Source organism: Coffea eugenioides, chromosome 5 (assembly GCF_003713205.1).
Source record: "Coffea eugenioides isolate CCC68of chromosome 5, Ceug_1.0, whole genome shotgun sequence".
In the NCBI taxonomy this organism is placed as follows: domain Eukaryota; kingdom Viridiplantae; phylum Streptophyta; class Magnoliopsida; order Gentianales; family Rubiaceae; genus Coffea; species Coffea eugenioides.
Window position 1 is genome coordinate 46,376,128 of NC_040039.1, and position 70,227 is coordinate 46,446,354.

Sequence of the window (70,227 nt, forward strand, 5' to 3'; positions counted from 1 at the left end):
GCTGGCGTGACCTTTTAACGGTTTGTTTTTCTCTTTTGAGAAAATATATACTTCTAAAACCTCTTGCATTATGATTCAGAAACTAATGATTTCAATCTCCCTATGTAACTGAAATACATTCCTCTGCGTGCAATTGCTGGCATGGAAGCTAGAGCAGTTTCCGACCAAAGAAGATACTATCTGACAGGCTTTAGTGGACTAGAAGACCTTTTCAGAGTTAAATCTATAAGTTTTCAAGGATCCAAGATGATTACATAACTATGTGCTTGTATATGCCTTTCTGTGACGCAAATGTTAAAAACTGAATTGCAAATCCCAATTTCAGCATTTTAATGATAATAATAATTGACTCAAGTCCAACGCTGAATTCACCAATATTGCATTTTTCCAAGAAGGATGCCTAATAAATTTAAGGGACCCAAGAAAACTCACCGGAGTCAAGGTTGGCAATGATGGTGTCTTCACCAAATCTGGCTTTAGTCCATGATGACCCGACTTGGCCATCATGTTCAAGTCCAAGAAAGTCCCATGACCTGGTTGTGTGTAACTTTCTTGGTTTGTTAAGAACACTGATAAAACATCCGGATGTTCTGAATTGGAATGAAAATATTAAATCCAGAGTTGCGCACATTATTGAATTTAAAAAGCAGCCCACACAGAAGACAAGATGCAGCACTGCAAACTGCTCACTAGATATCTGGTCAACTTCTGCCTCATCAAGCCATCAATATGTCTTGTTAATTGCTTCTTTAAGAACATGGACTTAAGAAACGTACCTTCCCAAGAATGATCCAAGAAGCACGTAATGGGAATCTCTTGCTTTCTCATAGTATTCAATAGCTGAGACTTCTAATGGTGAATCACGGGCATCAGATCCTAAGTACACCACATAAGACTAGTACACATAAACAGCCACATCATTTAACTTAGCAAATCATCTTTGATCAATTTGCTAAAGCAGTTGTTGAAGGCAGACAAAGTAACAAGAATACAAAAGTATCTATGATCACCTGCTTCTTAGCATAAGTGGGACTAAGTAATAATGATGCTAGAAGGAAGACGAAGCAAATGACTGAAGCACTAGTTTTCATGGTATCTCCTTTTGGTATTTGCTCCTTTTCTTGGAAAAAGGAACTCCTTGCTTCCCTCCCCTTCTTCCGAGTTCTCTCACACCCAAAAAAAAAAATAATAGAATGATTTTTAGAAAAATATAGGATTCTCCCATGCAGACTTAACATTTTAATTAATGGTAACTTTGTTTCGAAAGAATATGAAGGGGGAACGATCACTTATAACTGTCCACAGCAGTATCTATCTTTATCTTTCAAAGTTAAAATGAAGGAGTTGAGCAATGGTATTCGTCCTCCTGATTGAACTTTTAGGACTTTACATATGTGTAGAAGTAGAACACGCCCTTTAATTATGTCGCAATTTTGTCCTAGAGGACTCCCCAGTCCAAGATGTAACCAGGATTTCCTTACAGGCGAACAAACTAATGAATATGGACAGGAACATATTGTTAATGTCGGTTTGAAGTGGTCTAGATTTTCCTTGAAAAAGGAACCTGATTACTCTAAAGAATCTTGCTGGAAATGGCCGAACTAGAATCTTTTTGAACATATTGTCTAAACATTCAGGTCTTAGTATCTGTTACATGTCTAAGAGGAATATGATCTAACTAGTGCTAATTGGTATTAGAATGTAGTAATTAAAGAAAATGTAAATTATCTTTTAGCTCAATCATGCTTTAGCATTTTTTTCACTCAATTCTCTTGTACATTCAATAAAAACGGCACTAAAAAAATTAAAAATAGCGCCCCCTTCTTTGGACTAAAGTTGCACTGTTATTTTTCTGATAAAATTAACAATAAAAGGTAGATGTGGTATTTGATTTTTTCCCCTTTTTTAAAATTTGTTTTGTACATGTTTTCTCAAGTCAAATTGCTAGATTTTTCAAAAAAAAAAAAAAAAAAATGAATGGGTCGGTTAGATTCTTCAAAAGTTACCGTGGTCAAGGTGATACCTTTCAACAACTTCCGTCTCACCCAAGCTCCCCTCGTTCTCTCTCTTCACCTTCCTCATCTATTTTTCTCTGAATTCTTCACTTGCTTTTCACCCTCTCTCCTACCTTATCAAGAATAATTGATGGTCAGATACCAATACTGGTAAGGATGGACTGAAATTACTCTGAAAAGAATATAATGTGTGGGATTGAGGGAAAGGATGGAAAACAAAGGATTTGATGAGGAGAAAGAGTTCATAGATATATCAATTGTCTGGGAATTTTTCAAGGAAAGAAAGGAAGGCAAATGGGAAAATCTTAAATACAACATTTGTCCCTTAAACATATTTCGAAAAGATTAAAAAAAAAAAAAAAGGAAAGGACACATAAAGTCCAACATCAATGACATTTTCTATCCGCAAAACACTTGAGAAAACTTGGAGAGAAACCCTCCTCTTCCCTCCTATCCTTATCATTTACAAAGGAATGTATAGTAACGATGATATTCCATAATCTAGGCATCATTACCTCATTCCTGTAAAATAATGATTTCTGATAGTCTCAACTCTTAATCATTGCTCTTGTAGGGTCCGTTTGTTTCGGGTGAAAATGTTTTCTAGGAAAATATTTTCCTAATTTCCCGTGTTTGGTTGCACAAAAATTACTGAAAACATTTTCCTATGTAAAATATTTTCACTCATCTTATGGAAAACAACTTCCCTTCCAAACTTACTGAAGTTGTTTTCCGAAATTCATGCATTCCGCCTGTAGTATGTTCCAAACTTACTGAAAACATCTTGTAGTATATTCTTTTTTTTTTTTAAGTGTAAACAGGAGGACTCGAACCCAAAACCTCTTCCTTACACTCCCTCCCCCGTACCACCCAACCCTCCCCCTAGTATATTCAAAATAAAAAAAAACCTCGTCATACTCATCCTATGCTAGTAATTAATTATATATAATAGAGACATTCTTTTCTAGAGAAACTTTCAGCAGTGAGAGTGCAAGATATATGTCACAATAAGCATTGCATGTGATTGATATTTGACACTAAATGGCCAACAATTTGTTTATTGCTTAAGGAGATATTTTTTATTCATATATACATTTCTCCAAGATTTTTTAAAGTTAAACAATGAGATAAATTTTCTAATTTTGCATGGGAAGAAGTATGTAGTTATAATGTGTAGAAAGTAAAGATAGAGATAAAAGTAAAAATATTTCAAAAGTTAAACAAACACCAGAAAAATGAAGTAAGAAAATATTTTCAATAAACTAACCAAACACCTGAAAATGATGAAAGGGAAATGATTTTCATGGAAAATTACTTCCACGGAAAATATTTTCCCAAGGAAAACATTTTACTTCCAACCAAACAGACCCGTAATGGGATTCTTTTTCCTTACTGGACTTGTGATGAATCTGCAAAAGTTTTTGTTGAATTCAACAGCATAGAAGCTTAATTAGGGTACACGTTGGAGGTCTTTCCTCATCCTGGATATTTGCCCAAATTCATATCACAAGCGGGATCATAGATTATCTTGTGTTCGGTTGTCCATGTTTTGAACTTCTAAACGTTGAAGTAGATTTACAAGTCTCTTTGTAAAAGAGCCCCGCCTATTCGTGTTACGACCTCCAAAACGGTTCATGGTTTTACGTAAGAAAAAGACTTGCTCAGGGTCGATGCATGAAACACCTTAACTTACTAGCTAGCACCTTAACAGCAGAGCCCAGCGAACATTAAGATGGCAACAGTACTGGAAGACATCTCTAAATTACAGAGGTTGTTTTGCATGTGCTCTTTTGACTTGTGTAGACAAGAACATATGTTAGTTAGCAAAAAACTAAGTGATGATGCTTTAGGCGTTATTGTTGATGAGGAAAGACTGTTTCCTCAGTGTTCTTAGAACACTTTCTTGTATAGCTTCTCTCGAGCCGTTGCTCGTATATGTACTCTTTCTCATTAAAGCAATGAAAATATCCTATCGTTTCGGAAAAAAAAAAAAAAATACTAGCTAGCACCTCCCAATTCCCAAAAGGCCCAACTTTCATATCAAAATTAAACAAGCTCATCGTTAACGATGGAGATCGGTCACCTTAAGCGAGACCTCCTAAAACACCAAAAGTAATGCTACAGAACAAACTCTTTTTTTTTTTTTTTTTGTTCACACAGAAAAGAATATTTGAGCAATGAAGAGCGAATATAGACAGAATTTTCCCATTAAAGACTGAGCTTTCACTGAGGACTATGCTCCGAATTTAATGTTGCTGTTTAATTTCGAAGCTTGACAAATTTACGCTTCTTTTATTGGTGGCCTTAGAGACTGCTATTGTCCACCAGTTTTACTATCATTGGTTCTTCCTTCTGATCAAACCTTGTCATAAAATATCTCAAGTATCTATTGCTGAGTTACGCTATATGTGCCACTAGTGCCAGGATATGACAATAACCCCTGAAGACTAAGAAGTAGTTTAAGATTTGTGGAGTAGATATTGTTGCAATGAAAGAAGATGCAATTTCTTAGAAAATGTAGCTGCCCTTTTCAGAAGAATATTCAAACCGGCCAAGAGAAGCAACTGTGTAGTTTATCCATTCTTACAATATCATAAACCAAAAGATTACGTCCATGCTTACAATATCATAAACCAAAAGATTACGTTTCTTACAAGTAAAGTTGACTCTTCATAACTGACAGTGAAAACAAAGGCTCACTTTGACATAGTATATAAGGATGCATATTTTAGTTGTTTCACGGGATAAACAAAGAAACATAGAAAGATTCAAAATGGCTAGACACTTGTTTATGACTAGTATTGGCAGTGCAGCTAGTCAAGTTGCTCTGATGCAGCATGAGGGTTCAGGGCTCATGGTCATGCTCGGCATGATTGTTATGTCTGTTTCAATTATGTCTTTGATCATCTTTGGTTGTGGAGATTGCGCAGACGGTAAGCCAAGACGACATTATGGTGGCTCTGGAGGTGGTTCTGCTTGTGGTGGAGGTGGCGGTTGTGGTGGCGGGGGAGGAGGCGGCGGTTGTGGTGGCGGAGGAGGAAGCGGCGGTTGTTAAATGATCATTTACTAACTTGGATTCGGAGTACTTCTTTGGAGTGTGAAGGCGTATTTTGCTTCATTAATCAGTAAGAGTTGTAAAACCATCTATGTTGTTTATTAATCTTAGTTTATTGTCTAGTAATAAAGGCATTACGTAATACTAATATATAGTGTAATTCCTGTGTACAAACTGCTTGTTCTATATTCCCAGAAACACGCATCTACATGGTTTCATCATTTTGTGTCTTACTTTCAAGAACATCCAACTATCTAAACGTGCAATCAAGCACATCAACAAAACTCACACGAAACCCTGTTTTGTTGTGATTTATATGAAGCAGTGATGCGATAAAGATAGTCTAAATAAGGAGTCAACTTTTTGCATGAGCTCATAAGTAACTTAAATGAAGAGTTTGACAATTTATACACCAGCTGCAGTGTCCTTTCAAAATGAAAAAAATAGTCTGGTATATACTAGTTTAAAATTTGTCACCCTTTGAAGTTTGAACCCAAAAGAAAAAGAATAAAAAAAATAATAATGTGCTGCACAAAGACAGTTGCTGTTCCGGATATGAACACGATAATTTTCCTATAAGTCCTTGCCTACACTATTTAATTGTCCTTTTGCAACAACTACAAGGAAAAGTTAGGTACAGGATGGGCCTCAAGACTCAGGGCCAAGGAGATAATATAGAAAGAATGTCAGATGAGTTGAACTGTAGGGATGTTCAATTGCGGGCTTGACAGTATTACACGTCTAATTCTGGCCTTAGACATTACTGGTCCACCAGTTTAGCCAGTTCTTTTTCTTTTTTTTTTTTGTTTACACAGGGGTGTCCGGACCAATCTTTACGGGACCCGACTAATTCCCTGCGGCCCGGCCAGGCGCTCGAGCCCAGCCCAAGCACGATATGTGCGCGGAGGAATCCAGTAGAGCAGAGACTCGAACTTGGGACCTCTTGGTCACCGGTGGAAGGTGCTACTTGGTCTACCTCCCGCTAGACCATTCACGCGGGCTTAGCCAGTTCTTGATTATTGATTATTCCTTCCAATGGAACCTTATCTCCAAACCCCGGAAAAATTCATTGCTTAGATACAGAGTGTCATACTACTAGACAAAAATGACAACCTCCAGCTAAGTCTAAAATTTGAACTAGTAGAAATAGTAAAACAAACAATGCATTTCCTTGCTACTTGTCAAAAGGTGTGCCTTCGAAGAATTGACCATGAAGAGCAACTACATTCTATCATCACAAACTAAAGTGGTAATAGTTCTTTACAAGCAATGGTTAGCCATCTTAGCCGAGTCCGATACGACTCGATCGAATCATAATTGAAATGAAAGATACTGATCTCTGAATCATGAATAATTTTATATTCACGGTAACTTATTCTAACTCAGTCAATATTGACTTATTTGAATCCGTGACACATGGAATCTGTCAAAATATCTGAGTTAATTCGGAGTCGACTCGAATTTTTTTTTCTATTTTTAGTAATTTTTTAAAATTTTTTGAAAATTTTTATGTGCAATATGCATATCACTCGATATCTAACCGATATGCTGATGGCAAATAAGACTGTCATAACTGAGATACATGAACCGAGGTTTTTACAAATTAATTATATAAGGATACATTTGCACCGGCAAACTAGTGAAACAGAGAGATTGCAAAATGGGTATTTACCCATTTTATGAAAGGTCACCATCCCACATCGGTAGATTGTGGGGTATTTACCCTGAGCTTAAGTTCCATGGGTGCACCGTCCTGCACCGTCCTGTCACCAATTGGCTGGACGTGTGTGCTACGTGGGTCCCGCTTAGGTTGCCTTTGGGTCGGTTTGCTGATGCCTGCTGCGTGTCTGATATTATTTGGGTGTGTGCGTTTCATTCCGATTCCGGAAAAAAAACTACTCACCATGGGTGGTGCATGTTGCGCGGGAGGGGGTTGGGTCACCATCCCACATCGGTAGATTGTGGGGTATTTACCCTGAGCTTAAGTTCCATGGGTGTACCGTCCTGTCACCAATTGGCTGGACGTGTGTGCTACGTGGGTCCCGCTTAGGTTGCCTTTGGGTCAGTTTGCCGATGCCTGCTGCGTGTCTGATATTATTTGGGTGTGTGCATTTCATTCCGATTCCGGAAAAAAAACTACTCACCATGGGTGGTGCATGTTGCGCGGGAGGGGGTTGGGTCACCATCCCACATCGGTAGATTGTGGGGTATTTACCCTGAGCTTAAGTTCCATGGGTGCACCGTCCTGTCACCAATTGGCTGGACGTGTGTGCTACGTGGGTCCCGCTTAGGTTGCCTTTGGGTCGGTTTGCTGATGCCTGCTACGTGTCTGATATTATTTGGGTGTGTGTGTTTCATTCCGATTCCGGAAAAAATCTAGTTATGAAAGGTGTTGGCAGTGCAATAAGTGAAGCAGATATTATGCAGCAGCATAAATGTTCAGGGCCAATTTTCATGCTTGGCATGATCGTTATATCTGTCTCAATCATTTCTCTGATCATGTTTGGCTGTGCAGACGCGGCTGGTAAGCCTTGCAAGGTTGACAAGCCGCAAAAGATCAAGGAAAAGTGCCGAAAGAGCAGCAACCGTGGTGGAGTATATGATGGTGGGAATGTGGGATGCCAGCTGCGGGCGTTTATGCTTCTGCTTGTGGTGGTAGCAGCACTGCTGGTGGTGGTGGCTGTGCATGTGGCGGCGGAGGCGGAGGCGGTTGTGGTGGTGGAGGCGGAGGCGGAGGTGGTTGCTAAATCAGTTGATTACTTGGAGTTGGGAAGAGATCACTTCACTAGAAAACCATCATAATATCTGCTTGTTTATATAGTTGGAAGTTATTATCAGCTTTCAATATCAAGAAAAATCCTAGTACTAGCCTCAGTAAATACTAGGCTATTAGCTCCATATGTGATGATCCATGTGTGGATGGGGTTCCACAAGTTCCCTGTAGATATATGATCCGAGTGTATACAACTATACATGATCAACTACATAACATAGCTCTATCTTTACTAGTACAATTGAGTCTATTCAGCAATCGGCCGTGATCCTTAGCATGCAAGCATTACTTGTGCACTTGAGTTGTCAAAGAATCTTGGAAGGGACGCCTTTTCTTTTTGGTTGTTGGGGGGGGGTGCATATTGGCTTCAGTTGCTGGAGTTTAGTAATATTCTTCCTTATACAGTACTATTTGTCTTGGCAATTTAGACCTGCTTCGTTTTTGTTTTTAGATGTAGAAAAAAGTCCCCAAACATTAATAATTGTGGATAAATAAAAGATCTAGCAAAATTTTCTGAATCTAATTAACTCTTGTAAATTTAAAATTTTGATTGACTTTGGTTCTCCAATCTGATACCTTAAGGGTAAAGGGTAATTTAACCTACTACTAATTACTAATCTAACTATCTCGAATATGAACAAGATATTTTTCTTGGCATGCTAGGAAAAGTAAGTCGACGGATCTGGGGCTGGACTTGGGATAGAACCTACATAGAATGTTCCCAGCAATTACTCATGAGGTTGACCATTTTAAACCGACGAGTCTACGAAAATTCTTGAAGTTTGAACACGGTAGAGATGATAATCGGACAAATGCATTTTCCTAACATATACGACTGTTTCTCCAACGAAAATTCAAGTTGACCAAGATGTCGAATAATCGATCAACTACAATTATTCACACGGAAGCAGATTAGCAGAAACGTCCCTCGCAAGTAACGAAGTTGACCGTGACAACGATTGTTTCTAACATATATATAGTATATAAGGATGCATATGTTCATTCGCAGTGCAAACAATTGAGCAGCATACAGGAAATTTAAAATGGCTAGATTCTCATTAATGACCGCTGTTGGCAGTGCAGCAAGTGAAAAAGGTTTCATGCATGAAGGTTCTGGGGTGATGTTGATTCTGGGCATGATTGTTATGTCTGTCTCGATCATGTCCTTGATCATTTTTGGCTGTGCTGACAAGCCCCGAAAGAGTGGCGGCCGTGGCCGTGGCCACGGTAGATACAGTGGTGGGGTATTTTATGGCGGAGCAGCTGCTTACTCAAATGGTTCTGCTTTTGATGCCGGAGGTGGCGGTCATGGTGGTGGTCATGGTGGTCATGGTGGTGGTGGTCATCATGGTGGTGGTCATGGTGGTTGTGGTGGAGGTGGAGGTGGAGGTGGCTGTGGTGGGGTGGGTTGCTAAATGAGTTTACATAGGGAATATATATATATAAAGGGTAAATTATTTTAATCCCTGCTTTTGCATGACACCGTATTACCCTCTGAAGTTGCTTTCCCTGCATTTTTCCACTTTACATAAAATTAGAGGAGGAAGGTGATGTTCATATTATGCAAAAGCAATGGGGAACTATGAGTAATTTACCCTATGTAAAATATGCAGAATACAGCATATTACGCTTAAGTATTAGCTAGAATGCTTAAGCAATCAGCAGTTACCTATTTGATGATACATTTATATGTGGCAATCATGTAACACATAAATTGTTTGATTTTTAACCATTTGTACGCTTTAATCATGTTTTGCTTACAATAAAGAACCTTGGAGGGCAGCCTAGATTTTGGAGGCATGGCATCATTTTGTTGTACGTGCGATTTCTTATAATCTCATTGTATCAGTTCAAACTCTTTCTTGTTTTACATATTTATAATTTGTAGAATTACAAGTGTCTATGATCCCACGAGAGTACTGATGGTTCAGAATATTCGTTTAGCTTGTGATGGAAACGGCCTTGGTATGATTCATCTGTTACATTGTTCTTATCATATATACTACTACGTATTTTTCCGGACAGATAAGTACTTGCTGTGTTGGATTGAAGTGACCCCCAGTCGTCAAGATCAGATTAGTGATGAGTAACTTGAATTTGGATAGAAAGGGCCCTCAAAATTCAATTCTCCGGATGGGATGAGATAGCCAGGGGGCGGTTGATGATGTCCTGCTAGTCATATGTACTGATAATTTCTAGGAAGTTACATGACAATAGTGCCCAAGATGCGACACCGTCATACAATTAACAAATTAATCTACAAATGATGGAAATTACAATTATCATAATTCTATAACACTACGATCAAATCCAAAGTAGGAGAATAAACTCACTTGAATGCAGGACTAGGATCTCAACCTTAACCACTATTTTCTAAAAGAAAAACAAGGTTTATTCCTTTTTCATATCAAGAGGTGCTAAACCACTGGCATACAAGTTGAACACATTAAATTAAATGTGGTGTATATTTTGAAATTTGAACGCCTTCTTTCTTGTATGAATTTAATAACTGAAAAGACCGTATGTATTAAGAGGGGGGGGGGGGCAAAAATATCCACTCATTCGAAAACCTGTCATATCCGATCTGATCGGATTTGAAAATTAGAATATCTGATCCGTACAATTTGACCGGATCAAAAGAGGGCCAGCTACTCATTTAGATGCGAAACTGGTTAGGGTCACATAATTAAAAATTCATGGATATCCGACCCGCACCTGTATATATATATATATTATTTTTATACACATACTATAAAATAATATTTTAGATTTAAGTAACAAATTTCATTGAACAAATTGCATCACGAATATGGGAGACTATAGTTACAAGATTCATTTGTAGAAGTCATGATCTTATGTTTTTTAGAAAAGAGTTTAATTAAGGGAGAATATATATTTAAAAAAAGGTACTACTTATTTCAAAATTTCATTGATTTTGAATTCTTTTAATTTTTTTCCTTTTTCTTGATGTGAGATTTTTTTGAGAAAATTTTTTTATTAAATCTTAGATGAATATGTAATATACAAAATTAAATTAGTATAAATCTTTTTTAAAAAAAATCAAATGATAAGCGGGGCGGGGCTAGACGAGTACGTTGTTTATTCGACCCTATCTCAATAGATACTAGATTATCAAATACCTGCCGATATATGAGGCGAATAAAGGTCTAAAAATGGTTGAGTCAAATGGTGCATGAGGTGGGTATCCAATCCGTGCCCACCTCAAATGCGTATAGAAATTTATTGGAAAATCATCTTCTTGTTATGAATTACAATCAACAGATATGGGAATTCATTGTTTGCATCTCCAAACTAATGATTGGGCCCTGATAGTTTGGAGGGTAAATTACTTATAACCTCGCATGATTTTATACATCCTTGTTTGCATCTCCAAACTAATGATTGGCCCCGATAGTTTGGAGGGTAAATTACTTATAATCTCGTGTGATTTTATATAATGGTAGATGATCTTTCTAAAGTTTCAAAATAGCTACACAATTCTCAAAATAGTATTTAAGTAAGGATACTATTGATATTTCAATTAACAGCACGTAGACTATTTTTCATCAAATTTTCATTTTATATAAAACTATAAAAGATGAAGTGGATATTTTAAAACGTTAGCAATAGACGAAACGACAGGGGTTATATGTAATTTACCCTACTTTGGGATGACCTTTGCAAATAAATTGGTATTTGTACTTGATTTGAATCAGACAATAATGATGCTATAGCATCTTAATTTGATTAAGGAGATTGTTATTTTTCAAATTCATTTCACCTTGAAAAAATGAGACATAACTCTTTTTTTTTTTTCCCTTTTTGCTTTTCATAATTTATCGTTCAACCCATGATCCAACAGGCAAGGAAAAACAAAAAATCCCCTCCAACTTGGCTCGAATCCGTACATTCATTTCTTAATTCAAGCGCGCCCAGTCAGCACAAAAAACAAAATGGCTGTTTACAAAGTAGCTAGGTGGTTACGTCTACGGTGGAAAGTTCACTTTTCTGCCCATGGTAAGCAGAAGCAATGCAAGGAGCCACCGGGGTTCTATGGGGGAGCACAAGGACAAACAGCCAAAAAATGCACCGTGCACCGGAGAAAGCCGGTTTTGAGTGGATGAAATAATGTAATATATTTTAAAATTATAATAAAAATCCTCTTATTCATCATCTAATCTAATGCTCAATGCTTAGTAAATATTTTGTGAACACTCTAGCCGAAAATGCGGGTTCCAATGAAAGGAGAAGAACAAAAAAGTGAATGTCAAAGAAACATGGAACAAAAGACACGGAAATGTGGACAAGATTATTGTAATTGAAAATTGGTGAAATTTTTAACATTAGTTAATCAACCTATATAGTAAAAGCGCGAATGGGATTGTCGAGTGTGGTGGTTGTTCTGCTGACGTGGCTGACTTTTATTGGCTGAAATTTGGTCGTCAATCGCGTGGGACTTGTGTGCTCTTGCTGGGAAGTGTAATTCTTCTTCTCTTGCTTTTGTCCAAGAGAAGAAGAAGAAGGACCTTCGGTTTTTTGGCTGAGATTTGGCCGTCAATCGCGTGGGCCTCGTGTGCTCTTGCTGGGAAGTGTAATTCTTCTTGTCTTGCTGGTTGTGCTGATGTGGCTACATTTCATTCGCTGGGGGGTCGTCGTCCATCACGTGGGGCTCGCGTGCTTTCGCTGGGAGGAGAATTCAGATTCTTGCTTTTGTCCGCTGGGAGGAGAAGTGCAACTGTTTTTTGTCCGAAAGACGAAAATGAAGACCAGCTGACCTGCTGAGTTCAATGTGGCTCAATGTGCTGACTTGCTGAGACGAAAGTGATGGGCTCAATGTGGGTTTCCATGGTTTTACGATTTTGCCCTTCTTTTAAAAAACAGATGCACCGTTGTTTGTTGCTGAGCTCAACCTATTATCCACTGGATTCAATCTAAGACGTGCAGTAGCAGAGAAAATCACATCAATTGAAGGTTGGTTAGTGGCTCGAGGATTACTACCATCAAATTCTTATCTTCTTCCTCCTCTGATTTCTGTACGATTGCGAAGAGGTTGAAGTTTGCTCTCTTGGCTCGAAGAACGACTTGACCATGTTGGTTCCTATAGCAGAAGACAGCCGCATAAGCGAACAAGTCCTGAGGAAGAAGGTATTTTCCTGTCCAACTTCCATTTGCATAAACCAGTAGCATGACACATTCAGGGCCGCCCGGATCATCATCGCTGTTGAAAGCTGAGGCCTTTACTCTTATAGATCTGCCTGGTTCGATCCTAACAATTTTCCTGAACCTATCAGGCCTAGAGCCATCCACCCACATCTTGATTTCTATGTTGAACCAAGTCCTGTTTTCTAGGATGGTAACCTTATTTCCCATTTTCCGACGGAGAGGGGAAGTTCCAGGTGCTCGTGTGCAGGTGTAATAGGGAAGTAGAAACGGAGCAAAAGGTGAGAGAGAAGTCACCGGCGGACCAACAATTCTTCCATACCTCTCCGATTTTTTCTGTATTGTTTTCTCTAAAAATTAAGGTCAACAACAGCCACAGATGATCTTCAATTTTCTAGCTTTTGTTTCTGATCTTTTTAGATGAGATGAGGTACAAATAACTTGTAGAGTTACTCAACTTTTCTCTGTTCTTCCAATGGTCTTTATTTGCTTAAAAATTAATAAAGCTTGGTTTAATATCTCTGTTAGTCAATTATTTTCTTAGCGATAAGAACTTTGATCTTCTAATCTTTATATCTTAAGATTTTTTATTTTATTTTATGTCTCTTATGTTTTATTTATCCGATTTCCTAATTTTTATAGTATTATCTTTGCAGGAAAAAGATGAAAACTTTTATGGGATGCAAATGCAAGTACTTGTGGATATATTCCATCCTTTTCTGTCCTCCAAAGGTCTGTTCTGCTTTATTTATCTATTGATTTATTTGTTTATTTATTTTTTGCCGATAAAACCTTCGTCCTTTTAATTTCGGTCTCTACTCTCAAATCACTTGAAGTTTTTATTTTATATTTTATTTTATTGGATTATACTATTATTTTTATAGAAAGGAAGATGAATTTATTAGGTTTTAGCTAAAAAATAGGCATGAACATCAATGTTTTCCTCTATAAACATTTTTTCTGGTGCTGTTTGACAGAAAGTATCAGTTATAGTGGTTTCTTAAAGCATTCTAGAAGCATTTAATCCCTAAAACACCTATGCATTCTAGAGCCCCTGTTGTAGAAACACTGATTGCTTCTTTTCTTGGCGCACATTCATCTGTGATTTTTCCCGTCTTTTTACTTCGTTTATACTTTCATATTACAATTTGCATTTTTACAGAGTGAGGAAGAAAAGGAAGAACAACCTCTGTGGTAAGAAACTTTTTAGCCCACAAGTTTTTTGCTCTGGTTTGTTTCCCTTTTCAATTTGTGACCTTCCCTCTTTCCCTCTATGACAGAAATTTGTGGAGGATGGCAAAAAATTGTGGTAAAACTCCTGCTCCTATTTTTTTCACGGTACTTTGGGCCTTTTGTTTTTAGATTTTAATATTCTTCTCTTAAATACTAGCTTTGAGTGAATCCTTTTACCTGTCAAAATGAAATCTGCCAAAATTATATCAAGTGCATCTGTTAAATCAGAAGCTAAATGATAAATAACATTAACTAATATGGAACAAAAGGGTCGAGTTTAAGACTTTTCACTTTGACTTTTACAGAGAAGTTTAAAGATTTTCCGAAGAAACCTCTAAGCTGGTTCAGGAATCATTTTTTGCTCAGTTAAAAGTTGAATCCTTTTGTTCTTTGCTTGTTTTTTCACTGAATATGAGACCTGGTCTTCATGCAATTTCTGTCTCTGCATCTTTTAGGACAAGTCAATATTTCTAAAGTAGTATATGTTTGAGAGTAAGACTAGAGAGATGATTGTCTACACAACCGAAGGTACTTTGCCTTTGCAATTTCTCAGGGATAAATTTTTCCCCGTCAGATTTTTATCTCTGACCTTTTCTTTCTTCTTTCTTCTTTTTCTGGTATCCACTACAGGAAGAAGCAATCTTTATTTGTGGTCCAGGAATAAACAAATGGTGAAGATAGCCTTTAAGTAGGTGTTTGTTCACCTTTTATTGTTGTTTTTCCTTTTTTGGGTTTTAATGATAGTATAAGTTCTAATTAATTCAGGTTCTGTTTAATTGATATGTGAGAATACCTTAAACTAGGTGACTTGGTTGAGCAGATATTGTGCACATCCGTATTTGGAACTCCATAGCATGTCAGCTTCCTTATTTGGCTATCTAGATAGACTATTTTGTAGTGTGAAAATGTCATCTTCTTTTGATGGGCTTTTGAATAACGAATCATTAGTTTCTTTTCATTGATTAATTTTATAGATTGATTACACTTTTGTTGTTAGAGTAAGTTTTACTTGGTAATAAATTTGTATATTTCATCTTTAACCTTTTGGGTTCATTTCTTGAACTTCAATATTTATAGGTATAAACTTGTTGAAAAAAGGATGAGAGGCATTGGCAGTGTGAGGAGGGACGTAAAAGAAAAGAAGAAAGGTGTGCGAAAAAGTGCAAGTTGAAATACTGATACTGAAATGATTATGGTCATTACTGTAATGATTAAAATGTTAAGAAAAAGCTAGAGATTGAGTTTCAAGAAAAGACCCTTGGGTTACTTGGCGCTAACATAGGCATTGGTCATTTAAGTTTCCTATTCTTTGGGAAATTCACTATTATTTGACCATTTCAATATTCTTTTACCATACTAGAGCTACTGTGTTTGGTTGACTGTATCATTGATAGCTATTTAATGTAACTTGTCTTTACTCCTCGCAGCTAAAATGGATTGATGAGGCTGTTGTTTTTTTATTATTGCTGTATTTGTGGTGTCATTTAAGCTTAGGAACCAAGCCATAAATAAGTTATCTCATCTGTTGGCTTTGGCTTTTAGTGCAAAAGTTTCATGCTTTTCAGTTTATGCTGTACTATATTACTTGATCATTTGGAGTCTTGGAGCTCAAAATCAAGATTGCATTGGTTATCACTCGACATGTTATATGCTCAAATTTCCCAGCTCTTGTTTAGTTGTTGCTTGGGATTTTCAAAATAACTTAAATTGTTAATTTTCTTTGTTTCTTTTTCATGTCTCTGCCATTGTCAATTTCCAATGGAATTGAACTTATTTCATCTTTTGATGACTTTAGTTTGAAGTTTTTAATTATAGTTTTGAATAATTTTCAACTAATTGTGGGAAAGGAGGTTAAAGTGGCAAAATTTGTTAGATTGGTTGGTAGATAACACTCTGGCCACAAATGCTGTTACGAAAGGTGTATGTTTACCAAAAAACCTATTATTTAGAAGAAAAAATCCCTAGATCTCTTTTCCTTCTTTGACCATATAGTTTTGGATTCATGGGTTGTTTAAATTTTAGCACAATGTCTTTGGCTAAAAACTTGGTGATTATCTTTGTGTAACATTTTATAGCCTTCTTTTTTTCTACTTGTTTCCATTTTGCATATGAACAATTTATTTTTGCTCCTGTTTATTGTTGTTAACTTTTGGGTTGAATTTTATAGGGGTAATGCTTCGTTTAGTACCAGTCAGTCTAAGCCCAAGCTTTGGCCTTTTAGCATAATTCAGCTTTAGACAAGTAAGCTGTTTACACTTTATTTAAAAAAATATCTTAGTCAAATAGATGTGCTTGTATACTAATAATTAGTAGATGTCTCTGTTGATTATGTTTCTGTTAATTATGAGAAAATGATTAAGTTTCTGTTAATTATCTTTTCTACTATTTAACTTGCGAACCATTTCTTTGTGTCCTTATTTGGTGTTAAATTAGATGGATACCGGGCTCTTCATGATGGAATTAGGTATTAAAATTATCGGCATATAATAAAGCAAATAATGGCCTTCTACTACTTTTAAGATGCTGATTCTAACTTTTTTTCTTTCACCTTTCGGTTTAATATAACCATCTCTATGAATGGAATTTTTTTTTACAACAGTGTCTATATTGTGTATATAATAATGTAATGGAAAATTGTTCATTTGTAGTTATTGCATGTTTTATATTGTAATTGAAGATTGTTCGTTTATTCTTTGGCTACACTGGTGCAGTATGGCCCGACCTATGAATTGTACAAAATCCTTTGCCCCATACTTTTGCCTTCAGGGATAATTATATGGAAAAAACTTGTCTGCCATATAGGTAATTGCATAGATAGGCGCTAATGTTGATGTTCCTGTAAGTGAAAAAAGTTAGATTAAAATGGAAGTGACAATGATAAAAGAAAAAAATCTATGATATATTTTTGAAGAATGTGGTAATTGTTACTAATATTTAACTGTATGAAGTGGATTTTTGCAGTACCACTCAAGAATGCCTCTGCCATTTGATTAACAAAACTACGTGTTTATTTATGTGGGAAGCAGAATCGGCCACCCTTGAAACTTTATCAAGATCAAAGCCTTGAAGCGTATGACCCTGGATACTAGATTTTGCACTAACTGTAGCTATCTGATCTTTGCATTACATGCTGTATATGTATGTCAGCTCTTGATGCATTATATCTCACGTGGATGGTGTTATCATAATATTTTTATTTGGTTTAAAATCTTGTGTAACTGGATGAGTTATTTTGTGCCAAGAGTTTGACCATCCCTTTTGCTACTGATGTATTGAGAGGATAGAAGTATGGCCTATATTAATAATCCTCCTCCTTTTTTGATCAAATACAATTTATCCCACTAAGGTTGATATGTAAGCACAGTTTCTTTTCATTAGATTTCTTGAAGTTATATGCTAATGAAAACCTTTTTAGTTATTGTACTACAAAGTAATGCATTTTTCGGTCTTTCGGTTATTTTGAAGTGTATGATTCTAATAACAAGGAAAAGGCTTGATGCAATACTACACTGTGCATTTCTTTTTTCTTCTTTTTCTTATATTCCTTTTTGAGCTGGAACAGCTTTGATGTGTAATGAGAACCTCTGGAATGCAGTCTACTGGTCGTAAGTTTCATAAATGCAGGCTTTTACATTATCTCATGTGCTTGTCTTTCCTTTTACGGGATTCTGGCTGTTGACATGCATCAAATGATCAAGGGTAGAATTGCATCGAGGCCTGTGAAACTTCCTTTTTTTTTGTGTATTGAGTAGTTGACCATCCCCTATGCTATTGATGTATTGAGAAGATACACCTGCATTAGGTAATCCTCCTCCATTTTTGGTCAAATGCAGTTCATCTCACTACGGTTGATATGTGAGCACAATTCTTTTGCTTTCCATAGATTTCTGGAAGTTACAAGCTAATGAAGCCATTTTGGTTATTGTACTACAAAGTAATGGGTCTTTCTTTCAGTCTTTGGGTTAATTTGATGCAATTACGAAAATAGTGGATTGGTTGTATCAGAGTCTAAAAATAAGGCTAAGCCTTGCTGCAATACTACACTGCTCTCTTTTTTTTTTTTTTTTTTTGAGCTACAAAGTCACAGATTTTGGTGCACATAAAAAATATAAGGCAGCATTACACAGTGTTATATTATTTTCAAACTAATGACATTGCCATTGCTGTCCAAATCAGTCAGCATACCAAAAATGACTGTCATTTAGCAACCAGACTGAAATTGTGGCTCTCTTCATTGCTTAATAAAATTACAAAAAATAATTACAAACATTTGGATGCACCTTCACGTAACTTTTTATATTGAATATCTCAGTTTAAATAATTGAACATTTCTGGGCAAACTTGAAAATTACACCGCGCATCGCGCGGTGTTCCCCTCCTAGTGAGTTTTCTACATGTAAAAGCAAATGTTGTGGTAGTTTTTCTTTTTCAATTGAGTTTGATATTTGAAATAATTGAAGTGTAAATATAAAAGGAAGAGTTGGAAACTCAAACATGATTAAAATAAAGGGATATGTGTAATTTTGATCCCCTAATGTTTGGTCTATGAGTTAAATTAGTCCATGATATTTCGACTCAAATAAATATGGTCCCAAATTTTATTTTAGGTAAATTTAGGACAACTAATAGAAAACTACAATATCTAATAGTTAAAATCAAATTATAATTATATTTTTTGGTCCCTAATATTTGAAAATTTAATCAATATGGTCCCTTATATTTTAAATAATTATATTTCAAATGAAATAAAATGTGAATTAGATTAAATGCATTAAAAATGTGTTCTCAAATCTCATAAAAATCCTTAAAAGTACTCCACGTTATCAAAACACTATCATTTAGTCTCAAGAGCATCTCTTCGTTAAATTAATTACAAACAAATGACAACACTTGAATCATAAAAAAAATTAGTGGAAAAAAGAGCATTTTTATTTGAGTATATAGTAACTTTAATTCTAAACAGTATAACACAAACTGTTGTATGGTTAGGCATTATGATTACATTAACAAGTAAATGTGATTACCAATATGAAGGACTCATATGAATTTTTAAAACATTTATTGCTATTTCTTATTTTCTTTCCTTCATATTAAATCAAATATTTTAATAATACAATTTAATTTATTTATATTTACATTCATTTGAAATTGATAATTTTGTTGACAATTATAAAATCTTTCTTTCAATTGAAACTTAATTGACAACTAGTTGAAATGCCAAAAAAATTATTCAACCAATTCAATGACATATAGTTATCATATTATAATAGAATATTTAATTAACTATTTTAATTTATCAAATATAAATATTGGGCATTAGATGATGAACAAATTTTTAAGAGAGCTTTTATTGTGATTTCAAAATGTATCGCATCATTTCACCCCGTACAACTGGCCAGTGCCCGGTACATCCTTTTGCTGTTTGTCTCTGTGCGTCCCCACATAACACAGTTGGCCCTCCTTGCAGTGCTGCTGCCCACCGTGGGCAGAAAGGGACATTTCCACCGTAGACGTGGCCTCTGCATATTCTGATATAAATGATTTAATCTCATACTTTAAGGAGCTGACTATATATTTTGTATATCGTCAATGTAATTAAACTGATTTTATGATTAATTATCTCAATAGGATGGATAAAGTTATTTTTGAGTTAAATTTTTTCCCTGATTTTTTAGAATTGTAAAGACAGATAAGACGAAAAAGTTGACAATTAAAATGTAAATTTTTATTTTATTATATAAAGCTCGCCAATTCTTAAAAAAAAAAAGAGTTCCACGAAAAGGAATGAAGGTGACACTTAATATGGAAACCCATAGGAAACCCAATATTGGCAGTCAATTTTCATAAAAGAGTTTGTGTTTGTGAACACTTTCTAGTTTGACTATTTGTGTAAGAATCAAAGGCAAGCACGCACATTTGGAGTTGAACAGTGAAGAAGGACTTCAATTGGGGCACCAAGGAAGAAAGAAGCCATTAGCCATGGTTGAAGTTGAAGAAACTGAAGAACTAGCCTCTCCTTTGCTCGCAGATGTTCCATCATCATCATCTCGAAAATCCCATAGATCCTTTAAGAGAACTGGTTAGTTGAAGAGTCATTCACCTTTACTGAATTTTCCATACTATGCATATCAGTTTTTCTTGTCTTTTTTCCTGCTACTATGAAGTACCAGACTCGTCAAATTGATTTTGTTCTTTTCAATCAAGAAGGCCTTGGAATTAACAGACAGTTTCTATTTTAAGTTGAGTTTATGCTGCCTAATATGTGGTTGATGTTGCAGTACAGAACATTACTTGTACTTTGGAGCATTGTCCTTGTTTTAGTTTTCTTGCTTTTCCTTGTAACTCTAAAATTTTGGTGTCCTCTTTTTTTTTCCCCTCAAAGGGACTGTATGGACAGCAATAGCCCATATAATAACTGGAGTTATTGGGTCTGGAGTGCTGTCCCTGGCATGGAGTATGGCTCAGCTGGGATGGATTGCAGGTCCTCTAGGCATTCTGGTGTTTGGAGTCATCTCCATTATTTCTTCTTTGCTTCTCTGTGATTGCTACAGATATCCTAATCCTGAAGTTGGCCACATCAGAAATAGGTCATATTCTCAAGCTGTTAGGTCCTACCTAGGTGAGCAATGTGCCGTTTTATTGAGGGTTATTCAGAGTAGTATTGATATTTTTATTCTGAGGTTTTACAGGATATTGATAGTGTCATTTGGTTTCCACGAAAGTCTCGGGGATGGGATGATAATATTCCTATATCCGTCCGATCTGCTACAAGGATTCATCTAGTTTACAGTAATGAATTTCCAAATACTTATCTTTTAAAAATGTTTCTATTGGAATTTATTACGTTAAATGGTTATATAAGAAAGTTTAATACAGGTTAGAAAGGCATTCTTTTGGCTTCAATTTAGGTCTTCTAACTTCTAAGGCACAATACATGAATTGGACGACTTTGATCATAGCAAAGAGCATATCATATTTGAGCTTCAGTGCCAGTTTGTTAAATGAATGTTGCAGGAAAGAAGAGTATGTATGTGTGTGAAATTTTTGTTCAGGAAAGCTACTATGGATATGGGATTGCCTACACCATAACATCAGCAATCAGTATGAGGTACACTGTTTTAAATCCCTGTGCGCTTTTAGTACTGATAAAGTTTAATGCTCCAGTGCTTAAAGCACTTCTTTTGTGCACAATACCAAAATATCCATGATGATGGCTATCTCTAGCTCTTCTCATCTCAATCTTGACACTGTCTTGCTGCTCATCTGTTTCTGAAACTTGATATTACCCCTGCTCCATATGTTATAGAAATTCCTTCTTTGTCATATGCTAGAATCTTCTTCTTTTCTTTTCTGTTTTCCTTTTCTTTTTTCAGAAAGGAGATTTTAGGTTCAACTCATGTAAGTTTTGATCTTATAGGGCAATCCGGAGATCTAACTGTTTCCACAACAAAGGCCACGATGCTCCTTGTGAATTTGGAGATAACTTTTATATTCTGCTATTTGGAGTAATTCAGATTCCGTTCTCTCAAATACCCAACTTTCACGAGATGGAGTGGCTCTCAATATTTGCCGCAATAATGTCTTTTGCATACACCTTAATTGGGACAGCACTTGGTTTGGCAAAAGTAATAGGTATGTTCAAATTTTGCATGCATGTTTTGCTCAGGTCTCACGGAACAATTTGGAATTGTATTAGGAAGAGCACGACCTTCTGCATCTTTGTCTTCAAATAGTTTAAGAAGATTAATTAATGGAAGGAAACTAATCCCCTGTGTTAGCAAAACCACATAACAGCTCCTCTCTAACTTGAACGCCATTATCATCGCTCATCTGCCTCCACCCTGAACCCCTGAGATAATAGTGGTTATATTAATTGGAAGAGGGGCTACAGAAGAAATTGAGATAAAGTGGATTTTGTTAAGATTGAAAAGTAAAACTTTAACTCTTTAGAGTTGCCAATGAATTTTCCTACCTGAGTAAAGTATTTAGTTCAGGAAATCAAACAAGAGGTCCTGTATTGGGTTGTACTGGCAGCCAGTTTTCATCTAAGGTAAGAAGTGAATCTGTATGCTGCCCATTGGATAAAAAAGATTCTATAGGCGTGACCAAAGTAACATGTTGACTTGTAGGATTAACAGGAAAATTGTTTTGACCACCGCATCTTTGCAAAGAATATATGAGAAAAGTTTAAAAATGATGCTGTACAAATAATGTTGGATTACCTTTTATCATAGACAAAATTTGATCAGTTATGAGCATGTCTTGCTTTTACTTATTCCTATGAGTGTTCTGAAACTGAAATTGTAGGAGATGGAAGAATCAGAGGAGACATTACTGGTGTTTCTACAACCAATATAGCAGAAAAAGTGTGGTTGACCTCGCAAGCAGTTGGGGACATTGCTTTTGCTTACACATACAACATAATCCTAGTGGAAATAGAGGTGCAAGACTGATGCTTTATATCTAGATAACATGCTTCTGATGAATGCCCTGACAATTTCATGTTTAATACTTCAAAATTTTCTATCTAAATTTGCGAACATGAAATTTGTGCTTTAAGGATACTCTGAAGGATCCGCCACCACAAAACAGGACAATGAAGAAAGCATCAACGGCAGCCGTCCTTCTGATCACTTTCTTCTTTCTTTGCTGCGGATGTTTTGGATATGCTGCTTTTGGTAACCAGGCTCCTGGAAATATTCTCACTGGCTTTGGGTTTTATGAACCATACTGGCTTATTGACTTTGCTAATGTCTGCATAGTTCTCCATCTTGTTGGAGGATATCAGGTAGATGTATTCTCTCAATAAACTGGCTGAATATTCTGAAACTTTATTATAAGTTCGTAAACTTCTTCATGGTTGTCATGCTGTCCGCTAACACTGTATGCAACTATTTTGTAGGTTTACAGTCAGCCATTATTTGCTGCTGCTGAAAGGTGGATAGCTAAGAAACTCCCCAACAGTGAAGTGATCAACAAGAACTACACCTTGAAGCTCCCAGTGCTGCCAGAAGTACGGTTGAATGTCCTACGGCTGTGCTTTAGAACTGCTTATGTTGCATCTACAACAGCACTTGCCATGCTCTTTCCTTATTTCAATCAGGTTTTAGGTGTGCTTGGTGCTTTGAACTTTTGGCCTCTGGCAATATATTTTCCTGTGGAGATGTATCTGGTGCAGAATAATGTAAGAGCTTGGACAAGACTCTGGGTGGTTCTTCAGACTTTCAGAGTACTTTGCTTGGTTTGCACCATTTTCGCCTTTATTGGATCGCTTGAAGGGCTCATAAACAGCAAACTAACCTAGAGAATGTTGGTTTCACTGCATTCTTTGAACAAAACATTTGTAGAAGACTAAAAAATTCAAGTAAAAGAGTTTCTTTGGAAGTGTGAAGTTTCAAATATCTGAAACTCAGGAGCATCCTTCCTTAATGCCTTCAAAGGCTGAAGGCATTGTGCTATTCTGTGAAAGGTTAATGGTAGCAAATCTACCTTCGCACAGATTTTCATGCAGTAAATAATTACTCCATCTTCTATTGACGTAAATTTTGTGTCATAGAAGGATTTTGTTGTATTCGCAGCATAAAATAATTTGGTGTTCAGGACACACAGAGGTTTGTGTATATTTAGCATTAATTAATGATCTAAAATTCTTCCACTGATAAATATTAAGGTTACATCACAAAGGGGGCGCAAAAATTTGTGACCGAAGACAAAATGTTGAAGGTACAACTATGAGATGGAGACGGAAACTTCCGGTGCCCTTGTTTGGATTGTCATTTTTTTTTTTCAAGAAAATTTTACTTTTTCTGTGAATGTATTTTTTAATTTTTTTTTTACCTCACATTAGCAATCCAAACACCTTACATCAAATCGTTATAGTATATATTTTTCTAAAAAACTCTAAAAAATAGTAATCCAAACGAGGTTAAGGATTGACATTTTGACATTCTTAAAATTTTGAAATCCAATTAGTTATACACATTTTATTTATCAACCGTTAGTGTGGGAGAATTGGATGATAAGATTATAAAACAATCAACAGGAGTTGGTTTAGGGATAAAATAACCAAGATTAACACTTCAAAAATTAGGTATATAAGGTCAAACTCTACAATGCAATGTTGTACTCCCTCCCTTTTGTTATAACTGACGTTTAAGAAATTTGCTCTAGTGTACTTTTATCTGTCGTTTTATTATCTCCAAACAGTATTAATTATTTTTTCACAATTTTACCCTTTTATCTCTCTTTTCCAATACAGGGTTCTTAATTACTACTCCTAGTTTGGTGGGAGTTAGTTTGCATTGCTTTTGGCCTAGTAAAACAGCACCATTTAGTACTCTAGTGAGAGAAAACATGGGTGAATTGGATAATTAATGAGGGTACAAAAGGAAAGTAGTGTACAAATTTAAGCAATGAAAAACTTTTCTTAATTGGTGTGTAAAACCTTAAACGTCAGTTATAAAAGAAGGGAGGGAGTATTAGTTTTCATTCCACCATTTGTGGGTAAATAGTTAAAATTTTCATCTTTATACTTGTTACAGGTAACTAGATGTGAATCTTATCCAGACTAAAAGTGGTAAGAAACAGAATAGAGATTAGTCTACTTTCCATTCGATTAAACGTATCATAAAGCTCTTTAATACCATTTTTATGTAAATGTCTCTTTGAATCTTTTTCTAAACTATGCACACTACAAATATGAACGCTAACATTATTATTATTCCAATATTGCATAACAAGTTACAAAGTTTGCCGGTACATTGCACATTGAATTTGAACGTGGATAATATTCCAGTATTCTATTGAGCCCTTTTACCCTTTTCCGTACTTCGAGCCTTACAAGAGGAAGGAGAGAAAAAGAAAAGTTTGAGAGTCAAATTAGAAATATCACAATTAGAAGAATATTAGACTGGATCTCATGGATATTAACATTGGATTTCTACGTTACAATAATTAGAAGAACATTAATTGTTTACCTAAATTGAATGTTATTCACACAAATACTTAGTCAGGAAGAAAAAAGTATTTAGAATATTTGATTGACGAGCTATAGGAATGATATTGTGAGATATGATTTTTTTTTTTTTTATCTAAGTGTCTCAATTTGACCTACAATACAAACACTAAATAAATCATTCACTAATGCAGCCTGTACTTTTTTTTTTTTTTTTTGGCTAGATATACACCATCATAATTTGATTTTGCAATAATAAGGGTTCATTTAAACAACATCCCATCATTTAAAAAATAAATTTTGTTTGATTAGAAACATGTTTTTTAGTCATTTCTTTTTGCCAATCATTTTTTATTATTTTAAGATATTTTTCTAAATAATATTCTATCTAAACATAGATATTTTTTCAATCATTTTTTAAATAATTTTCTATTTTTTATAAATAAAATTTCCAATCATTTTTTATTATTTTAAGATATTTTTATTATTTCTAAATAAATTTCTATCTTGGTCACCTGTGCGGAAAACTTCTCAGCCAAATAGGGCGCTGGTTTTTAAGCCAATGCCAACTCATCAAGTGGCCACGTGGCACATCAACCAAGTACTAATAGGCTGATAGTCACCGCTTCGGATTCTCTGCTTCTGTACTTCACTCCAGCAAAGCCAAGCCCTATTACCAATCCCCAATTCCCGATTCCAAAACCCTAATAACTTGTGTGCCCCTTTCCAATCTCAAATTTTATCCAATTCTCGCTCTCTCCTTAACTTCTCGCAATGACTTTTAGTTTTAATTTGACCAATTTTCGCCTCTGCTTCATGTGTGTACATATATAGGTTGAAGTGAACATATGTAGTAGTACTCAAAACGCGGCGCTTTTGGTGCATTAATATCTCAAAACTTGAAATTTTGCTGCGATTTGAAGTGGGGTTTCAGTCATCTGACAATGGTTAGTTCTCGTCTTAGTCCAATTTTAAATCTCTTGTTTTGTAAATTTACCATTTTTTCTGTCCAAATTGTTGTATTTCTTTTCTTGTTTGAAAATTTATTATCTTTTATTGTGTTTCTTGGGAAAAAAGGCCTTTTTGTTATCACTCTGAAAAATTTTTCTGGGCTGTTGAATTGGGCAATTTTTTTTACAGTTTACCTTTTACAGTTTATGTGTTTTTCAAAAATTTTCTCGTCGATTGTGCTGAAAGAACGATAGCTGCTTAGGAGCTTACTTTTTGGAATTAGAAGACTGTAACTGAGGTGTTTTGGTTGGCTTTGTATTTACAATTGGAAAGAGTTGCAGTCAAGTATTAATTGAGTTCAGAATTCTAATTTGGTACGCACGCAGGTGACTTCAAGTAAAATTTGTACTTTCTAAGCTTTTCAGTGTATATGAAGATAAAAACCTAAGCTCATCTTTATCACCGAATATGGTAATCAAAAAAGGAATCCAGGATAGAGAGCGATAGAGCGTGTAGTGGAAAAGCTGATATATTTGCTGAAAAGATTGAAAATACTGTTTCCTTTCAGTGTTTTCTTTCTAAGGTTCATGAAATCTTTTATTTTGCCAAGTTAATGAGCTGACATCCATGATGTGTATACATATGTGTTTAACCAATGGGTAAAAGTCTTCTATTTCTTGTGGTCATGGAACACAGATAGAGCGCCTTAAAAGTTTGGGGGGTGCTTTTGTGTGATCTTTTAAATTATGTGAGATGTGGATGTTTCTTTTGCAGAGTGGCAGAGGAGGGAGGGACAGATTTCGTAGGGAACATCCTTTGAGATCTGAAGAGAAAAGCCATCATGGTCGCAGTAATCCTCCATCAAGACATCTTTGGGTTGGAAATCTTTCGCACAACCTGGACGAGAGTTCTTTGACCCATCACTTCTTACAGTTTGGTGAGCTTGAAAGTGTTGCATTTCAACCTGGTCGAAGCTATGCCTTCATTAATTTTAAAAATGAGGAAGATGCCTTTGCTGCCATGAGAGAACTCCAAGGTTTTAGTGTTGCTGGCAATCCACTTAGAATTGAGTTTACAAAGGCGGTTAGTTTTGTCAACCTTTGTCTGATTTCCTTTATGGTGCTCCTGTATAAAGTCCACAGTAAGACATGTTCGTATATAATATCAGATTTTAACAGATTCCCTCCAAAATTTGAGAGTTTCCCTGCTATCCAAAATTCATATGAATTGGCCATATTCAGTCTATAACAAATTCAGGAAAATTACCTAGATGATGCAGGACCGTACCTTAAGCATGTGCAGATATAGCATCATATATTTCAATCTTATGAATTATCTTCCCTTACATTTCGTTTGCAATCTGCTTCCACTCCATAAGCAGGAGCTGCATACTTTGGTCGAACAGTAATTTGGGTTAATATCATGAAAGGACTCCAAGACTTAAAAGAAAAGAAAGAAAAGAAACTAAAATGTTTCCAGAATTCATTTGATTAGTTTCTTCAAGTGTGGCTATCTTGAGGAACAGAAAACTCAGAAAAGGAAATAAAGTTATGATGGTTTAAATGTTGCACACCTTCTATCATCCATATTAACTACGTTCTACTTTAAACATACATTCCATTTCCAAGCAAAGGATCCTATACTATCATTGTCAACGCTAGTAGGAGTTCTCCAATCATGAGTGACAAGTTGCACCAATACTTTATCGCTACCAAAGAACTAAGATAATTTGAAGGAAGAATATCTGGAATCAAAAGCAAAATTCCTTCATTTTCCATCAAATGTTTCACTCAACTGTATCAGAAACAACTACTTGTTATCTGATTATTTTTGTGAATTTTTGTAATTGTGTTATCAATTGTTAAAAATTTGAATGTGGAGCTTTATCACATTTGAAGCATCATTGACACGTAATTTCTCTTTGGATCATCTGAAATGGTGACCATCTTCAACATGAAATTAAGTCTCAGTTAGTAACAAGTGGAAAGGTAAAAAGAGCAAGTGAAAAATTTTACTTGCACTGCTCTTTGTAAAGAATTGCACTCACCAACACCTCCCAATTCAACATCAGCGGCATGATTGTCAACATTAGTCTCATTGTTATGCCTCGTGATCCATTTGGTCTTTGCAGCTGATGGTTTACAGGTTTAGTTTGTTTGTTTCATTTGGTCTTTGCCGGTGGAGGCATTGCTATGTCTGTATATCCTTTGCAACATATACCAGTTCATTGGTTTGCTCTTCAGCACTGAATCTCAACTCTCTTTCTGTAGCATAATAAATTAATGTAATCCTCAGTGATATAAGATTTGTGCTGTGCAATGGAATTTTGAATTGTAATTGAGCACCAGTCTAAGTTTAATATCAAGCTTTTTGCTTTCAATGTTCCACTCTCATTGTAGGTTTAGTTGTATTTGGTCTCAGATTAATCTCTATTTCGCATGCAAGTTGGTTAAGGTTCCCGACGTTTTTCGGTTCACTGAATCACTTTTAGTTTAGTTTCTTGGAGAAGAATAACTTAAATAAGATTTAGAATTCTCGTTTAGGTTTAGAATTTTTGTTCACCAGTCTAGTGCCATTTACTTTCCAACAGCTAACAAAAATGGTTTCTTCCATAAATTCTCATAAAACTGGATATCTGATTTAAAATCAGCCCTTATTCAAGGTGTTTTTCTCAGTTTTCACCCAGAACCCTGATGTATGTAGTAAGTCTCTACTTTTTACACTTTCACATGTGTCAGGTTTTTTTTGACAACTCTGCCAGTACGGAGCTTGTGATCTGTTTTGGGTGTAACTTGTCCTTCTGCTTGTTGACTAATTTCTTGAACAAATGTAAATATCGACCAACAGATTCTTCCATTTTTGTTATGAGAGTAGCAATTGCATCATTTCTGAGTGTCTGACAAACATTAGAAGTAACCAACAATATGAGCTGTATTTCTTTACAGCAGGATTTCATAGTATTTTAGTCGATTCTAGTTCCCTTGTTCTGGTGTATTGGGTGCCATTGCCTGCAAATGCGATTTGATGGGTTTAGTGCTGTTAAGTGCAGAGGGATGATATCAAAAGCTTGTATTTGCTTATATGTTCCACGTCATTTTGCTATTCATTCAAGTGATATTTCGGGAAGTACATCTGACTTTAATCCAGTTAAGAGTGACTATATTAGATATTTGTACAGGTTCTACTTTTAAGTCTTTGATCTCGAAGGCACAATATCAATAGCAGTCTCAGAAAACTGTCTTTGTGATGATTAAGTTTAAAATGAGATTCACTTCTACTGAAAAGCAGCCAAAACATTTTAATTTACCAGAGTATGCAAATAATGTACTTTGGGAGGCCCAAATACCATTATATGTGCAACAAAAGGAGCTGTTTCATTATTTTGACAGATTATCTCCTTAAATGGAGGACAACGACAACCAGGCGTATGCAGTTTCATGTGAATGAAATTTTGTTGCTCTTCTTGTTATGTGAAATAGCCCCAAGTACAGCGGTCGCTTCACAGATATTATTCATCGATCTATAAGCTTATAGTCCAAAATGAAAATTGCAAACAGCTTCAGTCCTATAAGTGATGCAAAGAATTTGTAAGACATGATACATTAGACGGAAACCACCTTGGTCGATGAAGAGGAAGAAGAGAGTAGAGAACTGTGGGTAGTTTGAGTGATTTAAGCAAGTCTGCTGTTCCATTTCCAAATATAGTCCTTACAAGCTTCAGAACTTCCACATTTTGAATAACCAAGATGTACACTCAGTGGGAAATATCATTTGAATTTGAAATGATGAGGCATGCATGAACTTGCAAGTTGGTTGTCTTAGTTAAAAGTTGATGCCCTGTTACACGTATCTGCTGCTGATATATTTTCAAGGAAATTAAAAGGAGCTGTAATGACCTCTGAAGATCTAGATCCAAATATAGGTAGGCTATACAGGATGGTGGACTTCGGTGTCTGTACTTCCTTTGTCCTTGGATATTTCTGATGTCCTTCACGATTCAACAATTTGGACAATTGCTCGTTTATCATGATTTAGTGGAAGTTAGCTGCCTTACACATCACATTTTTGTTGCTTAATGTATGGGTGACTTTGTTTTCTTCCCAGAGGGCTCAGCTGGTAAGAGACTTGCTTCCGTGACAACTACGCAATTTCAAGTCTCTGACCATTGGCCTTTGGCGTAGTTGTGAATATATGAACCCAAGACCGTGGGGTACATGGCTCAATTGCCATGCAGGGTATCACAATCAACCAATTACCACATCCCTGTTTGTAACATAACAAGACATCCTTTCATGATGACTGGTGCCTTCTCAGTGGGAAATCTCAGTCAGTTCTCGCTAAATTGTGGTTAGAGAATGATTGGCTTTATAAGTCAAACCATCCAAATCAACAGTGGCAAAGTTTGTTGCTATAATGCTGCTTTGAAATGGGAACCTTCTAGTTGCTTCTAGAGTAGGCGTACTAATATCAATTAAATGGTACAATGTATCAACCTGTTCAGATATTTTGAATGCAAGGTAGAATACTTCTACCTTGTTCTTTGCATAATATTGAGGCTTGGGTAGTAAATTCGGCAGTTGCATTGTTCTATTTTCTGGTTATTAGATAGCAAACCCTAACAGTGGGGTAGACTGTGGCTAATGAAAGCATAAATTGGTTACTACCAAACTTTAATCCAGATATCAGCATCATTTCTTTCTTGGAAAAGGAGAGATACTCTGTGCTGCATAGAACACGCAGTTTGAAAGTAGAAAAGATCAACAGCTCTCTCTCTCTCTCTCTCGTGGGGTGGAGGACTGTAGGCAACTGGTGGGCAGGTGTTGCAAACAGATAGGCACAGATATTCTTGGATTGTCTAGTAGCTTATTTGATGCTTATGTTGAAACAAAATGCTTGTATAAGATTTCGACCAATGCTTTATCATTTTCCAGTATTATTCTTTCTGGAGTGTGCTTGGCCTTTTTCCCACATTTTGGGAGTTAGACATCCATGCAAGGGGAAGGAGATTTAGAGATTCTGTTCTATAGATTGATAGTGACATTGTAAAGGCAGATGGTGTAGCTTTAGTAATGATCTTAACGTTCTAAAAGCAGGATAGCCATTTTGTGTTCAACTTCATATCTTTATCTGAAGCTTGCTTTTGACTGTGGAAAATCTGGAAATTCTAATCTCCACGCCTACAATTGAGATTGTACATGCTTTCTTTTATAAGTTATCCTACCATGTGAAGTAAGCATATGTTTGTTTTTTGTATTGGTGTTTTGTTGAGCTATATAATTCAGGTACTGTAGGTTGATGTTGCTTATGAGTTACTTACCTTCAGAAATAATTGCCTCTTAATTGATGGTTTAAAGCATAAGTATGTGATGGATCAACCTTATTGGCACTTTGTACTTCCTACTATCAGCATCATGTAATTTATGAAGCATTGGATCATTCAGGTTACATTGTGGTAGTTGCTTAGAAGTGAGATAAGAATATGTCGGATTTATACTACATGTATCCTCTCTGGTTAAGCAACATCCAGGAAAAGGGTTCTTATGGACTGTAGGTAGGACAATAAGAAGTTTTTCTTGAGTTGAATTGCTTGTCGAGTAACTACTTGGCTCTTGAACGATCTTTACCTTTTTTGGTTGGGTAGGTAGTTTAGTATTTTTTGCTTATCCTTGGATTTGTGAACTAGTTCTGCATGGAGATGGATCTTATGGTTAATTGTTTCTATGTTCTATATTGGTTGTCTTCCATATCTACCAGTCAGCTTCAGTTATTGAACCATCAAGTTGTAAGGTGCATCAGACTATCTGGAGTTTGCCCTAACCTTTAGAAGATAAGGTCTAAGGCGTATAGCTATTTCAGAACTGACTGTGGGGTAGTTATGCTTTCACCTAGAATGAAATAAAACTTAGAATATGTAGATTGTGGTGACTGATAAAAGATTTTGAAGGAAAAGAGACCCTTGTCCAAGGAGATGCAACAAAGATGGTGAAAAGAAGGGAGGTTTGAGCTCTCTATCATATGGTTGAAACTTTTTGCTCCAGATCGTGACTTAAAATTGAGCTAGTATGTTTTATGAAGTCCCTGTTGTCCTTAACGTTCATCAAGAGCAAAAAAGAATCCACTCTGTGGCTATAGTCAGAGGTTAGCAATAGCCCTTTGGTTATCCAAATACCCCTTCTATAACTGCTATTCTGGTAGCCAAAAATCTGAGTTTGCAATGACTATTGTGCTTCTGTCAGATTCATCTTGAATATTATGGAAAGGATGATTATTGTGAGGATGTTCGAAGGTGCAATCATGTCAAGGACAGTTTCTGCTCCTTGTAGAGAATATTGGTGCCTTCTATAACTGCTACTCTGGTAGCCAAAAATCTGAGTTTGCAATGACTATTGTGCTTCTGCCAGATTCATCTTGAATATTACGGAAAGGATGATTATTGTGAGGATGTTCGAAGGTGCAATCATGTCAAGGACAGTTTCTGCTCTTAGTAGAGAATATTGGTGACATTTATATCTTATTTAAGGTTAACCAACTACAAAGAGAAACACTAAATTTACATGTGCTTTATTGGTTAGCCACTATTTGAAAGTTCTTTGGGCAATAGTAGTGTGTTGCATATATTGTCCGGTCATATGGATGCTTGAGAAATAAAGAAATGTTGTATGACCCAACATTTAAGTCCAAAAATGAAATCAATCTTTGCCCATTGATTAGGAGGAGTGCATTCTTGAAACTTCTTCCCGGATGTGACGTCAGAAAATGGAACCATGGGATGGTCTTTAATGACATGTTCTAATGCACTTTGGAAATACTTTACCAACTTGTTTCTATTTGTCAACAGAACATGTTTCTCAATAAACTTTTCTTCATTTTTTTAAATTGTCATGAGATGGCAAAATATTTCTCTCTAACCTGATGATAGGCAACTAAAAAGAGAATTTAACCTTTGAAAAAAAAAATCCATTACATTCCTATCTTCAAAGTGTGTAAGATTCGAATAAATGTTAAATTTCACCAATGTAAAATGGTTTTGTAATCTATTTGGAGTAATCCTTTAATCCCAGACTCTGTTTATGATGGTTTGAGAATTTAATCTAGAATGACTCCTTAATCCTAGGATGCCTGTCTAGCAATCCAATTGCTAGTGGCAGATTGATTCATGTGTTTATGTTCCAGTTTACATCTGTTCTCTGCTCCTTAGATCCAAATATGACAAATATTATGTTTAGGATGGCAAAGCAGATCACTTTGTTTGGCGAGGAGAAAATGCTCAGTAGATGATTCTCAATCTTGTTTCTAAGTAGTCATATTCAAAAAGGAGAAACCAAAGCATTGCAAATAATGAGGTGTTGTTGGTGGGGTGGAGAAAAAGTTTGAACTTGCAGAGTGGTGGAGCGTTCCTGCTAAAGTTTGTATGTCCTAGTATTTGGAGTAACTCCTTAATCTTTGGTTCTGTTTATGATGGTTTTAGAATCTAATGTTGAATGACTCCTTAATCCTAGGATGCCCTTTTAGCAATCCAAATGCTAATGGCAGATTGATGCCATGTGTTTATATTCCATTTTACATCTGCGCTGCAGTCCTTGTATCCAAATATGACCAGTATTACGTTTTGGATGGCAAAGCAGATCACTTTGTTTGATGAAGAGAAAATGCCCACTAGATGATTCTCAATGTTGTCTCTAAGTAGTCATATTGAAAAGGAGAACACCAAAGCATTGCAAATTATGAGGTCTTGTTGGTGGGGTGGAGAAAAAGATTGAACTCGCATAGGGGTGTATCCTGCCTGCTAAATCTCGTATATCTATTTTTTTAAGATGGTAGCCACATTTTAATATTGGTGGCAACATTTTGGGCTTTATCAACACTAATGCTTAACATTTGTTCGGTAGCTTGAAGATCATCATGATGTTCATATCTAACGTTCATTTGATTGCATGAAGAGTATTCTGTGTGTTCAATATTATTGGACTTATAACTGTAAAATTTTTTTGTATTGTCTGGATTCTTTTACGTGACTTGCATTTGTCCTCAACAAATCATGCTTCTGCAGTTTTATCTCATTTTTCTAGTGGTTGGTAGTGCACCTAGTCATTTATTATCAGCCTATTTGACATATGAATTCCTTCAGCAGCCTTTTCAGTTTATTCAAGAAGTGTAGATGGATTTGTTTTAAATTGGTTCTTCTTTACAGGAAAAATCAACCCCACAGCGTGATGACAACTACTCACAACGTAGGGATGAGCAGCGTACAGCAGTGAGAGGTTCCCCTTTTTCACAGAGGGACTCAAGAGTACGTCATTCTAGTCCTGATTTTCCTTATCCAGACAAATCTAAAGTGCATGATAAGAACGTGGAACCCAGTGAGGTGTTATGGATTGGCTTTCCCGCTCAACTGAAAGTTGATGAGTTCATTTTGAGGAAAGCATTTGCTCCATTTGGAGAGATAGAGAAGATTACAGCATTTCCTGGCCGTACTTATGCTTTTGTTCGTTTCAGAAGTGTTAAGGCCGCCTGTCGGGCAAAAGATACTCTTCATGGGAAATTATTTGGCAATCCCCGTGTACATTTATGTTTTGCCAAAAGCGAATCTGGAACATCAAATAGAGAAAGGAACTCAATTAATGCTCCCCAGTCTCCACAATTCAGGTCTCATGGACATGCCTCTGACAGCAGCCGTAAGGACAGGGATTTTGGTGGCTTAACGGGAGATCTCAATGTCAGATCTCCTAGGTTTATGTCAAATTTTGAGCCCGGTGACCCAGATATAATGAGTTTTGGCAGTAAGAACGATGCATGGGCCGGTGGGAATGGTGCTTTTGAGCAGAGGTTCTACGACTTGAGCTCTGAGCAAGGAATACCAGGAAATGCCTATGAGCACCGTAGTAGTCCTCCAGGGAGCAGGGGTCCACACTTTCGTGAGTTTTCTCCTCTGGAATTTCCTAGACAAGGTCCATATGATGATGATCCTTTTGATTTGCCTGAAGATTCCTTGCTTTTTCCTGGAGCTAAAAAACTGAAAACCAGCTCCTTTGCTCCAGAAAATGAGTTGCCAGAGTATCCTTTTTCTGATTCAGCAAAAGCAAAACGTGTTCCTTCTGGAGTCTATATGGATTTCCAGCCTGATGCTTATGAAAAAAGCAGTGATTCTGAACCTTTTGGTTATAAGCAGATTCAAGATCACCCTGTAAAGTCAACTCAAAATTATGATGTTAGAAATGATCATTGGAGTGCACCTTATGATGGTTTTCAAATGGTCTCTGCTCCATTACCTTCATACCCCGAACGGACAAGATTGGCACCTGAATCTCAGCAGTTATATGTTAATAAAGAGTGGAAATGGGAAGGGACAATAGCTAAAGGTGGAACTCCTGTGTGTCGTGCTCGCTGCTTTCCTGTGGGTAAACTTATGGATATGGTGCTGTAAGTATTAAACTCGTCTTTCCATATTTTTGTGGCTTTATTGTTGTCAATAGACCTTCAGATTCAGAGCTCATTGAATTATATCTTCCAGCCTGGTCTTCAACTTATATTGCGTCCCATATCAATGCTCCTGCACTTGCTGGGGTGTGTTTTACCTGCTATAGTTTGTCTGCATCAAACAATTGCTGCTTGTTTTTCTGGCATTGAAGATTTGATTGTTAAATTCAGGAAATGAAATCAGTGATGTATTTTCATCTTGAAGATCAAATGAAATTTCAGAAAAATGAAATTAGTGATTTTGAAGTTAAAAAGAACTGATTATTGTTGAAACTGACAACTTGATCAGTGTAAGAAGAGGACACTTTCAAGGAATGGTGCACACCTGTAATATTTCTACTTGTGCATATCAGTTCATTTTAGTTGCTTTTTCCATCAAATTCTAGAAGTTTAACAGTCTGGATAATGGCAATTGTGTAAGGCATAATTGAATGTTGGTTCTGTAAGAATTGTGCATGTGTTTCCTTCTTTTCCACATGCTGGATTCGTATAACATTCTCATCTGATATCATTGTCTCAGGATTTTGTATATAAACACGTCAGTTGCTTTTTCTGGATAATGGTAATTGTGCAAGGCATAATGAATGTTGAGCTCTGTGACAATTGTGCAGATATTTCCTTCTTTACCACATATTCGACTCGCAGTATAACATTTCTTATCTGATATCCTTGTCTTAGGCCTGAAATCTTAGACTGCACAGCAAGGACTAGCTTGGATATGCTTGCAAAGCATTACTACCAAGCTGCTGGTGCTTGGGTGGTTTTCTTTGTTCCTGCAAGTGATCCTGACATAGCTTTGTATAATGAATTCATGAATTACTTGGGGGAGAAGCAGAGAGCAGCTGTTGCCAAATTAGATGATAAGAACACGTTGTTTCTTGTTCCTCCTTCAGACTTCTCAGAGAAAGTACTGAAAGTACCAGGTAAATTGAGCATCTCTGGTGTTGTTCTGAGATTAGAGCATCCTGGTCCCAGTTATGGATCTATCCATCAGCAAGAGAAGAAAGAGGCGAACTTTACATCTTTACATGGTAGCACATCGGTTGTGAAGCCAATATCACCCTCAGGGTTGTATCCTAGTATGCCAACTTTACCAGACATTGATAGACCTCCAGTAAGAAATACATCTTTTACTGAGAATTTCTCTTCAGGACCTCTACCTGCATCATTTTCAAGATCTGATGTAAGAAATACATCTGGCAACTTGTCAGACTCCATTGGTGACACCAGGCATGTTAATGCATTTCCACAGCACAAAACTATGGTAGGTCCAAAATGGTCTCCTCACGACATGCAAAATTTAAGTTCAAACATCCGGAATATTCGATCACAGACAAATAGCATGGTTAATTCCATCACTGAGGGGTATAACCCACAACCTGTGAGCAGAATTGGCAACCAAGCCCTTCAAGAAAACTTTCCCGCTCTTTCATCAATGCCTCCCACCGCTCTCCAGCCTGAGCAACTTGTGCAGTTGGCTACTACTATTCTTGGACAGCAGAGGCACTCTGGGGCTGTATCTACAGGCTCAGACTGGGCACAGCAAAACAATGCACTACCAAATTATCAAGTTGGTCCTGAGACTTCATTGTCACAATATGGACAAATACAGCAACTGCAGCAGCAGATTCCAAATTTGCCTGCAATGCCTCAAAGAGAGCTTCAGCCTGGTTCTCTGGTGAATCAACAACAACAAAATGCTGGACAGGGGGAAGGTGACACAGAGAAACGCTTGCAGGCAACTTTGCAGTTGGCAGCTGCTCTTCTACAGCAAATTCAACAGGGCAAGGGGACCTGACAAAGTAGCATCTGTATTAGGGAAAGTGTTGAATGATATATATCAACTGGAAGTATATAGTGAAAGTATTTCAGCTTGAATTAACCTATAGAAATCGAACCAGCCAGATTTAAAGGCTATGTTGATATTACAAGTTTTGACATTTTCAGGTCATATTCTGGTTTAGCCTTTCTGTGTATATGCCAAGTGTGGTTCTTGTCTACAGGTTGCCTTGCTAAGGGCTGACCCAAGGAATGTGATTTTCTTTATTGGTTCTTGTTCACAGGTGCAGTTGCCATGTTAGGGGCTGGCCCAAGGAATGTGATTTTCTTTACTTATTTTCTTGTCCACCTATTATTTATCGGACAAATGTGGAGATCTAACAAATACTGTCAAAGTTACGTAGCTTTTACTGAAATGCTTCTTGAAATTCGGTGAAGCTTCGTTAAGACAGGTACACAGTACTACAAACGTAAACTGCATTATGTTTGAATATACTGGACCAGAATGCATTATTCTTAAAGTAAGGTACAAGGTAGAAGTTGTGCTAGCTCTGTGTCAAAAAGAACAGAATTTTAGTTTGTGATTCCAAGATAGAGAACTGTCACATAAACTGCAACCAGGCATTTTCCTCAGAATGGAGCAAGGATAAATTTATGGTGATTAAATTCGTTGTTTAAGTAATGTAGATGAAAAAAGAAAAGGGTTTCTTGACTTTTAGTTTAAATTTAGCCACTTAAGATTTGTTTTGCCAAAATTTGATGGAAAAGGATCTGGGAACCCTTATCCTCCAAGGGAGATATAATAAAAGAGTGAGAGAGAGAGAGATTTTTACTACACTTTTGTTACCACTATAGACGGCAAAAAGAGAGGGTCATATTGTAGAATGTAGACAAAAGAAAACTTTTTGCTGATTGTTTCGTTGTTCAACATTGCTTTACAAAAGAATCAATAGTTTACCTACAAAAAATTGTTAACAATAACAGAATTGTCTTTTGACTCGTATTCAGGTAGTGGTATGCTACAAAAACTCTGGGTTACCAATTATGGTTGGTATAGCTTGAAGTCTGTAATGAGGCATAAAGAGAAAATGTACATCTAGAAGTACAAATATGTGGACGAGTCCATCCCATTTGCTGTGTCTCGTGAAAGAATTGATCGAGCTTCAGTTATGGAGCGAGGGGGATCAAGATCTTTCTCTTGCAAAGCATTTCCTTGCAATCTTTGCATTTGGGAAGCAAATATATCATCAAGAACCTAAAAGATAAATGCAAAAGAAAAATGGATCACTCTTCTGATTATTCCAATCATTGGACAACAAGACAGTCGTCCAATCAGACCATTCTAAAGGCCTGAAGGAAGATGAATTGAAATTGTAGATTTGAAGACCTAAAATTTTTGAGTTTGGGAAAGGGAATTGTTGTCTCATGAAGGATTTCTGCTTACCCCAAGAGCATGATAGGATCCACTGTACCAGACTCGATTTTCTTTCCTCCCCTCCAAAAATTTCACTACAATCTAAAGAAACAGAAAGTTCCAATAAGTAATTAGAAGCGAGAAGATTCTTAAAGGGTAGAAAGTCAGAGGATTGTTGAATTCACCTGTCCCATTTTATCCCAAAATCCACGACAAATTGCAACAAATATTCGACTAGTGAACACCTCGTGCAAGTTGGATATGGACTCTGAGAGTTGTGAGCTCAACACTTGCATTCTTTCACGAATTTCGGCTTCTCCATCTGTTACTTTTGTTTCCTCCAAGATCCTTTGCAGCCTTGTGTTCCGATTAGATTGCACCTGAAATAATCATTGATTTGCATAGTTTCAACATTTGCATATGTTTTTCAAGTCTAAAACTATAACAAACAACCTCTGTGATTCTACGAAATTTTAGTATGATCACCAAATTCTGAAGTACTGTGTAGGGCACCGGAACAAAATTATGCCAATCAACCCATTACTGATCCTCCCCCAACCAAAGAAGACCAGAAAGAGAATCTTATTTATCCATTCTGGAAAAGTTCCCTGATTGTTTTTTGTTGTCCTTGTATATTAGATATCCACCATAGACTTAAAAAACTTCAAGGTGAACCTATACTGCCACCTGCAGGCACATTTGAAGACAAAAACTCTTTCCCTTCTTCCCAGTTACAATTTGATGACGGGGTTTCAGTTCCACAATATAGGACATAATAGCTAACTCTTGAAGAAGTAAACTGCAAGCCTAGTAATAAAGTATCATGCATTTCATGTTGAGTTGTTCTTTGTGATTTTGCTTTCTACTCTCATTCATTTCTTATGTTTACGGTTAAGTGGAAGACTATCATTCACGTTGTTCAAAAAGAAGTATTCACCACGATCTCTGTTGAAGAGAAAAGTAGGCATATTGTGCTTACGTTGCTTGCGAGCTTCACCACAATTGCTTGCATGTAATTCTTGTATTTAGTTCTGAGCAACACAGTAACACCATTCATTTGTTCTCCAAAACTTGACTTCTTCTCGCCGTTGACAGGAAGATAGGACGCCCATGCCTTGAGGATATCTTCAGTGCTAGGGTGTAGGACATCTAAAACTCTCTTAAGGGTGTTTAGAAAGGTACCCAACTACCAAGAGAGAGAAAGAGAGAGATGTTATTTTAAATACAAGTCTTGTCCATGACCAAAATTCTGTTAGTTGTTGCAAAGATATCAATTCAAACTAAACCGTGATAACTAGTCGTGAGTGATGTTTCTAATTTATAGCAGCTAAAACAAACCAGCCTAGTTTCAGCATCTGGTATTAACCTTAGTAGAGATGCTATGATTACTAATATACTTCATTTAAAAGTTTAGGAACTTTTGGAACCTCCAGCTGCATTTTAGTTAGCCAAGTATGAAAAATATTGCAAAATGACTATGCTATTAGAAGACTAGGCATCAGTGTGCACTAACTTGCAGTGGGGCAGAATAAAGTGCAGTGGATTGCCTTCTTGCTAATTTCTGAACTTGCATCCCGAGCTTTTTGGGAACACTATCCTTCAAGGGAGTCAAGATATCATTGTACTGCTTTTCCAGTGCTTTTATAATTGCTCTTTCGATATTGGCAACAGCCTGTGGAAGTATGAAAAATGAATGTTAGCAAATACTAGGAAGCTAGTAAGTCAATTTGTTATTACTTTTTAACAGTTCACAGTTTAGACTTAGTGATATAAATGCATTAAATATCGGATCATTTGGTTACAACACAAACAGATGCATGCAATTGTGATATTAGCAGTTGTTTGATTCCAGAAACAAAACAATAAGTATAACTTACGCTCTCCAAAACCATTGTGTACTCAGGCCATCTGTTGATGACTACTTCATACTCATGTAACATAACTTTGAGTTTCTCAAACATTTCCTCAGCAAAGGGAGAAGTAGAATAATTTGTAATTACGCCAGACCAAGGCACCTGCCAAATAGATGTCAAGTTATTGGAATCACATTTTTACAATCCAAAAAGAATCATTGCTTGCAGTAGCATTATTTACCTTCAATAACTCAACTGCACCACATGAAAGTTAAACAGCACTTAGGAAAATTACCTTTTCTGCTTTGCATTGATCAAGGAGGCTAAGTTGCATTTCTTGTATCCAGACCATTATATAGTTATGGTACAGATCTCTTGAGTCCACACCACCCCGAACTGCACTGTAACAATCAAAACACACAACTTCAGGATGAAATTGCATCTTTTACCAATGAAAACTAAGTACACCTACCAACTCGGCTGGCAACTTGAATCCAAAAGGCATTATGTACTTAACTAATATCAAGGAATGTGGAATATATGTACCTGATGTTCCATGACTCAAGATTTCTCTCAAAATCAGCAGTTGCAATCAAAAGTCCATTAACATATGGCATGGGACTTGAAGGAGGCCATGCAGAAAGAAAAGCTCTAAGCCTTGTACACAGCTCGGTACTGTAAACTGTGGCAGTGATATTTGCCAGGTCAATTGAACTAATAAAAAGGAAAAGATATCAGATATGTGCTTGTTAGAGCTGCTAAATGCCCACAGATCAGAAAAAGAAAATTCTACCAGTGTTTATCAAATATCCATGAGAAAATAATATAAGTTAGGAAGGTAACAGGTAGTTGTTACTGAATAATGACCTAGTTGCAAGAATTTCTTGAAGCTATTGCCATTCCATAGGCATAATCAGTCTAAGAATTTATAATATCTGTTACATAATCCTGAACTTGTAAACCATTGACAAGCTTGATGAAAAGTAGAGGATCTTGTACCTTGGGAGTATGTGCTGATTGTGGATCTTAAGATCAGCCTGAATCTCACTGCTTATTTTGAAGCAGAGATTTTTCATCTTCAAATATGCTGTGGTCATAGTCATGGAATCTATGACAAAACCCTCAGAGTTACTTGACAGAAATTCATCTGTCTCCAACATGTGTTTTCGGCACCTTTTCATTGCTGCTGTCTGTTAGAAGGTGACATTCAATCTATTGTTCAGTCTTAATAATCAAATGAACTGAAGCAAGACAACCTACTGTCCATTTACTATCCATAGGTGTCCTACCAGGGGAATTCATTGTATAAACAGATGTGGGTGGTGCATTATTCAACTTATGATTCATTGAGCATAATGAACCTATCTCAGTCTAAATGGTAATATATAAAATACTGATTGATTTTAGAGGTACATAAGACTCACTTGTAAATAGTTTCTTAAGATTGTCTGAGAATCTTCAGCCAGTATATCATGAAGAAGTTTGTATACTTGCACAGCAGGAGCTAGAGATGGGGCTGCAGATTCTAATATTGGAGCTGACATGTCTGCTATACCCGTTGGAGATTTTTCATCTAATGACTTGTAGTTCTGGAACACATCTGCTAGGAGACCCTCAACTTGGGTCTCACAGTTGAGCAACATACTTTTCTGCAGCAGAAGAAATTATTACTGTCAACAGAAAAGTAACATCGGAATCTACTTATCACATTAGTATGCATGTATGGTTACACCTCCTTGTACTTCAGTAATGCACTTTAGCAAATGCATATCAATGAGTCCTCAAACTTGATGTAAACATGAATATTATACTTCACATTTTGTTAAACTATACAAATTTAAGGTTAAGCCAACCTAGTTGTGATTATTTTAGAAACAGTCTCCTTCACTGACCCACAGAAAAGATATCAAAGTGGAGAAATCTAAAAAGCTTGAACATTTAACTCTGAATAAAGCTCTAGAAAGGTGGTGTAGATAAACTATTATAAACTTTTTAAGACTCCTAACTACTGCTATCTTGGAGGATGGCACATGCAAATCCTGATATGCAAAAACAGTTTTTGGTGATTACCTCCTGTCTAGTCAAACTTTTCCCATTTCGAGCCTTGATAACAGGCGAAAGCAACTCATATACAAGCTCAATACAATCTTTGGTTGGAGTTGCAACATTCATCACGCATGAAAGATACCTGTAAATATTTGCTAGTAAGTCTTGGGGAAAGTAATCACAACTGACAAGGAAGTCCATTGGAGGTTTAAAGTTTAAGCACCTGAGTTTGGTATATGAATTTGAAACTCCATAATACTCAGAAAACTCAATGAGTAGCCATTTCCAGGGTCCATCTAGATGTAAATTACGAGCATGAAATTTTTGTGCACGCATGGCAGCCTCCATCAGTAGATCATATGCAAGGGTTTCCACAATAGGTCCATTCTGTTGCACAAAGGTGAACTTAAGGTGATTTCAACTTTTAAAAAATATCTTTTTAAATGAAAGGAATATGCAACAGTAATTAAACAATATTTCAAATCAATAAGCAATTGATTTCATTTAAAGATTCTTTTTTAAGAAGTTGCTCTTACATATTGATTTGCAATATGTATTCAGCAGGCAACAAGCTTTTGATTTCAGCATATACTTATCCCATTTGTTGAATCTGAATTTCTTAATTTACAAGCAACAAACAAGATTTCACCATGAGATTCTATACTGCCCCAATACGGTAGTTGATAATCACGTACCTTTAACTGAGTTGTTTCATCGTACGTAAAGGCACACGTAATAGAAAGCTGAACCTTCCCAATGCACTCGTGATCATCATGGTAAATAGGCCACCATTGAATTTTGTCAGTCTGCATGTTTCAAGAAAGATTAAAGGATGTATTGATTGAAAACCAAATGATGTATAGGTGTCTCTCCTATAAGATAAAGGTACATACAGGATTGTCTGTCATTGATGAAACTGGAATTGTAGCTTGACCTTGAATGTTTTTTTTCAAATCCTGGACTTCAAGTAGAATAGAATCTCCTTGGTGTTCTGGAAAACTGAAACAGAGGTTTACATGAACGCATCAACATTAAATGGGAAAGATGTAAGATCCCCATAAAGGTCATTATTATTTCCCAGTACGGCGGACCACTATAGGTCAACAGAGCATCAACAGTCAATAAAACATAAGACAGATTCAACACAATTCAGCTATTTTACATAGCACAGGAAGTCTAGCAATTATTTTTTGTACAGAGAAACCAGAACTTTTATATATAAAATGATAAATGGGAAGAAAGTTAGAAAATGTCATATGTACAATCTTAGTTTTCTTTGTGGAAAGAGAGGAAAGTTTTCTCATTTGTCTTAGTAAATCTGCCACAAAACATACTCTTTCTAGAACCTAGAGTAATAATAAACACAACTACAAAGACCTTTGATTCTTTCTACTAAGACAGATAATAGTCATTAGGTATTTGGCCTTCTCTTTTCATCATAGAGAGCCATTGGTACCCACTTTAAGCTAGCTACATATGCTTCTGAAAGATGTATACTCTACAAACATATTGAAGTTGTAAATGCCATAAACAGAATCCCCAGATAAGCTGAATATACACATCAGTAACTTACAAATCATGGTAATCACCAGTTCCGGGCTGCAATGAAATGGTGGAATCTGTTTCATCTTGATTTTCTTCCAGAGAACTTTTCAACTTAAGTAAGCATGATAGTGATTCTGCAAACAGTGAAGCAATCAGTTAAACTAAGTACCTCAGAGAAAATATTAGTTTAAGGAAAGCAAATAGATGTTGTCACATATATTGCAAATGATAAAAGCTGCATAAGGCTTTACAATTGATTCCAAACTTTTCATGGAGAGATGATGTTAGTTTTTTTTTTTTTCTAGTATTAGCTTTGGAATTAATTGTCTTCCAAAACTAGTAGAAAGACTTGATTTCATGACAAACCTTCAGTTGGCAAAGAAAATGAAGCAAGTCTCAAAGAATTCATGCCACTCTTTACTAGTGATGAAACATGCCGGACATACTCAGCTCCCACTTGCATGTACATTGCACCTCTCAATGAGTTTGTGCTTTTAAGCCTCCTTCTTGGTATTATTCGGAGTTTTTTTACTGCCAGAAAACAATTACCCATATCACAAGAGAATTTTCATCAGTGAGTTCTCAGACAAAATAAATAACATTGTCCCTAGATATTACGCTGCATGACAAGGTAAATTTCATCTTTCAGTAGAATTAGTTGGCCCATATCACCAAATATTGAGAATAAAATTTACCAAAAGATCCAGAGATATTTAACTGATTATTCACAAGTAGCATGACATGTACTTATTATGAAACAATTGATTTAGAGCAAGTAAACATGAGTATATCCTATTATTAAATTTGTTTGATGATTAATTTCTGTAAGGAGTTGGTGAAAGGAGCCTGTCCAACATAAGAAGCAAGGTTTTCTTCTTTCCTTGCTCAATGCTAACTTCAATCACCTACCAGTAGGGATCACTCCCAGAAAGCACATAAAGCAAGACTTTGTTGCAACAATCTGAGTATAAAAATAACTGAAGAAACTAGCAGTTTAACTTAGAATGATGAAATACTGCAAATCAAATCTGTTCTGAAAAACCAACACACGGTTTGAGGTTCTTCAAAGTGAGATGCATCTGCTTTGCAAATAATTAGCTGAAAAAATCATTGTTCTGCTCATTAATTAGAAGAGGTCGGAGGTACCTATCTCATTATCCATGAAATTATAATACTAATAAAATCAAATCAACCAAAATTCTTTTAGTCAGTGTGCACCGGATACAGACCAAGTCTACAATAGCAAACCTGACTCTGTTGTCCATCATTATCTCAGCTAAAAGAGAACAAATTGACCCTCGATCTATCAAGCTAATGGATAAACCTTATAAAAAGTATAGATGCCATACCTTCCACACGAATCTTTCCAGCAATCTTTTTTGGTTTCAACGGCAAAGCTTGTTCTATTTTCTTTCTTGTACTTTCTACTGATTGTGTGCCTTGGGGTTGCAAAAGGAACTTGTGCAGACTAGGAATAAGAAAAAAGCAGAAACTCGTCTTTTAGAAACAACAAGTGACATGGATTTTCTTTATTCTAGTGACATAATATGGTGAATGTGGGATTGACGGAATGCATACATACCCAAACGCATTGCGTAGAAGCAGACACTCATCTTTTAGAAATTCTGGTGCTTCTGCACAACCTCTTGCCCATGCATTTAAGCATAAGCGAATGCATGCATCATAAGCTATCAGAATTTGCCAGGCATTTTGATCACTGTAGCCAAAGGTTTGATTTTATTAGATATATAATTGGTTAGTGAGCTTATTAAGCAAAGCCCCCAGTATTCAGAACTTATAAGAATGTGCAAAACATGCAGCCTACTGCTATATGCATAATAATTAGATAATCAGTAGTGAATCAACAGCTTAAGTGCACTTCATTGCCAAAAGATGTGATATGTGCTAGTGATACAAAATTGTCCTCTATCTACAAATTTGTTCAAGCTGCATCAGGTTGCCCATTTACAATAACTGTACTGATCATAAAATTTCTCGACATCTATTTGCATACTTAGAAGTTGCTACTGATGCAAACATCCAACAACAACAAAAAAAAGAAAAGGAAACATATAAATTTCACTTGTAGGAATCAGGTACGAAAGTTATTAGTATCATTTACTAGCCTCATCTATTACGCAGTAGTAAAATATTGAACTAGTACAATTGGTTGAGGTGATATTAATTGACTATTACCTTGCATCATAATATGGAGAGCAATTCCTTGGCTTTGTTTCCCAAGTACCTTTCAATGCTTCCATTTCCGCTGGTGTCATCCCATTCTTGTCCCTGCAGCTAAGACAAATATTAGGTTTACTTGAAGTATCATAGAGGCAACAATTTCAAGCTGCTCTTTCATCAGAAAATTGGTGGTTACTGACCAAAGTACGTTACCTTTCCCCAACTTCATGTTCAAAAGATTCTTCATTTTGATCTGGAAAGACATCTTTAATACCAGCATGCTGCTTTGCTGATTGTGTAGACACGTTTGAATCCTCATTTGTCTGATCAAATTCTCGCACGGCACCTGAGCTTTCACTACATTCACTTACAACCTCAGAGCTCTGCCCATCTCTTCTAATCTCCATAATAGGTGGAGCACTAGGAGTTCCTAAGTCAACCACATTACTTAACTTGCCAACTGGTGTAGCCTGCATCCTCAAATAAACAACAATCGCTATTAGCAATAGAATCATTATCAAACAATCAACAACAAAGAGAATCTTCCAACTCTAACAATTATTTCAGTTCAAAGGATTATCCAGTCTTACATATGTGCTGTGAGGTTGAACTACTACTTTTCGCAAATGACAACTTCCACTGGAAGCTGCATTTCTTCGGCCACATCCATCAAAACCCAACTCAGTATCAGTATATCTTCTAGTATTTTCTGGCACTTCAATCCGAAGACTTTGTTTCGACAATCCTCTGTTCAACATAGCCCTATATCGGACCCCTGTTTGTGTTCCTCTAATATGATCCGAAGTTGTATTTCTTTGCACAGTGAACATTTCTTCATTACACTGCAGTGGAATTGGCTTATCAAATTCTTCTTCATCAGAACAAATTCCATCAAACTCGTCAGGCACAGATGCCACACTTTCGCTGTCAACATCACCATATTCATCTTCACTACTATCCAAACTTAGTGCCACAGGCTTGTGGGGCCCCAGAAGGCCAGAATGGAACTTCAAAGGGGGCAGTGCGTGAGAACTACCAGAACTGTATCCCAATGGAGATCTGGGAATTGGGTATGTTTTGTCATACTTTTCAGTTAATGGTGATCTCATCTGAGATTTTTCAGCATCTGATCCCTGCAGACACAGTTCTTAATCTTGAATTGCAGTTGAAACCAATACGCAAGTATACACCACCTCGTGTTGGGAAAAGAAGAATTATAAAATATTGGAAAATGGACAGTACAGGATAATATTTATAGGAAAGATAAAGACAGAAGCAACAAAAAGGGAACGAAATTTCTCGTGTGTATCAAATCCAAAATGAAGAAAAGCAGCAACCTTTCTGCAACTATTCCGTTTAAAATTTGCATAGTTCAGAAAAAAAAAAAAAGGCACTTCGTGCTAATTAAGTTAAGAACTTGAGGAAAAAATGAACTCTAGTTAGCGGTGCATTGGCAAAAGAAAAGAGAAAAGGACCAAACTTTACACTATTCTGACAACGCATAAAATAGTTTACTTTCTCACATGATAATCAGCAAATTTAATTCTGTCAGTGGCTAATTCAAGAAATTGAAAAAAAAGAAGAAGAAGAATCTGGATTCTGTTTAGCTGGGGGCATTTTACCTGCTTGATCCAGTTGATTGCAGATTCATCCAACCCTTCAGTAAACATCATTTCAAATGAAATACACACAGACACGCACTGAAGCTGATGAAAAGCAAGATTGACGAAATGGGATTCTGGAAAATGGTGAAATTAAGCGAGCGATAAATGATATACTGATAGTTTATAAGCTTTTGGTGGCTGAGAAATGCAGACAAGGAGGAAGGAGCGCTGTTTTCAGGTGGACGAGGCCAGCAGCACTTTCATAACGGCTAGTTTTGACGAAATGTAGGAAGGCACGATTTGATCAAAGGTCCGAAATCCAAAACATAATACGGGTTGTCTAGAATGCCCGAACCGTAATCCAAACCCAAGTCGATCTTTGATAGTAAAAATAAATAAATAAATAAAATCGTCATATATTATTCATCATGTTACGTGACATGATTTAAATCTGTTAGTCGTAAAGAAAATGAAAATTGTACGCTGATAGTATATAAAAAAATAAATTATAATTTGATATTTTTCAACATTTTGTTGCTAGTACTACAAGATGAGCCATTGAGCTAAGATTTCTAAACTTGAATTGCTAACTTTTGCCTACATTTATCATTATATATATTATTCACGCCCCACTAATTTTCTACAAATGCATTTCGGGAGAGTTTTAGGCATTCAAACATTTAAAATTTGTCTAGCTGTGTTTGGATCAAGGGGGGGTTTGTTTGAATTACTCGGGAGATATTTTGGTTTGTAATCCATTAACTATTTGATACATTCAAAACCTAAAATAATTAGAGGAGTACAAATCCAAACATATATCTTCCAAATTATCTACACAATTTAGAGAGATTTGAAATTTTTGGTCAAATTTCTCAATCCAAAACACAGCTAGCATAAAGTAAAATATCTTTAGCTAATTTTTTTTTGGGTGCGATTAATTTAGCTAATAAAACGTTAAACAGGGTGTCAAATCTAATTTCGCTATAATAAAACTCTCTGTATGTTTTTAAAAACATATAAGTTGAGCTTCTAATCATTTGACATTACCAAGTATTAACTTTCGTGGGTTAAAGCTATGAAATATTTTGAGAAGAACCTAGCTATCTGGATCTTTTCATTATTATTATCTTCTTCTTTTTTCTTTTTTCTTTTTTTTAAGTTTTGACTCTTTCATTTTTAAAGTGTTCCTTTCGTGCAATGCTTGTGTTTAAAACTTTAGCATAATTATTGCCTTTGTATGTGAATTGAGGGCAACTACAAAAGCGACAAATGTACCAAAATCCCTTGCCAAAAGCTATTTCTACCTCAAGAAACTGCTTAGATGGCCGGGTAAAGAAATCAAAATTTACAAGAAACGACATAATTTTTTGACTATGCAAAAATAAAAAAGTTTTTGAAGTTAATTAATAAGCCATTCATAAATTTTGTGTCTCGGAATAGGTTGCTCAACATGGAGAATTTGAGGACCATCCATCCCATCCAAATAACCATGAGCTAAATTAAGTTCCAAACAACAATGAGATATAATTAGTTCCCAAAGATTTTTAATCTCACAAGGTTTCATTTTCATCACTTCTTGCATGCTTCATATTTCATATACATATATATATTTTTTGCTTTCTCCTACAACAATATAATTTGACTGGATGGAGGCTTCCTTGCATGATACTCCACCTTGCAAGTCACAACATATATAATTGGTGTCTGAAAGAAAGACAATTTCGTATGCATTTCATGAATTAGAACATTAGCAGTGTGTGTAGTTTTTTCGATGAGTTAAGAGAAAGGTAATTAATGCATAAAATCTTGGCAACTTATTAGTGAGAAGAAAACGAAATTTACATAATTAAGCAGACCATCAAGATTAAACCCTAGACGAAAATTGATTACCTTCACTTCAACATCATCAGATCAGTAGTTGCAGACATGCAGTTGCTGTATATTGTAGATAACATGTTTGATAACTAATGTGAAACTCCAATTTTTGGTACTGAAAGATTTCTTTCGTTCCATATCTTTAATTTGTTGTATTTAAAAGCTAATAAGCTTCATCTAATGTTATTTTCTTGCTTTTCCTTCAACCCCAAGAAAAAAGGAAAGAAAGAAATAAGAAGCTATATATGTTTTTGAATTTTCAACTGTCTTCAAAACTCACAAAGCTTGCACGGGGACAAAACAAAGAAAAATCTTTATGAACTTCTTTGGACTAGATGATCATCATTGCAGCTACTCCAGGAAGGATTTAGACAAATCATATATCATTAAAAGTAATTAAGTAATCATCGTCCGGATTAATGATATATATATGCATAGGATGGATTTTTCATACCACATCAAATTTGATGAATAGGTATAAACAGAGGAGAGAGCCATTTCACCTTGCTGAAAGAAGTCGAATAGCTCATTCCTTGACGCCCATAGGTCATACGTACAACGAGATAGCATGAAGGGCATCTTTCATGGTTGATTGCTACGTCAACCTTCGTGGTACTTCCCCAATAAATTATTTTCTTGTGCCCTCCCATCTTTTAATCCCGATTATTCAAGCATTGGTCATAGAATTAATTTGTATTACAAGTTTTTTTTTTTTTTTTGAAAAAAAAAACCCGCTAGTTGCACGTGGAGATTAATTGTATAGGCTAAACATTGTGAAGCCAATATGGAATTTTTTGAGATCTTTCTTTCAACAATTGCAATTGAGCATTTGACCTTCAAATAAGTTGTCATTTTCTTGTACTTACATTTTTAATGTGACGTAGTATTCGAAGAAATAAAGAGCATACTTTTAAAAGTTTATAGTGATAAAGTGTGACGGTCCAAGAAATCACGACACAAAATGTGATTAACCTAGCTATAAATTTTTTTTTTTTTTGAAAGAGCAGGAAAGACTAAACAGAGAGTTGTACTATAGGTTAGAGGAGGATTGGGTTGGATGGTGAAGTGGGAGGAGTGATAAGTAGAACGTTCTAATTCAATACCTTCCACTTAAAAAAAAAAAAAGATTTGTACTATAGGATGATTTTGTATTTCTCTTATTCCTTAGTGGGAAAGCTATAACTATCCCCAAAAAATTGGACGTTCAAAATGATAAAAAGCACCTTTTCTGCTCTTATAAAAAAAAAATCTCCAATTCTCAAGAAAAACAAGTTAAAACGGCTAGAGGTCAAACAACAATATTGCATGTCGATCTAGGCGGAGGAGGAAAACAAAGGTACTCTTGCAAAAGTAGATAAAAAAAATTTTTTCCAAGGACCTGCAAGAGTAGATTTGAAACCATTTATGAGATGCATGCCATCATTAATTAGGTTAGTCGGCAATAAGCTTGGATACCTTGCATTTTGCGCAAAGACACAGGATCTGATATGACCTTCTCAAAAAATGGTACGCATCTCGAGATAATATCCTAGACCGTCTCGTCTCGGTTCCTCTAGTCGATTCTAGTCACGCCATTGGAGGCATACAATTTCATCCATGCAAAATTTTCCTCAAAAAACAATTAAGTGAATACAAAATTAAATGCCATACTTTACTAACACTTTCGTGCCCGCGCACAATTGAACTGCCAATTTAACAAAAAGGTGCCGTTTACAGGAAGTCATGAATGCTTTGAAGATTGCTTCATCCCTTTCAGCAGTTGCAGATAGATTCAAACGACTTCGGTTACTTTTACAGCACAAATGAGAGGACATCAATATACGATCAAAATGGGAAGATCCAAAAAGGACTACAAGGGGTGGGGAATAAGTAGGGCAATTAACAGACATTGGCAGTACATATGAGAATGAAAAATCTAAATCACAAATTTGATACTTCCGAAACCCTAGCCTCAACGAGCACGTGAAAAAGTTATACGCCTTCAAGGCACTATAATGACAACATGAGAGCCTCCTGGTATACAGTATGGTGCAGAAAGATTTTGTAGAAAGAAATACAATGAAAAAAGTCGAACTTCCTCCAGCTACAGTACTACTACAGGCCACTGTTCTCCAGCTGCTAGCAAATGATGATCGCTCCAAGGTACCTCTTCAATCAATCTTCACTGATGAGAAGAGATAATGGACAAAATAAAATGATGTGAGGAAACCAATTGTACCAGTAGCCAGCATGACTGCAATTGCCATGATAAGGGAATAGCCAAGATAAAGTATTGCTGATACTGGTCCACTTAAACTCTTCAGGTCAAAGACCAAGTAATTGATGGAGTACAAGAACACGTACAGGGCAACAGAACCTGAGGCATAGAATGCTTTCCACCACCACATCCAGTCCTCGACACAGAGATGCATATAAGTGAGTACCACTGAAACTTCAGCACAAACAACTACTAGCAGCAGTAGAACAATTAGGAGAAAACCAAAGACGTAATAGAACCGTCCAAGCCAGATGCTAGAGAGAATGAAGAAAAGTTCAATAAAGAGAGTTCCAAATGGAAGAGTTCCAGCACCAAGGACCAGAAGCCAAGATGGGTATTTGCGAGCAGGGATTTCCCTAGGAATCTGGTTGGTTCGCACTGGGTATTGGATGGGCTCAGCTCTAGTACCCAGGAAACCTCCCAAAAGGGTGAGGGGGACTGAAATGCAGAACCAGAGTGACAAAAGAACAAAATACAAGGAAATTGGAATAGCACCAGTACTATTACTTCCCCAGAGGATGAAATTCAGAGCAGTGAGAATAACAAAAACAATCCCAGGGAAGAAGCAAGCAATTGACCAAGAAACCGACCTCCACCCTTCTGAGGTACCCTTAATAGTTCTCCAGAGACGTACACCAGCATACCCAGCAGCAATTCCCAGGAAAAGATACAGAAGTATCATTCCTGTCAGCAGCATACCTCGTGAAGCTGGTGACATAAACCCAAAGGCTGCAAAGACAATAGTAACAACTGCCATTCCTAGAATCTGAACCCCATCTCCAACCATCACAGAGAGTAGTTTGGAGTGATTTGGTTCCCTGAACACATCACCCACCACAAGTTTCCATCCAGAAAGCTCTTCATTCATTTGAGCCTGAGTTTCTTTATCCAATTCCTCATACCTGGTCAGATCCCTCCTAACAGTCCTCAAGAAGATAACAAAAACAATACCAGCCAAGAAGAAGATGACCATCAATGAGTTAAGGATTGAAAACCAGTGAACACGGGCTCCTTCCATCTTCAAATAAGCATCCCATCGAGAAGGCCATCTAGTATTGCTTTTCTCAAATTCAACCTCATAAGTAAATGAAACCCTTTCTTGCTGCCTTATTATTTGAGCCTTATCAAGCTCTGATGGACAACTTGTAGGTTCTATACTGTCATACATATGAAGCTTTTCCATCTTATCAGGATCATACTTAATACTGCAGGGAATAACCTCAAAACCAACAATCTCATACCCAGAGGCCTTCTTTTTATCTGCCTCAGAAATGACGCCCATACCTTCTTCCCCAGTACCAATTATCTGCACACCAGCTCCTTCATATTCATGAATGAAAACCTTAAACTTGAGATGATTGATGATGTAATCATTTTCACTACCTAGTGGCGTGTAGCCAACTGGAAATCCTGTCCACTGGATTCTAACTCCATTTTGGGTGGCATATCTCAGAGCAGGTAAATTGTCCAGAATAACATTCACTTGATATAGATCACGAGTTCTCTGTTTCAAAAGCTTGACCTCATGCTCGCTCAGCGGGGGCGTAGTGCAGAGGTAAAGAGATTCATTAACGCTCATCTTGAAACGGTAGGGAGAATTATCAATCTGGTCTCCCAGAAGTAGTTCACCAAGATTCTCGGCACTTTTCTTAATTCCACCTTGAGGAGGGCAATAAGGAAGACTATAATAGCTGAAAGGAAGCTCAGTCTCAATTGAAGTCAATGAATTAACCTTGACATATAATACTTCTCCAGTTGTATATGTATGCATGTAGGTACCCGGCAGATAAAACCCATTACAGATATTTGATACCAGAACCAAGTAAACGAAAGCAGCCCAATACTTCCTTTTAAAGATCGATGGCAATGCCATTGTTCAATAAAAGGAAAAGGAAGTGGAATCCTTCAAGTTGCACCTGTTCTAATCCACAATAAATGGACTAGAAAGCATCAACCCCTACATGCACAAAACTTATTTGAGTTAGCTTTTGCTGCCATATCTTCCAACTTCAGGATTCATCTGACTGACTTGCAAGGCAACCAGTTTGGCCAGATTCTTCGATGAAGAGGTAAGCACAATCAGGTTCATCAATTCAAATTCTTCCAGCTCAAAGACTAATCAACAAACTAAGTCTGCCTAATGAAGCAATAAAAGAAGATGCTAAAGTTTCACACAGTTAAAAAAAAATCAATAATTCCGTTTTTCTCAATTAACCCTCTTCTTGTCCAATATACGCAGCTAGGAACTCGCCTGCTACCATCAATACAAATCCACATTTGCTTTGCAGCTCAACAACTTCAGATCTATCTCTTATCTGCAACAACACTACGCAGACACGCAAATAAATGTACCTCCTAATTGCTACCCTGCCTATTGATCATCCATCCACATACAGCTACAACCAACTAAAGCTTTTCCATTGAAATAGTAGAAAAGTAAAATTAACCGCGTCGCCAGCCGCATTAATCCAGATTTCAATTTTTTCCAACAAGTTAAATTTTACACACAGCTATAGCTAACTAACACTATACAGGGCAGACAAAAATCAGTCATAATCGAATAAACATGATCACAAGATCGATAGACTGAATCAGTCAAACTTCACATACTCTGATAAATCGGAAACAAACTAAACAAACGTTCTAAAATGTAAACTTGACATAGATCTATCCATTCAACCAAAACAAGAACTTCCAAGCTAACAAAAACACAAATAGTTTTATCTACCGAAGGTCAAGCCACATCTTCCTAAAACGAACAACTGTAAAAAATATCCATTGTAACAACATTAATTTTTAAAGGAGACAAAATAAATAGTACTAACGAACGACTGAGCAAAAAAACCTTGTCATAAATCAATCAGGAATTAACACAGATCTGATACTCAAATTTACATGCATACCAGTGGCGGATCTGGAAATGAGACGAGGAAGTTTGAGCGAGTTGAGCCGGAACGAGTGGCGAGTTGGATCGGGAGTTAGGGTTAGCCAAGGGAAATGGACTGGTAACTAAATTGGAGCAAAAGAAGAAAGGAGTTGAGTCGGTACATTGGGATGGGCGTAGGCGTATATCTATATGTTGCGTCGAGTCGATGAAAGGCTGGTGGTGGGTTTAGTCTTCTTTAGATTTAGATCTAAATCGGGAAATCCTTTTAGGCTCTTTTTTTTTTTTTTTTTATAAGAATTGCACCCTTGTGCTACAAACTAGAAAAAGAAAAATGGTGCCGGTTACAGCTATTAATAAACCGAGCAATTCGGGAATATGTTCATTTGAGTTTGAAAAAAAAGATCAATCATTTAAAAATGAATAAGTACGATTACAATATTAGACTCATTTAATAATAGAGTTGAGCATTAACATATTTGAGAACTAGTCGAATAGTTAGTGAACACATTTATAATTATAAAAATAAACGAACATAAATATAAATACATTTACTATTATGAAATATATATTATATTTTACTAAAAAATGTAATTAGACATAAATTAGTATTATTTATTTTTTTAAAACCAAGAAAATAGAATTACACCTATTCTAAATAATATATTATTTATTAAAAATATAATTAAATCATCTTTAAATTCGACTTCGAATTCAACTTTGACTCATTAAATTACAAATAAACGAATAAAATTCAAATAATACTTAAAAAGCTCGTTTAACATTCGAGTCGAATTGAAACACCAAGTATTCGATTTGAGAGTTTTACTATTGACTTTTTTACTCTCTCTTTTTCCTAGGTGGAAATAAAGTTGGATTTGGGCATTAGGAGCCGGAGTCTCTTCAAATAGTTTTTCTTTTTCACATTTCATTTTGAGAGCTTTTTCCCTTTTCTGTTTTAACAAAATAAGTTTCATGTAAACTTAAATATTACTGACATGTTCTCCATTGCCCCCACGGGGTTAGCCACATGGTAGCAACGTTCCCTTGGGACTTTCAGGTCTCGGGTTCAAAACTACGCTATAGGGACTCCTGTGCACTTATCGTGCCTTGGTCGGGTTGAGGCGCCGGGCTCGGGTCACAGAGGATTAATCGGGCCCCGTAAGAATTGATCCGGACATCCCTGTGTCGATAAAAAAAAAAGACATGTTCTCCATTGATTATTTGAACTGATGTTAGGTTTAAATTGTGACGTCAAATAATCCTTTTTTTTATAATGTTCTCATTTGCTTTTTTGCATGTAGATATGAAAGTTTTTAGATATTAAAAAAAAAAAACTAAATTCTAGAACTTACTGAAGAGTAGTTTTAATTGATTCTGATTTTTTTTCTATATTCACTTCTGCAAAATTTAAGAATATTTCGCGCATTGTTCAAGTAGGGTAAAAAGGTACTTTACATTTAAGGAACGTGATCACAAACAACGTGAAAAATTTTCTGCCGAAAACTACAATCCAAACAAGGCCTTGGGGACTTTCTGGCATTTGGGGCTTATTTGGGGTTTTAGCTCTTCACACTCGCACCATCGCTTCTCTCCCCGAGTATTTTAGTCTTTCTGCCACACTTTTCTCATTCTCTTCCATTTCACTTTCTGCTAAAGTCAGGTTTCTTACTCTCTGCTTTCTCGTCTCTCTCTCTCTCTCTCGCACACAACATCCACTCACTCAAGCACGCCAGGCTCATAAAAACAGAATAACTAGTCCACTCAGGCTGTGTTGACCCTAAATAATTTATAAGGCAAGCATCAACTTTTCTGATATGTATTCTTCCATTTAAATGATTCTGTATACGTGTATTTGTAATTCTGTTTCTCTTACCCTCCATTAAATGTATATATGTCTACAATATGATTTGCTCATGAATATTCTGGCTTTGGATTTGCATTTGCTGAAACTAGCTCCATGAAGTTTACAGCTTTTTTGTTTTAGGGAATTAAGAAGCTGTGTTCTGTTAGTATAATGGCTCAATTAGAAATACTGAAGGCAAATATTTACTTTTTCTTTGTTTTATTGTCTTAAAGAAAAAAATGGACTTGTGGATTGAGGGATGAAATGGAAGGGGGGAAGGTGTAGTTTTGGTTATCTTAATTTAGTTCTCCATTTAGTAGATTTGTAAGTCTCATTTTTTTTATTTATCAAGGAAAAGAAATGAGGAGGAAATCACATGCCCATTTTATTTATCCTTGTTTATTTTTTCTATTTGAAAACCAAATACGCACTAAGCAGTTTGTTGTATTGCTACAAGTTTCAGGTAGTGGTAAAGCGCATTTTCTATTGTAATGGCTTTTGTTCGTGGTTTGAAACGTCCCATTGAGATCTTCTGTAAGAGGAGGATGAATACCCCTGTTCATTCTGGACTTGGCTACTCTGCTATGGCGTGTAAAGGGGCTTACTTTCCTGATTTTAGAGAGAATAAATGCCCATTTGGTTGTAATTGTGCCAACGCATTTTGCAGTCACTGCATTTCTGCTAGAAGATACTCTACTGAAGTATCTCCTTCAGAACAAATGAATCTTATAAAGCAGTTGAGAGAAAGAACAAGTGCTCCCATTAAAGAAGTCAAGTCAGCTTTGGTTGATTCCAACTGGGATATTGGCAAGTTTATCACAGAACTCTTCTTTTCAATTTTCCTCTTGTTTGGTTTAGCTAGAATTCTCCATGTTCATTGACAAAAGATGGTGGAAATATGCAGAGTCTGCCCAAAAGGAACTGAGGAAAAGAGGGATTGTTCTTGCATCCAAAAAGGCTTCTCGAACTGCTGCCGAGGGTTTGCTGGCACTGGCACAGAATGACAGGAAGGCTGCTGTGATTGAACTTAATTGTGAGACAGATTTTGTTGCCAGGAATGAAATTTTTCAATACTTGGTCAGTCTGATAAGTCTACTATTTTTCCTTTTATTAATTTAGGTGCCTTTTTTTCATTATTTTATATACAGTTTTGAAAAGCTTTTGAAAATCTAAGTTGCAGATATTCCAGTTGTGAAACAGATTTGTGATTGTTCCCCGAGTGAAATAGATGTTTTCAAGTTCTGACAATTTTGGAACCTCTTTTTTAAGCTCCTACTATCTTGCCCTGCTCTTGCTAGTCATTATATTCATCCCTAACTTGTGGTTTTCTGCAGGCCCTATCTTTGGCAAAGGTAGCTTTGTTGGTCGATGGTACACGGCAGCCTTCTGGTGCTCTTCATGTTGGACCTGAACTTTTTGAGGTGCTTAGTCTTTTCAGTTTGTATTATGCAGAGAACTAAATTTAACTTTTGCTATTTTGAACTTTTCAACTGCTCTTGGTTCCCCAACCGAGTTAATCATTTGAGATTATCATTCAGGTTTATATGTTTCATAATTTTAAGGTGTAACACTATGGGTAGTTCTATATCACTGATTTATCTTTACAAATTTGATAATGTTATGCAGCATGATAGCCTCATTGACAGTAATATTTTCCCCCAGTTACTAGAAGTTAACTACTTATATTACTTCTTCTGTACAATTGTAGTATAGATTCTTTATTTGTTAGTTGATCTTTCTTTGAGAAGCTGATGTTATGTCTCGTGATCCTATCACTAATTGAACTACTCCTTGGTTTGAAATCCCAATATTGATGCTGAAGTACATGCTGAAACTCCACTTGGACTGGGGAAAGGTGATAGTGATGGTTCAATTTTGTTGTGGCTGCATGCTGTAAAATCTTTGTAGCAGCGATGAACTAGTTCATTTATGCTGTCATGCATCTTGAAATCTATTTCCTTCTAAATCCTGTGTGTGGAACTTGTTTGTCTGTCTAAATAGAACTTGTTTGTGGAGCTTGTAATCGATTTATGTACGCATGTTGCTCCACTAAGAATTCAGATTATGCCAACTACCTTATTTATTTTGCAATTTCTTCACAGGAGTTGAAGATAAACTTTCACCATCCCAAATTAAGTGGAGAGAGAACTGTTCAAAATGCAATTACAGAGGTTGCTGCAATGATGGGAGAGAATGTCAAGCTTAGAAGGGGTTTTGCAATGTCTGCACCTTCATATGGCATCCTGTCTACCTATCTACATACAAGCCCACAACCAGGTAGAGTTAGTTTCACGTTCACGACTTTAGTGTATTGGAGAGAGAAGGGTAATGGTTGCGCATGATAATTGCATCTTTGCTTATCATGTATGTTTATCTTTAAAATAGTAGCAAGTTTCTGAGAGATGTTCTGTTATTTTCTTGGGCTAGCATTTGTCTGGCAAAGAAAATAGCGCCTAGAGCTATATCTTGATGTTAACCATTAAGCAGGTGTGGGCCGGATTGCTGGGCTTTTGTCCCTTGAAGTGGAGGATCAGAATGCTTCAGTGGATGCTCTTCAGCATGTTGGATCAGAACTAGCAATGCATGTGGTGGCAGCAAAGCCTTTGTTCTTAACAAAGGATGATGTATCTACCGAAGCAATGGAGAGCGAACGTGAGATTCTCAAATCTCAGGTACTCTTTAATGCCATTAAAACACCCCCTTTCGCTACTGAAAGAGATCCAGATAAAGCTATAAAGGCAGCCTGGCTGCATAAGTCACTTTTTAATTTATTTGTGCGAACTTCCTTTTAATTTGTCGATCCTTATCACGTCCTTAACAAATGGTAGATTATATGATTTAGATCATATTTTTCCACTGTACCAGAGAGAGCCCAAATGATGGTTGAGAATAGGGATATAATCTGTGGTTATGTTTGTCAAATGGTAGATCTTCTATGTGCTAATTTGAAATATAGCTTTCATAACTCCAGATTAATTTATTGATCTAGTTATCCGTTGCCTTCTTTAGGCAGAAAGTACAGGGAAGCCTCAGATGGCTGTAGAGAAGATGGTTGAAGGACGCCTACGCAAGTATTTCGAGGAAGTAGTTCTAATGGAACAAAAGTTCATTGTCAATGATACTCTAAACGTAAAGGTATAAGAGTGTCTTTCCTTTTAGGCTCCGAATTTTCTTACTCTTTTCTCTCAACTTATAATCAATCTACTGTCTTAGGTGGTCCTCAAGTTGTTTGTTATAAGATTATATTTCTATCTTCTTATACCTGTCAGGCTACTTTCTTGTCTCAGGGTAGTCCATGCTCCTGCCAAATATTTATTGTCATTTCTCCGCATCTTCATTCTATGATCATCATCTTCTACTTTTCATCTCGTAATTGTCTTCTGAATTTGAAAATGTTAGTTACTAAAGTTTGTGAGAGGTTCTGCAAAACACCACAAGCCCTTTATTATGCTCATATCCATCAGAGAACTTAAAGTTGTCTTTTCCAGTAATCTTGATGGTTTCTAGACAATAGAATTGTAATCAAGCATATACCTATGGGACTAGGGATTAAACTTCTCGTCTTGGTGCCACTCAAGGTTGTGCAACATTCAGTGTATCCGAGAATAGTCATGGGTAGGATTATGTGCTTGGTGTTTTCTCATGATAAGCGACAATATGTTGTGCAACAATATTTCAACCACCTGAACCTATGTAGTTGCGTAAATTCTGCTAATGTTAAGTGGGTTTAGGTTCATTAGTTTTTGCTATGGCTTTAAAATAGACATGGAGACTCTGCAATAACTTTTGCATATAGAAGCTATAGCACTTCCTCAGCCCAAAGTTGTAATTTAGATGTGTAGTTAATACTTGGATGTGGTGGTATATATTTCAGCTTTATTTCACTGAAATGAAGCAGCTCCTGAAATAACTTCTACCATTTTATACATGCTCATGCAGACTTTATTGAATAACCTGTCAAAGGAAGTGGGCTCACCTGTGAAGGTTGGAAGCTTTTTAAGAGTGGAAGTTGGAGAAGGCCTTCAAAGGTAAATGCTATGAAGATATTTACCAACCTATGTTATAGTTATTCTATCTGCTGATACTCTTGCTTCAAGTAATAATTTGTGTGGACTCTTCTATGAGCCACGTTCTTGTACTAGTACTTGAGAGACCCCTTTTGTAATGGTTTAATGGATTTTAGAGCACTGAGAAACGTTGTTAAACACTACAAGCTGTTTTAGTAAAGAATGACATTCCTCTTCCTTGTTTTGGGTTGCTTGTTGGATAAACAGACTTTCTAGTTTCCCACGTGGCAAGGTAATTGATATCCTTGTTGCTGTGGCTAGATTGTTTGTGGGTTCAGAATCAGGATATTACCTGTTTGATCATTTATAGGATTTTTTGTTGTGTGGAAATTTATCAAAGATCAGTTATTTCTCAGAATGAGGTACTGTAAGAATAAATTATAGTCTTTTTGAAATTCAGAACAGCGGGTGAAAGGTTAAAACATTAATAGTGAGTGTTTGGATCACTTAAGTTAATATTATCTTGCTCATAAGTAATTATTTCTTCCCTGAGGCTATGGGAGTTGCATTAATAGTTCAAAACTTTGGATATGTTGCTTGTTCGTCCCATCTCCTACCACCAAAGGAGCTAAATAACAACTAGGGGAAACCAAAGCTAGTCTACTGGAGAAAGCATTGCATGCACAGTTAACCAAGGGTGCTGCGGAGATTAATTTGGCTTGTTTGATGTTATTATGACCTTCAACAAGAAAAAAAGTTGTGTTAATAGTTTTGAAGTCAATGCGAGTTTCCAACAGCACTCAAGTAATTATCTAATTAATGTGTCTCATAGCCCTAATGCAAGATTGTTGTTCCTATGTGTTCTGATATTAAGGATCAGTGATACTATTTGTGAACAAAGGAGTGAAATCATGAAATTCCTGATACTCAATACTTCATTAGAGTGCGAATCTTCAAAGACAGGTCCAAAGAAGAGCAAACATTTATGGGGAGGGGCATGTGAATTGAGTTTCTTGATGGTTTCCCATTTCAATTTTTTTTGTTGAATTTGGTGTATTGCCGTGAATGTGCTTGTACTTTATTTTTTCTCATCTCTTTTTTGTCAGTGCTTTTGATTTCCCCTTGTTTTTCCAAAATTAATCGATGTTGTGCTGGTACCTGGACAACACTATTGCTTGCTTTATTATTTGTAGTGAGTACTTCATGTTAATACTTGTATTTTCTAATTTCTCGTTGCTTGCAGGCTTGAATCATCCAACGCTGGTGAACCGTTGGCTCAGGCTGCTTAGTTTGGCAAGTTGCTTTGCAGGCTTGAATTATCCAGTGCTACTGAATTTTTGGCTCAGGGTGCTTAATTGGGCAATGTTGCGCAATCTTAGGAAGCCACCATTAACACAACGAGTATATATTGAATTGAGTTTTTGCTTTTCACCGGCTAGATGATCAATTGTCTGTTCCTTTATGTCTTTCAATGTGGAATTTTGTAAAATTCCCTTATTAGGAATGGAAACTAATTTTCATTGCATATACTTCAGCAATGAAAAGAGGCATTGTAGCTTCAAAATAATAAGCATGAACTTCTTGATGTCCAACTTTATGCTGTGTTGTCATATTCTCTGCAGTCAGTCAGAATATGGGATATAAAAGTAACAACTCTACATACAAATTAGGATCCTCAATACTGGTTATTCTATTCTATAGAAAGCTGGATTACCTCTTCTTTTTTTTTTGTTCTTTTAAAATGGCTCTTCTTTTATTTTTTATTTTAAGCTACTATTAGCTTGGATTTGCAGATACGGTCTTATTTATTTGTTTAATTAATCAGAACTCGCCATGTAAATAAAACATTTGGTTATCATTTTGCAGCAGTATTGCTATGCTAAAAATTTCTGGGAAAAAAAAAGGTAAAGGATTATATATTGTTTGCTTCGGACTCCAGGAAAGAGAGAAGATATCAACCTTCCCAGTTCCCATGCCTTGTGATGCCTGTAGCGAATGAATGAAAATTCCTCTTTTTTAAGGACTTGTATGAGGTTTATCGTGTGGTGGCCTGCACATGCATTTAGCTACTCTAAAACAGGCTTTCGAACCAATTGAAGTTTCTCTGAGCTCAATGGTTTGGTTTCAAGGTTTTCAACATGTACTCGGTACAGATTACAGATGATATGCTAAATACTTTCTGCACATGAAGTTACAACTCTGATAATATAGTAGAAAAGGTTGTTTGGTGTTTGGGGGTTTTGGGGGGGGAGGGGAGAGAGTAGAGGAGAAATGGGAGCAGATGAGACTCTAGTGGAACTTGAGATTGGTCAATACATTGTTGTTCACGGGGTCAGACAAATGATCAAGAAGGTTTTGGTATGGTCCTACTCCTGTGACGAGACCTTGAACGAAGTAACCCACTATTGCCAACATGGCCAATCTTCCGTTCTTAATCTCCTTCAGCTTTAAGTCCCTCAAGGATTTCTCATCTTTTCCGAGCCCAAGAGGGTTGAAGAGGGGGCCACCAGGGTATGGAGGGTCACCAGAGCCTCCCAAGTATTTCTCGAAACCTAAGAAGTACTGCTTGCCCAAACACCCTGGCTTACACCAGTCCTGGAATCTCCTGTGCTCAGCGAATCCCATGAGTGCCAGCTCAAAGACAAATAAGGTGTAGGGATCTGCCCAGTAGTCATATGTACCAGCAGGAGGAATCACTCCAGTTTTGAACCAAGGAAGAGCTGTTTCAGGTGGAATGAGACCAGCTTTTCCGAGGATCTCAGGTGCAATTGCTCCTACTGCTCCCAACATGGCATATCGTCCGTTAATGACTTCTCCATATGCTAGCCATCCTGGCTCAATGAAGCCTCCAGGACCGTCGGGATCTGAGAGTCCCAGCGGATCAAATCCGTAGTCTCCAGGAAGGCTGCAAAAAGTCAAGAATCCATCAGCTATTAAGTCCACTTCTTTGTATCTAGTTTTGTGTGTGTGTAGAAACTGCGTAGGCAAGCGCCTTGAAAAGGAGATATTGGGATCGAGAACATTGAATTGAACCCCATAATCTGCTAGTGGTGAACAAGTGTATCAGATTGCTCTGAAGCTTAGTATTCAATACTGCTACAATCCTTGGATTCTTTACCTGCCATCCAAGTAAGAAAGGCTCTGTTTGGAGGCAAACCACAGCTGTCTGTCTGCTCCTTGCTGAAAGATAACATAAATTCAGTAAGCGTACATGGAGGACTAAGAAATTGAACTCCTCAGAATGGTATATATAGAAAATGAATGTGTACTCATATAATATGTCCTTATTATGACTAACGTTCTTTGTCAGGTTGAAATATAGACTGCTGAGGATGATATACAACTGCAGAGAATAAGGGTTTTTGTGCTGGGTGGGGGGGGGGGGGGGGGGGGGGGGGGGAGAGAGAGAGAGATATGTAGTTAGGGGGAGTAGCTTCAGCCAAACAAAAGCTTGAGATGAGTGGAGCGACCTTCCTCCTAGAATCTGCCTAGCAGCCTCTGCTGAAGCAGTAATAGATGAAGAGGAGACCAAAGCTTGTGTTGCCATTTTGATGGTGGAAATGGTGATGGTCTGCAGCTTGGCTACTCTGAATAAGAATAGCCTCCAAGATCAGACCTGAGTATGAATAAACAGAAGCCTGGGAAGTAAGGTGCAAGCTAGACCACTGAACTTCTTGTGGGGCCTTGTGAAATGCATCGAATATGTGGTGGAGATGAAGAATGCTGAGTTTCCTGATAGAATTCGTATCTTCATACCAAATAAAAATGGCACAAGTGGCATGGTTACTTGGATAAGAGATACTATTGGCTGGATACGGGGCAGGAGCGGTCCTCAGAAGGACCGCTCCTGAACGGTCCCCTCACAGAAAGAAAGGAATGGAGCAAAATAAGCCACGTCAACTGGTTGTGTTGAAGGAAAAAAACGTCACCGTTTGACGAAAGAAAAAAAATAAGATTGACGGACTCCGTTTCCTCTAAACGGAAGATTTGAAATTTTGAAAATGAAGTTGAAAATTTGAATTAGCCGCACAAAACAAAATCGAGAGAAGAAAGCAAGCTGGGTATGTCATTGTTGCTTGGCTGACGTGAAATTAGGTGGAGAGAGTTGGGTTATGGCATCAGAAGAAGAAGGAAGAAGGCAAACAGTTAGAATGCTGTAAAAGAAGGCCAACGATCTCTTCAGAAATTGTATGAGCAATGCGGGGAAGACAGTCGGCAAGGTAGAAGCGAATTAAAGAGGAAATTCATTATCTGACGTTGCCCACCATTTTTTGTGCAACTTAATAGCAGAAGCAACTGTGCATAAGGGCATTCGGTGAAACAAAAAGCTCTCAACGGGCCAAGGTAACGTGATTCAACCATATCAACAACTTTGTGAATCTTATACCAGCAACTTTTCTGAATGTTAGATTCAGTAAAGACATAATATGAAGATAATAGAACAATAGTCAATGTGTACTGTATGTGTGTGTGTGAGCGTGCAGTTTTGCAGTGATGAACTATTTAACAAGTGAATGAATGTACATGCTGTTGTAGATAAGTTACAGGTTATAACCACCCTATTACAATCTTTGTGCATCCACTAGTATTGGTCCATGGTCATCACGCAATCTTAGTTTGCCCCTCTGTTGAGTATGCAGTGTGTATAAAATGGAGGTCTGGGGTTTGACCTAGGAAAAGCAGAGGAAAAGATATATGTGAATAATAAATAGATGTACCTAGTTTTGTAAGTAAATTACATGATGTAAGAAATGTATTAGAATGAGTAAAAAATGCTTGTTTGGCCCTGAAAATGTAGAAATAGTAGAAAATGCACAGGAATTGGCTTAGGCGATTGTCAGTAACGAATTACATAACGTCCAATGAAACAAAGTACCTAGAACCTAAATATAATCACCAGAGTGGATGTACATATAGTTAAAATAGACTTACATGGAGTGAAAAATACATTACAGTCCGTATAACTTAGTATACATGGAGTTATATTTGTACATAGATAATGCCATTGTACTAGAGTAAAAGTAAAGTGATGTGAATCATTAATCATATCAATGGGAGTATTAATAGAATTTGGTTTACGAGTAATGTGTGTAACATAACATATTGTAAACGGTAATACACACTTATGTTGTCGTTTACATACATACTATTCATGAACTATTGTAAATTATGGTGTTGGATGCATAATTGGTAGGAGCAGAAGTAATGAATTGTAGAGAAATTGGCAGAAGATGGGACTCATGAGTTAGGAATGGAGTTCAACATGGAAGAGGATGCGTACAAGTTTTACAACAAATATGCCTTTAAAATGGGATTTAGTGTACGCAAAGACTATTTAAATAAAGACAAAGACTATTTAGTCTATTTTATGCGGTTGTCATTAACGAATGACATAAGGTCCAGTGAGCTAAAGAATTTAGAATCAAAATATAATCACCAGCGTGGATGTACATACAGTTAAAATAGACTTACATCGTGTGACCAATACATTACAATCCGTATAAGTTAGTGTACATGGAGTTGTATTTGTACACAGATTGTCTTAGAGTAAAAGTAAGGTGATGTGAATCATTAATCATATTGATAGCGTAATAATAGAATTTGGTATATGAGTAATGTATGATTCATAACACAATATGAATGGTAATATACATATATGTTGTCGTTTATGTACATACTGTTCATGAAGTGTTGCAAATTAGGGTGTTTGATGCATAATTGACAGGATCAGAAGTAATGGATTGCAGCAAATTGGCAGAAGATGGGACCCCTGAATTAGGAATGGAGTTCAACAGCGAAGAGGATGCGTACCAGTTTTACAACAAATATGCCTTTAAAATGGGTTTTAGTGTACGTAAAGACTATCTGAATAAAGACAAAGACGGCGTGACCACGTCTAGGAGATATAGTTGCTGCAAGGAAGGTGTAAAGCGCAAGTACGAAGGTGATGTGATGCCAAAGAGGACACGAGCGCCGACGAAAACAGGGTGTGGAGCTAAAATGGTTATCGTGTTGTTTAGAGGAACAATGAAGTACCGTGTGCATGACATTGTCTTAGAGCATAACCATGAGTTGCACATTGTTCAATGTGCGCACATGATGCCATCACAAAGAAAAGTGAGCGAGGCTCAAGGATTCCAAGCTGAAATAAGCGAGGACGCTGGGCTTTCATTGAAACAGAGTCATGAACTTATGGGAAAGGAGGCAGGTGGGATGGGAAATGTGGGATATACTCGGGAAGACCTGAAACGATATCTTCGTACTCGACGGGAAAGGAGTTTGAAATATGGAGAAGCAGGTAGCATGCTGAATTATTTTCAAGAGCAAACACTCGAGAATCCATCATTTTTTCATGCCGTACAGTTGGACTGTGAAGAGCAGATAACGAATATCTTTTGGGCTGATGCAGGAATGTTAATTGACTACAAATTTTTTGGAGACGTAGTCACATTCGATACAACCTACAAAACAAATAAAGAATACCGGCCACTTGGAGTGTTTGTGGGTTTTAACCAACATAGGCAAATTGTGATATTCGGTGCTGCCCTTATGTATGATGAGACTATAGATTCTTTCAAATGGGTGTTTGGTACATTTCTAGAAGCAATGTGCGGAAAGCGTCCAAGTACCATACTAACCGACCAAGATCATGCTATGGCAGCCGCTCTTTCAGTTGTTATGCCTGAAACATTTCACGGTCTATGTACGTTTCACATAAGGCGTAATTTTATGAAACATCTTGGCAATCACTACAAGGAAAATAGTGATCTTCCATACATGTTTGGTGCATGCATGTATGAGTTTGAAGAAGTGGAACAATTCAATAGGGTGTGGGAGGCGATGGTGAAGAAACACGATCTTGAAAATAATGAATGGCTCTCCGGATTGTATAGAATTCGTGATAAATGGGCAAGGTGCATGATGAAAGAAAGATGGACCGCTGGAATGCGAAGCACCCAACTCAGCGAAAGCCTAAATGCAGCAATTAAAAATCATTTGAAACTGGATCATGACCTTGTGCAGTTCTTTAGACATTTCAATCGGGTGGTTGATGAAAAGAGACATAATGAACTGATCGCAGAATATGAAATGAGGCAAAAGCTCCCCATGGTCGGGTTAAGGCAAACACCTATGCTCGTGCATGCATCAGAGACGTATTCACCAACCGTATTTGTTGCATTCCAAAATGAATATGGCGAGTCAACAGCTATGGTTATATTGAGACAGCAAGATGCAGCGATGATTGTGGAGTTTGCGGTCATGAGGTATGATGGAGGACCTGAAAGAATAGTGGTATTCAATCGGAATGATCTAAGTGTACGTTGTAGTTGCAAAAAATACGAGAATGAAGGCATTTTATGTGGGCACGCGTTGAAGGTGTTTGATACTGTGGGCATAAAAATAATTCCTCCTGAATACATTAAGAGGCGATGGACAAAAAGAGCTCGGGCTGGAGACTGTTTTGATCGGCGAAGACGGGAAGTTGTGGCTGATCCTAAAATAATGATTTCAACTCGTTATCGGGAGCTCGCTCCAGCCATGATTAAGGTCGCAACTCGAGCAGCAATGTCGGAGGACACCAGCAAAGTAGCAATCACTGTCATATCCGATTTGGCAAAGAGAGTTGAGCTCCTCCTCTCAGAAAGTGAAGAACAACCTTTGCAAAATCAAAAAAATCTGAATATGGAGGAACGGGATAAAATTGAAATTGTGAATGAAATGGGGGAGGCAGTAGTCGCAAGAGGCATTAAAAAACGAGGTGGTGGGAAGAAAAGTAGAGTGATGCGAAGTTGGATCGATAAATTTGACAGAGTAAAAAGAAAATCTAGATTATCAAGGACTACACAGACTACGGTATGGATCAAATTTTGGTACTCGGGGAACATTTATGCTAAAACTAAGTTATCGTTATGCTATTAACTAAAGTTTAGGTATCATTCATGATGAAATAATATTATTGCCGTGTCAATACTGTAGGCCTCAGAATCGGAGCCGACATCGGTTTCAATTGAGGAATACATGTTTATGGGATGTCGTTCATCTACTGACTCTGTTTCGGTTAGTATAAAACGGACATGACCGTTGCTTTTATTTGGATGTTTCTAACAGCATCAATAGTTACATTGATCTTACATTGTGTGATAATGTTGTTACGGCTGTCATCCCTCCTGATATACCTATTTTGACTGTCTTATACAATGATTTGGTCCATACGAAACTCGTAGACGCATTCAATGAGCCAGACAGTGAATGGCCCTCCAAACGCTATTGCTCCGAATATCGATGAAAGTGAAACGGTATGTATATATTTAGTAGTTAAAATAAAGACCTTCTTATTCGTGTAGTAGAGCTACCTTTTTTTTCGGGTTAGTATCAGAAACCTCCCTTGAGGTTTCTTCTAATCACACCTAGAACCCCTCATGTTTTCGAAATCACACTTAGCACCCCTGAAATGACAACTTTGGTATCATTATCAGCCCCTCATTATTTTTGTTCCACTTTTACCCTCCTTGTGAACTCTATTTATGTAACTCACATCCCTCCAACTTTTGTAACACTACAAAATCGTTCTTAAGCAGTGTAACATGTTTTGAACATTTTGTAATTTTATGTAAGCTTGTTGTACATCTTTATAATAGATTGTGTTTCTGTTATTAAGTTTTACAAATAATTCACATAAAGTTACACATTGTTTAAAAAATGTTACATTGATCTGAACGGTGATAAAAAAAATGTGACTATGGATTCTAATAATGGCAGCAATAGTTTCAATATGTGATTGTAGTTGTAAATAAACTTGCTCTTCCATTTTTATGAAAATGGAATCGTATAAATAGCTTTTTGTGCATCCTAATCGAATGGAGTTTGTAAGTTATTAATATTGCGATGCCCTATTATCAAGTAAAAATGGATTGCTAATGCTATATACTCATGAATTCCCATCATCTTTAAACATCTTTTAGATTATGTTATTATTCACTTAGAAATTGCAATTTTGACAATGGCACTATGCCCATTGCCAAAAGTCAACATCACTGGAAACTCTATAGCTATTTAATATTAGGGAGTGGGATAGGAACAATTGTTAGATCAACCATCCCTAAATCGTGTAACATTTTTTGAACATTTTGTAATTTTATGTAAATTTCTTGTACATCGTTACAATAGAAGTCTGATAAGTTGTTAGTGTACATATGAGTCCAATATGTAATAATCGTATTTGTGTTGATAAATTTTACACATAGTTCAATTAGAATTACACTTTGTACAAAAAATATTACATAATTACATAATAATTTTACATAATTTAGGGAAAAC

General features: G+C 36.6%; 8 protein-coding genes and 1 long non-coding RNA gene across 10 annotated transcripts in view; 6 read left to right on the top strand and 3 right to left on the bottom strand.

Moving 5' to 3' along the window:
- Positions 1-8,904: 8,904 nt before the first annotated feature.
- Positions 8,905-9,258, top strand: LOC113771874 (dormancy-associated protein 2-like). The gene has a single exon (XM_027316423.1). The coding sequence runs from the start codon at positions 8,905-8,907 to the stop codon at positions 9,256-9,258; it is 354 nt and encodes a 117-aa protein (XP_027172224.1).
- A 3,345-nt stretch (positions 9,259-12,603) lies between these two features.
- LOC113772310 lies at positions 12,604-15,657 on the top strand. 2 transcript variants are annotated; one of them, XR_003468521.1, is made up of 6 exons: positions 12,604-12,814; positions 13,660-13,735; positions 14,166-14,197; positions 14,284-14,601; positions 14,692-14,764; positions 14,867-15,657. It is a non-coding gene; the product is annotated as an uncharacterized LOC113772310 (long non-coding RNA). The 2 variants fall into 2 exon arrangements; XR_003468522.1 differs by lacking the exon at positions 14,692-14,764 and having other exon boundaries at positions 14,284-14,312.
- A 4,430-nt stretch (positions 15,658-20,087) lies between these two features.
- LOC113772558 (probable amino acid permease 7) lies at positions 20,088-23,627 on the top strand. The gene is made up of 7 exons (XM_027317181.1): positions 20,088-20,315; positions 20,619-20,855; positions 21,251-21,344; positions 21,654-21,868; positions 22,544-22,677; positions 22,797-23,024; positions 23,139-23,627. The coding sequence occupies exons 1-7, from the start codon at positions 20,216-20,218 to the stop codon at positions 23,538-23,540; spliced, it is 1,410 nt and encodes a 469-aa protein (XP_027172982.1). The 5' UTR covers positions 20,088-20,215; the 3' UTR covers positions 23,541-23,627.
- Positions 23,628-25,843: 2,216 nt separating this feature from the next.
- Positions 25,844-37,733, top strand: LOC113772097 (flowering time control protein FPA). The gene is made up of 4 exons (XM_027316643.1): positions 25,844-26,137; positions 26,916-27,224; positions 34,333-35,561; positions 36,297-37,733. Exons 1-4 carry the CDS (start codon positions 26,135-26,137, stop codon positions 37,414-37,416), a joined length of 2,661 nt encoding a protein of 886 aa, XP_027172444.1. The 5' UTR covers positions 25,844-26,134; the 3' UTR covers positions 37,417-37,733.
- Positions 37,734-38,284: 551 nt separating this feature from the next.
- LOC113770853 lies at positions 38,285-48,261 on the bottom strand. Its single transcript, XM_027315461.1, has 22 exons — positions 48,059-48,261; positions 47,027-47,569; positions 46,650-46,906; positions 46,452-46,544; positions 45,838-45,972; positions 45,605-45,723; positions 44,622-44,786; positions 44,284-44,389; positions 43,604-43,709; positions 43,406-43,516; positions 42,934-43,097; positions 42,735-42,852; positions 42,089-42,313; positions 41,664-41,854; positions 41,211-41,378; positions 40,960-41,065; positions 40,689-40,826; positions 40,325-40,483; positions 39,791-39,997; positions 38,997-39,191; positions 38,842-38,913; positions 38,285-38,652 (listed from the first exon to the last, which is right to left on the bottom strand). Exons 1-22 carry the CDS (start codon positions 48,107-48,109, stop codon positions 38,494-38,496), a joined length of 3,588 nt encoding a protein of 1,195 aa, XP_027171262.1. The 5' UTR covers positions 48,110-48,261; the 3' UTR covers positions 38,285-38,493.
- A 3,309-nt stretch (positions 48,262-51,570) lies between these two features.
- On the bottom strand, positions 51,571-55,301 carry LOC113770660 (transmembrane 9 superfamily member 12). The gene is made up of 2 exons (XM_027315189.1): positions 55,076-55,301; positions 51,571-54,129 (listed from the first exon to the last, which is right to left on the bottom strand). The coding sequence occupies exon 2, from the start codon at positions 54,043-54,045 to the stop codon at positions 52,066-52,068; it is 1,980 nt and encodes a 659-aa protein (XP_027170990.1). The 5' UTR covers positions 54,046-54,129; positions 55,076-55,301; the 3' UTR covers positions 51,571-52,065.
- A 1,328-nt stretch (positions 55,302-56,629) lies between these two features.
- LOC113770976 (elongation factor Ts, mitochondrial) lies at positions 56,630-62,635 on the top strand. The gene is made up of 9 exons (XM_027315609.1): positions 56,630-56,852; positions 57,366-57,709; positions 57,807-57,979; positions 58,237-58,323; positions 59,005-59,179; positions 59,390-59,574; positions 59,912-60,037; positions 60,842-60,930; positions 62,153-62,635. Exons 2-9 carry the CDS (start codon positions 57,394-57,396, stop codon positions 62,196-62,198), a joined length of 1,197 nt encoding a protein of 398 aa, XP_027171410.1. The 5' UTR covers positions 56,630-56,852; positions 57,366-57,393; the 3' UTR covers positions 62,199-62,635.
- Positions 62,636-62,991: 356 nt separating this feature from the next.
- On the bottom strand, positions 62,992-64,528 carry LOC113770977 (chlorophyll a-b binding protein 8, chloroplastic). The gene is given in 3 exon segments (XM_027315610.1): positions 62,992-63,814; positions 64,028-64,128; positions 64,355-64,528. Coding segments are annotated over 3 exon segments (819 nt in total). The 5' UTR covers positions 64,457-64,528; the 3' UTR covers positions 62,992-63,198.
- A 2,117-nt stretch (positions 64,529-66,645) lies between these two features.
- Positions 66,646-70,227, top strand: part of LOC113771875 (protein FAR1-RELATED SEQUENCE 5-like) — a 4,374-nt gene continuing 792 nt past the window's right edge. The window contains exons 1-3 of the mRNA XM_027316424.1: positions 66,646-68,763; positions 68,887-68,967; positions 69,135-69,206. Of these exons, the coding sequence (XP_027172225.1) occupies positions 66,646-68,763; positions 68,887-68,967; positions 69,135-69,206 (2,271 nt within the window). The remainder of the gene's footprint in view (positions 68,764-68,886; positions 68,968-69,134; positions 69,207-70,227) is intronic.

Coding starts and splice junctions, on each gene's coding strand:
- LOC113770660 (XM_027315189.1), bottom strand. CDS start 54,045: ATGGCATTGCCATCGATCTTTAAAAGGAAGTATTGGGCTGCTTTCGTT.
- LOC113772097 (XM_027316643.1), top strand. Junction 27,225..34,332: donor GAATTGAGTTTACAAAGGCG/GTTAGTTTTGTC, acceptor TCTTCTTTACAG/GAAAAATCAACCCCACAGCG. Junction 35,562..36,296: donor AAACTTATGGATATGGTGCT/GTAAGTATTAAA, acceptor TCCTTGTCTTAG/GCCTGAAATCTTAGACTGCA.
- LOC113770976 (XM_027315609.1), top strand. CDS start 57,394: ATGGCTTTTGTTCGTGGTTTGAAACGTCCCATTGAGATCTTCTGTAAG. Junction 59,575..59,911: donor GTGAGATTCTCAAATCTCAG/GTACTCTTTAAT, acceptor TGCCTTCTTTAG/GCAGAAAGTACAGGGAAGCC. Junction 60,931..62,152: donor GTTGGAGAAGGCCTTCAAAG/GTAAATGCTATG, acceptor CGTTGCTTGCAG/GCTTGAATCATCCAACGCTG.
- LOC113771874 (XM_027316423.1), top strand. CDS start 8,905: ATGACCGCTGTTGGCAGTGCAGCAAGTGAAAAAGGTTTCATGCATGAA.
- LOC113770853 (XM_027315461.1), bottom strand. CDS start 48,109: ATGATGTTTACTGAAGGGTTGGATGAATCTGCAATCAACTGGATCAAG. Junction 43,098..43,405: donor ATGAAACAACTCAGTTAAAG/GTACGTGATTAT, acceptor TTTGTGCAACAG/AATGGACCTATTGTGGAAAC. Junction 40,484..40,688: donor ACACAATGGTTTTGGAGAGC/GTAAGTTATACT, acceptor ATACTTCCACAG/GCTGTTGCCAATATCGAAAG.
- LOC113772558 (XM_027317181.1), top strand. CDS start 20,216: ATGGTTGAAGTTGAAGAAACTGAAGAACTAGCCTCTCCTTTGCTCGCA. Junction 20,316..20,618: donor TAGATCCTTTAAGAGAACTG/GTTAGTTGAAGA, acceptor TTCCCCTCAAAG/GGACTGTATGGACAGCAATA. Junction 20,856..21,250: donor AGCTGTTAGGTCCTACCTAG/GTGAGCAATGTG, acceptor TGAATGTTGCAG/GAAAGAAGAGTATGTATGTG.